Source organism: Pristiophorus japonicus, chromosome 9 (genome assembly GCF_044704955.1).
Source record: "Pristiophorus japonicus isolate sPriJap1 chromosome 9, sPriJap1.hap1, whole genome shotgun sequence".
Classification (NCBI taxonomy): Eukaryota; Metazoa; Chordata; class Chondrichthyes; family Pristiophoridae; genus Pristiophorus; species Pristiophorus japonicus.
This window is the reverse complement of record NC_091985.1, coordinates 211904716-211965663: the sequence shown is the minus strand read 5'-3', so window position 1 is coordinate 211965663 and position 60948 is coordinate 211904716. Positions and strand designations below refer to the sequence as shown.

At 47.4% G+C, this 60948-nt stretch overlaps 2 protein-coding genes across 7 annotated transcripts; both read left to right on the top strand.

Moving 5' to 3' along the window:
* Positions 1 to 4889: 4889 nt before the first annotated feature.
* Positions 4890 to 37241, top strand: LOC139273587 (oocyte zinc finger protein XlCOF19-like). 6 transcript variants are annotated; one of them, XM_070890536.1, is made up of 6 exons: positions 4890 to 5580; positions 13111 to 13175; positions 15342 to 16086; positions 20506 to 20671; positions 33870 to 34040; positions 35644 to 37241. In XM_070890536.1, exon 6 carries the CDS (start codon positions 36001 to 36003, stop codon positions 36586 to 36588), a length of 588 nt encoding a protein of 195 aa, XP_070746637.1. In that variant the 5' UTR covers positions 4890 to 5580; positions 13111 to 13175; positions 15342 to 16086; positions 20506 to 20671; positions 33870 to 34040; positions 35644 to 36000; the 3' UTR covers positions 36589 to 37241. The 6 variants fall into 6 exon arrangements, with proteins under 6 accessions (XP_070746637.1, XP_070746638.1, XP_070746642.1 ...); XM_070890537.1 differs by lacking the exons at positions 4890 to 5580; positions 13111 to 13175 and adding an exon at positions 6822 to 7056; XM_070890538.1 differs by lacking the exons at positions 4890 to 5580; positions 13111 to 13175; positions 15342 to 16086 and adding an exon at positions 19015 to 19105.
* Positions 37242 to 45091: 7850 nt separating this feature from the next.
* On the top strand, positions 45092 to 45403 carry LOC139273598 (histone H4-like). The gene has a single exon (XM_070890557.1). The coding sequence runs from the start codon at positions 45092 to 45094 to the stop codon at positions 45401 to 45403; it is 312 nt and encodes a 103-aa protein (XP_070746658.1).
* Positions 45404 to 60948: the final 15545 nt, after the last annotated feature.

The window sequence follows — 60948 nt, the reverse complement described above, 5'->3', positions numbered from 1 at the left end:
AATGAATGTCTTATTTACAACGTACACTTCCTATAAACTTTACAGGGTCCAACTCGTGTCCAGTCGCATTCACTTCCTGTTACACATCAGACATCACAACTCCAGTATGACCTTCCACTCATTCGTCATGGCAGAGGATCTGATTGTTCGATTTAAATGAGGCACCTTTTTAATCTTACAACTGTTTGTAGAGAGCTTTTATATAAGTTTATCACAGATATATCCTGACTGCTTTCCTCTCTCAGCCGATGCACCAAGCGACTTCTCATCCTCGGTGATGTCAACCTCCATCTCAGTTCACTACACTCCTGTCCTCCCTTTATAAATGTAGATTCTTTTCTCTCAATCTGGTTCAGTGAAATCACTGAGTCGAATACCGATTGTGCTTTAAACAAAGCAAGCTTTTATTTAAAAAGCAAATCCCGATCGGGAACCTTATCAGACAGAAGGAATGCAACTCTGATAGAACGCACTCACTTCCTACGGACAAAGTGACGTTACATTGTAAAGGGACGACGGTTATACATTTTTGGCAAAAGATAACAAGATAGGGCTAGAGTGACATCCTAGTTCAGCCTATCCCTTTTGATCCCTCTTTCCCTTTGTCCACTCATAAGCCGACCTAAGTATGGTCTGATTTTAAACAAAGACCTTCTGTTAATGTTTCAGGTTAATAACATGATTTAATAAGACCTTGAGGTTTTTCTGCAAGCTGTGGGTTTTGTTTCAATATGTGTTAGTGTTGTAACATTTCGCAGTCTCGAGTCTGAGATGTCATGGCTATTCCACCATGAATTCTTTGTTAGCTTATACTGTCCATATATAATTCCCACGTTCTCAACTTCTCGACTTTATACATTTTTAAACATTCACATTCCCCCCTTTTATCATTCCATGATAACACTTAGGATCATTCTAGGAGTATCGCATTCATCCGTTCACACTCTATTTCCTGAATCATATTGTTGTTAGTGTCGAGTAGTTCTTTAGTTCGTTGGATCATAACTTGGGAGCCCTTGACCACAAGAGGGTTTGCTAACCTTGCCATCATTACTTTACAACAAAGGTTAAGGCAACCAACAATCAAACAACAGGTAATTATTACTACGATGAGAATAATTGCCCCATGCATTAGATAGGATCTCCAAGATCCATCTGATAGCCAATCAAACCAGCTAGATCCTTCTGCTGGTGTGGATAATTTCTTCACCTCCCTTCTTATGTGATCAGCGAGATTGGTTATGTTTTCTGAACTATCAGGACTGTAAGTGCAACATTCAGATCCTATCAGGGCACACGTTCCCCCTTTCTCAGCTAACAGGTAATCGAAGGCCATTCGGTTTTGTAATGCTACGGTCCTTATTGCTACCATTTCAGCTGTGATGCGCTCCAGAGCTTCAGCAGTATTGTTAGCTATCTGTTCCAATATCGTCTCTAGGTTCTGTACTTCATCCATGTGACGTCCTATCCCGATTGGGAACATCATGACCCCAAAGAACTTGTCGGCGGGGGTGATGGCTCGCTTGTATCGGCTGGAGGCATGTGCTTCCGCCAGGGTACGTACTTGCCGCACAAATGGCACCACATATCCCAGATAACAGGACCCTGTCCATCTTCCGGGTCCCAGGACTGGGCCCACAAACCTCCATCTGTTTTATTCGGAAGGTGAGAGAGGATGGTGACTCGTGCACCTGTGGTGATGTTGAGACTGTTTGGGCATTTGCTGTACCCTATGATATGTCCCTTGTTACTGGTGTCATTTCGGGTTAGACATATGTCCCCGGTTGGCCTCCCAATCCCCGAGGTATTGGTCAGGGCTAAGAATGGGGGTTCCTTTCCACGGTCGTAGGTTGGTTGGTACCATCCCTGGAACGTCTGACTAATTGTATTGGCCTCCCTCCTCTTGTGATAGTTTGGCTCTGAATCCATCTGACAGTCTCAGTTAGAGTCAGTGGAACGGGGCGCAAAGGAATTCCCCCTTTGGAATGTATAGGGATATGTGAACACACCCAACATCTAGAAAAGTTCCCATTTTGCGCATAAACATAAGACATGTACAAAAAGGTGTTTACATGGAGCTCTCGTCTGTCTCCCCTCCCATGCGCCGAAACTGTCATATATCAACACTATTGTACAGACTGTGGCATACAGACACAGTTTCATCTTATGGCTCAGGATTCAGATAAATAGTCCAATTATTTTGCTGATTAAAAGAGTTCAGTTTTCCCGTCTCTCTTCTCAGGTCACCGTTGGTGTAGCTGGCTGTCTATCACTACGGGTAAAAGTTCAAACTGGTCCACGTTCCAATTAGGATGCCAACGGCCTTGTTCAGCTATGGAGAAGAGGAAGCCTGGAACAGAAACAGGAGTTCGAATAACCAGTAAAATAGGTTCGTTAGAGGGTGGTGAGCTTGCAGTGGTGCAGGTGAACCCAGGCACTTTCCCCCTCAACCTTGGCTGCAGTGGGGGTAGTGAATAACACCTGAAAAGGCCCCTCCCATTGTGGCTCTAATATCTTCCGAATCCATACTTCCCTGGTGCCACGAGGGACAATTCGGGTAAAACTGGGAGGTCGAGGTGAGCATCTTGAACCTGGTTGTGAGCTAGTCGCAGAGCCTGAGTCAGAGAAAGAACATAGGTGGTCATCAGTCGAGCTGAGATACCATATCTAGGAACAATTTCCCTCATTAACACCTTAACAACAGTTTGAGCCTTATTGTCCAGGGTAGGGTAGGCTTCAATCCATCTGCTAAACACATCTACTATTACTAACACATATTTGTAACACTGAACTTTTTGCAACTCAATGTAGTCCAACTGAAATGTCTCAAAGGGACCTTCGGGTAGGGACGTTTTACCCCAATCACAGGGGACTCCCTTCCCTGGATTATGTTGCTGGAAAACCAGGCAACGACTACTGATGTTCTGGGCGAGCGCCTGGAGTCTAGGGTGCCACCAAGTAGCCAAAAGTGTGTCACTCGTGGTCCTTGCTCCACAATGAGTAGCAAAATGCATACATTCAATAACCCATAGAGCCAACTCGTCAGACATGCAAGTCTGTTCCGCGGGAGTGGTCCAGAGTTTAGAAACATTGTCATAAGTACATCCATAATATTTCCATAACAGTTTATCTTTTTCAGGAGCGTCCTCCTGTGCTTTTATAACATCTTGGATGGTTGGCATTGGTTTTTCCGAGGCTAACTTATCCTTCGCAGGATTTTTAGTCTGACTCATCATTTTGGGCATTATCATCTGTTGGTCACGAGAGGCCTGTTTAGCCTCTTTGTCAGCACAGTGGTTCCCTATATCAACCAGGGATTTTCCGGTGGTGTGGGCGGTACATTTAACAACGGCAATGTGCTTGGGGAGCATGAGGGCTTGCAACAAATCAGATACTAGTTGCTTATGGGATATCTCATTCCCCTGTGAGGTTAGGAATCCCCTATTTTTCCATAATTGTCCGAAATCATGGGTCACCCCAAAGGCATACCTAGAGTCGGTATAGATATTGACTTTGAGGTCTTTGGCCAAGATACAGGCTCGGGTGAGGGCGAATAATTCAGCTTGTTGGGCAGAATAGGCGGTTTCAAAAGCGGCAGATTCCAAGACCTGATTCTCCTGGTTTACTATGGCGTATCCTGAGATTCGTGTACCTTCTGGATTGATAGAAGAACTTCCGTCAACATACATAATACAGTCTGGATCTTCAATTGGTACATCAACTAAATCTTCCCTGACTGATGTGGCCTCTTGAATTAAAGATAAACAATCATGACTGGGTTCTTCCTCATCTTGGGGTGGCTCAGTAAGAAAACAGGCCGGATTAATTGCAGTACAGTGCCGAAAGGTCAGTTTAGGATTGCCTGTGATTTCAGTGGGTACTGTCGGATAGAGGGCCAGTCCACATTGCCCTGCACTGGGATCTCAATCGGATCAATGGGAGTATAACCCACTTGGGAGGGGTCCTCTGCCGACACATGAGGATCCACATAGTCAGGTATGCCAGAGCCAGTATGATGCTGCAGAGTCGTTAAGATCTTCTCGGGGTCCCCGTGGAATTGGACTGTTCGGCCATGTTTTACAATTTGCACATCCCGGCTAGTAGGGTCAGCCTCGTCTATAGCCTGGCACACCATAACTCCCAAATCTTTAGCGTGGTGGGGAGGTAATACTTCGAGTAATATGTGGTGCCACCGTTGGGGGCTGTCCATTTCCACAAAATCCGCCTTCCCTTCCGGTCCAGTCACTCTAGCCCTTAATAGAATTTCCTTCACTTCCCCTTCGTGATCCTGATAAAAGTTCTGCAGGTCCTGATCCTTTCCACTGGGATCGTATGCTAGGGTCACGTGATAGGGTGCCTGTGGCAGGTCCAGAGACCACCACTGAGGGGTTCTAGTGGTATACTGCCGTTTAAGGGTTCCCTGTTTTACAATAATCCCATCATCTCCACACTCCAAATTCAACTGGAATTTGCAGAGGAGGTCTCTAGCCATCAAGTTACAGTCCAGATTGGTTGTGATAACAAATCGATGTTCCACCGATTCTTCCTGGTAACCCATTTTAACCGGTTCTGACACCGGGAATGTAGAGACTTGTCCCAGGAATCCTGACAGTCCCTGTGTTTCAGTGAAGGTGGGGAGTTTAAGCTTTGATTGTACAGAAGACATGAAGGCTCCCGTATCTATCAAGAAGGGTTGCCACTCATTCCGAATATTTTAACAATATCATCGGTTCGTCATCCGGGGAGGGTCCCTGCACAATCAAGCTGCGTAGTCAATACGAATCTGGGGACGGTTGGCCAAAGGGGTTGTTCTGGGAGAAGTTAGTGTAAGATCCCCATCCTCTTTCCCCCCCACCCCCTTGCCCCCTTCCTCTTCCTCCTCTTCCTTTTTCGTGCTGACGGGAGGGACAATTTCTATTCCAATGTCCTTCTTGCCCACAAATAAAGCATCTATCTCGTCTTTCCCAGCCCCGACCTCTTCCCATACCAGGCCGGGGACAGTAGGGCGGTCCGTAATTAGCAGGGCCCGGGCCATTTGGGTGTTTAGTATAACTATCCCTGTTTATCCACCCAACCCTGCACGTAACACTGCGGTTCCATCTGGTATCCCCTTGGGTCGGGTTTTGGTCCTTCCACCCGAGGCGGCTCTTCCTTTCTAGTCATTTATTCAGTCTTGACCCGGGTTGGGGGCGCACCTCCCCCCTCTCCTTTCTTTTCCTGCCAATAATATTTAACCGCCCTTTCCATCTGGGCTTTACTGTTATCTGCCCAATTCATATTATTTGTCCGGATAGCGTGAGCAATCGAATAGGGCAGGCACTGAAGTAGGATGGCGCAGAATTGAGGAGAATCCTCTCCCGCCCTGAAGGCATTATCTCCTGATTGACTTCCGTATATTTCAATAAATCTTTCCATGAATTCATCGGCAGTTTCTTCTCGTTTGGGTTTAGTTTCTAATACTGCGGCCATACTGATGGGCTTCTGAAGGGTCGTGGTGAGAGCATTAAAGATAGCATTTAGGCGATCCTGGACATCGTTAGGGTGAGCAACCACCAATGCATCATGAGTAGCACGTCCTAGGTGAGTTAGAAATCGGGCATGCTCAGTTGGGCTCAGGGTTTGCTTTACCAGGGCCCACAGGTCCCTTGATTCTGCATTATATCCATGTATGTCGAGGTCACCCTGTGAAATCGGAGGTCAGGGTTAAGTTGGGTTTGTGGATCCCTTTCAGCTTATTTATCTTAGCCTTTTAACTCTTCAATTTGTTTTGTTTGAGTATCTATTTCTTTATTGTATCAGGCAAGTATTATTACATAAGCTAGTTCTGTTTTTATTTTTATTCTGACTCGCACCATTCCTCTGTTAGGTGAGTCTTTTTTCTATTAAGAAATCCAAATTGATAATGTTCAGTATGAAACGGCTGTCAATAGAAAGGGTTAACTCCTTTACAGGTTTGTAAGAAGACCTGATGTCATTACGTGACTTCACGTAACCATCTGAAAAAAAAATCTTTTCATCAGGAAAGGCAGCATTTGATTAAACTCCAATATTTTTTAACTTCTTATTCAAGTATTTGCCAAAGATATTTTTTTAATTGATTTAAAACAAGACCACAAATTTTTAATAGCTATTTGTTTATTGAAATTAAATTTTGTCAGTGGAACTCTGAATACATTTCTCGTGCGTGCACTCTTTCTTTAAGACGTCTACAGTTTTTAATATGTCTTCCTTCTGTCAATGAAAGCCCTAATTTAATGGAGTTTTTCTGCCAACTCGACAGGAGTGATTTTTTAGACTGCAGTGGAATTTTTCTCATAATTTAAAATCTCAGAACACTTTTTTTTTTTAGCACCTATTTAGTACGTTACATCTTTTTTTTTTCGTCTTTTCCATAACTAGAGGGAAGTCTGGCACGTAGGCTGTGGACTGCTTTTCGTTATCTCAATTGTTCCAGCCTCAAGGTCGTGTTATTTAATATAATATTTGTTTTTGAATCCTTTTGAATCCATCTCGGTTGTTTTGCTGTGCCTTCTCTGAATGTTTTCTTTCGACGAGTAAGTGAGCATGTCAAATCCTCTTTTAACCACCGGGACTATGTATTTTTTTCTTTTTTTTTACTCAACAAACCTATCCTTTGTGCATTTCCTGGCTCCGTAACTTATCATCCGAATATACGTAATTCAATAAGGTTCACACTCTTAAACTTCCCACATACAGGACAACACTACGAAGGGTTAAAAAAACTTTCATTCTGTTTGAAAAAGTGGGTGGAGCTAAAACAAACTTTTTTTTTCACAGTAAAAATCACACAAGCATTTCTCATTTAAAACAGACGTTCACAAGAGTCTCTCTTCTTTCCTATTAATTTTTGGATCCATGACCTTTCAGGGAATTCGTAGTTTTATCTAAATTACCCATCCTGTGTCGCCGCACGTTGGATCAAGGTCCTAATTAGCCAGGTCCTGATTGTCTCCACGTCGCCCCGTGGTGGTTTCAGTTATCTTACCCAGAGCCTAGGTGGACCAAGTGATATACAAGATCGACGCTGTACCTGGCGTAAGTACAATTTAAAATTTACACAGTCCCGCAGCTTAATTTTACGTAATTCCCTAACCTCCGCGTTTCCCTACGCGGTTCGCGCGATTCTCTCTCTCCGCGTTGCCGCACGGTTTTACTTGGGCCTCGAACCCACACAGACACTGGGCCTCGAACCCAGGCAGGCTCTGGGCCTCGAACCCAGGCAGACTTACCGATTCTAACCTATCTTTCCAAGTCGCCGCTTGGTTTGCGTCACTGCGCAATTTCCCTATCTCTATCCCTATTCTAAGTTTGAAAGGTATTCACCAGATTGTCCTGGATCTCGTTCAGACACTACCTGAGAACCAGCGAGTGGCTAAACTTTCCTCAGACTTTTGAAACCGGGGGAAACTGGAGCAGTGTTGAAAGTATACTTACTCCAGTGGCCACTTTCCCCTCGTTTCGTCCAAGGCTAGTGCTCTTAATTCGCAAGTTTTCGGCAGTCGTCTGTTGAGATCCCACTTCTGACACCAAATGTAAATGTAGATTCTTTTCTCTCAATCTGGTTCAGTGAAATCACTGAGTCGAATACCAATTGTGCTTTAAACAAAGCAAGCTTTTATTTAAAAAGCAAATCCCGATCGGGAACCTTATCAGACAGAAGGAATGAAACTCTGATAGATCGCACCCACTTCTTACGGACAAAGTGATGTTACATTGTAAAGGGACGACGGTTATACATTTTTGGCAAAAGATAACAAGATAGGGCTAGAGTGACATCCTAGTTCAGCCTATCCCTTTTGATCCCTCTTTCCCTTTGTCCACTCATAAGCCGATCGAAGTATGGTCTGATTTTAAACAAAGACCTTCTGTTAATGTTTCAGGTTAATAACATGATTTAATAAGACCTTGAGGTTTTTCTGCAAGCTGTGGGTTTTGTTTCAATATGTGTTAGTGTTGTAACATTTCGCAGTCTCGAGTCTGAGATGTCATGGCTATTCCACCATGAATTCTTTGTTAGCTTATACTGTCCATATATAATTCCCACGTTCTCAACTTCTCGACTTTATACATTTTTAAACATTCACATTTTAATCTCTCCCTCCATGTAAATTCCTCAGACAGTGTGTAACCCGGGGGCCCAGTGAGATCAGACAGTGTGTAACCTGGGGGCCCAGTGAGATCAGACAGTGTGTAACCCAGGGGCCCAGTGAGATCAGCCAGTGTGTAACCCGGGGGCCCAGTGAGATCAGCCAGTGTGTAACCCGGGGGCCCAGTGAGATCAGACAGTGTGTAACCCGGGGGCCCAGTGAGATCAGCCAGTGTGCAACCCGGGGGCCCAGTGAGCTCAGACAGTGTGTAACCCGGGGGCCCGGTGAGATCAGACAGTGTGTAACCCGGGGAGGATGTGCCCAGTGAGATCAGACAATGTGTAACCCGGGGGCACGGTGAGATCAGACAGTGTGTAACCCGGGGGCCCAGTGAGATCAGACAGTGTGTAACCCGGGGGCCCAGTGAGATTAGACAGTGTGCATCCCGGGGGCCCAGTGAGATCAGACAGTGTGTAATCCGGGGACCCAGTGAGATCAGACAGTGTGTAACCCGGGGGCCCAGTGAGATCAGACAGTGTGTAACCCGGGGGCCCAGTGAGATCAGACAGTGTGTAACCCGGGGGTGGGTCCAGTGAGATCAGACAGTGTGTAACGCGGGGAGGATGGGCCCAGTGAGATCAGACAGTGTTTAACCCGGGGGCCCAGTGAGATCAGACACTGTGTAACCCAGGGTCCCAGTGAGATCAGACAGTGTGTAACCCAGGGGCCCAGTGAGATCAGACAGTGTGTAACCCGGGGGCCCAGTGAGATCAGACATTGTGTAACCCGGGGGCCCAGTGAGATCAGACAGTGTGTAACCCAGGGGCCCAGTGAGATCAGACAGTGTGTAACCCGGGGGCCCAGTAAGATCAGACAGTGTGTAACCCGGGGAGGATGGTCACTGTGTGATCAGACCGTGTGTAATCTGGGAAGGTGGGCACTGTATGGTCAGATATTGTGCTTGTGCATAAAAAGTGAGTATGTCGGTACAGCAAGTAATCTGCAATAAAATGGGATGCATGCGTTTATTGCAAGGGATAGAATATAAAAGCAGTTTAGTCCTGCTCCAACTGTACAGGGTAATGGTGAAGCCACATCTGGAGTACTGCGTACAGTTTTGGTCTCCGTATTTAGGGAAGGATATACTTGCGTTGGAAGCAGTTCAGAGAAGATTCACGAGGTTGATTCCGGAGATGAGCAGGTTGACTTTTGAAGAAAGGTTGAGCAGGTTGTGCCTATGATTCATTGAAGTTTAGATGAATGAGAGGTGTTATTGAAACGCATTAGATAATATAAGATACAGCTCGACAGGGTAAATGCAGAAAGGATGTTTCCACTCGTGGGGAATCCAGAACTTAGGGGGCATAGTTTCAGAATAAGTGGTCGCCCATTTAGAACTGAGATGAGGAGAAATTTCTTCTGAGGGTTGTAAATCTGAGGAATTCTCTCCCAGACCTGTGGAGGCTGGGTCATTGAATATATTTTTGAGCGATAAGGGAGTAAAGGGTTATGGAGAGCAAACAGGGAAGTGGAGCTGAGCCAAAGATCAGATTAGCCATGATCTTATTGAATGGGGAGCAGGCTCGAGTGGTCAAATGGCTTACACCTGTTCCAAATTCTTATGTTCTTATGTTGACGTTACTCACACACCAGCCTGTGTGGTCCGGCAGAAGAAGAAAACCCCTCCCACTAGGAATCCCCGGATTAACAGCAGGAAAGGCACCGTGCCTGCTCGGGAAAGAGCAAAGGAGCAACACTGCCCCTGCGCAAGAAAGCAAGGTAGCAATCCTGCACCTGCACTGAGACAAGAATTTTATCAGCACTGCTACAGTGCGGTAGTCACAGATTCTCCTACCTTCAAAACAATTCGACGTTGCTTCTGTTTCTAAATCAGTCAAACCCTGGATTGACAAGTGTTTTATTTCTGAAGAGCTCTTGACACTCGGTTATACAGGTTTATCTCTTATCTATTTATCTGTTACCAAATCTTTCTCCATTTGTTCATAAAACATTGAATGATACAGCACAGAAGGAGGCCTATTGGTCATCATGATGGTACCAGCTTTTTGAAATGGGATACGGTAGCCTAGTGGTTATATTACAGGTGAGTATTCCAGAGACCTTGACTAATAATCTGGAAACATGAGTTCAAATCCCACCACGGCAACTGGGTTATTTAAATTCAGTCAATTAAATAAATCTTGCATTTTATAAAAAATAGCACCAGTACTGATGACCATAAAACCATCGGATTTTCGTAAAAAGCCAACTGATTCACTTATGTCCTTCAGGGAAGGAAAGCTGCCATCCTTGCCCAGAGATGTGTTGTAACTCCAGACCCACAGCAATGTGGTTGACTCTTAACCGTCCTCTGAAATGGTCATTCAGTTGTACCAACCTGATATGACACTGTGGGTGTACCTTCACCACACGGACTGCAGCGATTCCAGAAGACAGCTCACCATTACCTGCTCAAGGGTAATTAGGGATGGACAATAAATGTCAGCCGTTCCAGCAACGCCACATCCCATGAACAAATAAATAACATTTAAAAACAATTAATCCCACTCCCTTTCCCATGTTCCTCCTTGCAATTTTTCCCTTTCAAATATTTAGGGACATCTTATGTGACTGACAGAGGTAAACTATTTCTTCTCGTCCTTTTTAACCTGTCGGCAGCTCTTCACACAGATGTTGTCATCCTCCCAACACACCTCTCCATCGTTGGTCAGATGGGTGTGACTGCACTTGCCTGGTTTGATTCTTATCTATCTAAGCGTAGCCAGAGAATCATCTGCAATGGCTTCTCTTCCCTCTGGTGTTCCCCAATTATCTATCCTTGTCTCCCATCTAAGTTCTCATCTGCATGTTGGCCCTCAACGACATCATCCAAAACACAGTGTCAGTTTCCACATGTACGCTGACGGCACAAAGCTCCAACTCACCACCTCTTCACTTTACCCATCCACTGTCTCTAAATTGTCAGACTGCTTTTCCGACATCTGCTCCAATTAAATATTGGGAAGATCGAAGTCATTGTCTTCTCTCCCCGCCACTAACTCATAGCCACCAACTCCATCCATCTCCCTGGCAACTGTCTGAGGTTGAACCACACTGTTCATCACCTTGCTGTCATATCTGACCCTGAAATGAGGTTCAGAGCACAGATACGTGCCATCACTAAGACCGCCTATTTCCACCTCCTTCGCCCTTGCAGCAGCTAATCAGCTACTGAAACCCTCATCCATGCTATTGTTACCTCTAGACTTGACTATGCTAAAGTACTCCAGGATGGCCTCCCATGTTCTACCCTACGTAAACTTCAGGTCCTCCAAAATTCTGCTGCCCGTGTCCTAACTCGTAGCAACTCCCGTTCATCCATCACCCTTGTGTTCGCAGGCCTACATTGGTTCTCGTTTGATCAACGCCTCGATTTTAAAATTCTGATCCTTGTTTTCAAATCCCTCCATGGACTCGACCCTTCCTTTGTCTATGATCTCCTCGGCCTGACAACTCTCCGAGATTTCTGTGCTACTCTAATTCTGGCCTCTTACTCATCCCTGATTTTAATTGGTCAACTATTGGTGGCCGTGCCTTCAGCCGCCAAGGGCCTAAACTCTGGAATTCCCTGCCTAAAGCTCTCTGTCTCTCTACTGTTATTACCTCCTTTAAGTTGCTTCTTAAAATCTACCTTTTTTTCGCCAAGCCTTTGATCATTGGCCCTAATGTTGCCTTCGATGGCTTTGTCAAATTTTATTTTAAAACACTCCTATTAAGCTCCTTGGGACGTTATATTACGTCAAGGGTGCTATATAAATGCAAGCTGTTGATTTTTTGGACCAAAACAAAGATTGATCAAAGTCGTTTATAAATGGTCAAAAGCTAGAAACAGTGGGGGTCCCAAGAGAGGTGATGCAATTTGCAAAATGTAACATTGTTAAGGGTCCTGACAGGTTTAATGTTGAGAAAATGTTTCCCCTGGCTGGAGAATCTAGAACATGGGGTCTCAGTCTCACAATAAGGGTTCGGCCACCAAGGATTGAGATGAGGAAAGTTTTCTTCACTCAGAAGGTTGTGAATCTTTGAAATTCTCTAACCCAGAGAAGTGTGGATACTCAGCCTTCGAGGATATTCAAGAGAGAGGTCGATGAAGATTTGGGAAAAAAGGGAACTAGGGGATGTGGGTATTGTGCGGGAAGGTGGCGTTGGGATAGAAGAGTAGCCATAATCTTATTGAATGGCGGGGCAGGCTCATGATGCCAAATGGCCGACTGCACTTCCTATTTCTTATATTCTTATATTCTTATGATATGTCTGTACAAAGCTCTGTTCAGTTCTGCGAACCACACGTTAGGAACAATATATTGGCCTTGCAGGGAGTGCAGTGTAGACTAACTAGATTTATACCTGGACTCCAACGGTACTGGGAGAGGTTACACCGACTAGGATAGTGTTCTCTGGAATTTAGAAAATCAATGGGTGATTTGATTGGATTTTTCAAGATATTAAGGTGAATTGATAGGTTACATAGAGAGAAACGTTATCTCCTGCTTGGAGAGTTTAGGACCAGGTGACATAGCCTAAAAGTTAGAGCCAGGACTTTAAGGAGTGAAGTTAAGAAACACTTATACACGCAAAGTGTGGTAGAAGTTTGAAACTCTCTTCTGCAAATGACAGTTAGTGATGTGTCAGTTGTTAATATTAAATCTGCGTTTGATAGATTTTTGTTAACCAAATGTATTAAGGGATACAGGGCAAAGGCAGGTATATGGAGTTTGGTCACAGATCAGCCATGATCTCATTGAATGGTGGAACAGGTTCGAGGGGTTAGTCTTGTTCCTGTGTTCCTATGCATTGCAGGGCAGGTGCTAGAATGGGACTGGTTAGTTAAATTGATAACTTCCGTTAATGCTGCAACATTACAGGAGTCTTTCAGTCGTGGTAATGTGTCACTGTTCTGGAAGTTCGGTAAGAATGTTTCTGATTCCGGTCTCCCCAACAGATCCTATTGTCTCCTGTACCAATTGAGGGGGCTCCTCTCTTCGAAGTGCTCTAGTGATGGAGACGGTAGGGACATAACATGTCAATGTGATGTTACGCATCTATGTTTACAGATAATTACTTAAATTAAATGTATCATTGGAAAATGAAGGCTGAACTTGATTGGCACTGTCGCTTGTGGCAAAGGAATCAGGAGCAATAATATAGATATTCTGTTGTCAATCAGTCTTCCAAATAAATGCGTTAACGAATGTAAAACAAGAATTATTTAGAACAAAATTATTAATGATGACATTTGAGGCAACAGATTTACAAAATAAATTACTGTCAGAAGTTGAAACATCAGATTTAGGCTAAGCAGTCTATTTTTTCTAAACCTTTGTTGTTCCTTAGAAAGAATGTTTGTTGAGTAGCATCTTATTACCTGGTGAAATATTGTTCCATATCATTGAGAAATGGCATCATTTTGAATCAGTTACTAAGCCACAGTATTGATGTGGCTGGTTTAGTTAAGTTTCTGGTCAATGGTGACCCCTAGGTTGTTGGTGTGTATCCTGCGATGGTAATGCCGCTGACTGTCGAGGATAGTGGTTAGACTCTTTCTTGTTGGAGGGAGTCCTTGCCTGGCATTTGTGTGACACGAATGTTACTTGCCACTTATCAGCCCAAGCCTGAATGTCGGCCGAGGATTGTTTTTTTCCAGAAGACATTCTAAATTAATTTCCGTGCTGGCTCAACATAATCACCTCACCTGTTTTTTTTTAAAAAGACTTTCATTTATGTAGCGGCTTCCAGGACCACTGGATGATTCATAGTGCGCTGTGCAGCTAAGGAAGTAACTGGAAATGTAGGCACTGTTGTAATGTAGGAAATAACAGGAAATAAATACACAATATTTCGGTTCTTTAAAGACTAACTGGAGTTTTATGAAATGTCGTGTTTATTCAAATTGTGTAACATTTGTGATGTTTAAAGAAGGTGACTGTCAGATGTTTTGCCATTGAACGCAATATTTTAGCCACATTTTAACTGGTCACTGTTAACAGTTGTAGGTTTAGGTGGTTCAAGGCAATTAGATTTTCAGGGGCCACGGGGTCCATAACCAAAAATATGACTTTTTTCGATGTACTTCTGCAGATGCATCGCTGCTTAATGTTCTGTACAGCTGGAACTGACGGTGGATGCAGTAAATCCACAGTGTCAGGTCTGGTGGTGTAAAATATCCACGAGTTGAATCGCAGCTTCATGGTTCGAAAAGCTGGCTGAATTTTAAAGGTTCATGTTCTTAACTAAACTCAGAACATGTGATCTTGGTTTTGTTGCTTCCTTTTCAGTTATTCTCGGTGAGCAATTTCCTCTATTGCCATGGCAACAATCTGTCCGATCTCCGCACAACCAGCGCTGGCCCCAATTTATATCTGAAAGACAGTGAAACATTTAGTGTAAGCTCCTGTCTCTGTATTCGGCAACTCAGTAGTAGGAAATTGGTAGGAAAAATAGAAAAGCAGAGTATTTTTTAAATGGTGAGAGATTGGGAAATGTTGGTGTTCAGAGGGAACTGGGTGTCCTTGTACAAGAATCACAAAGTTAAAATGCAGGTACAGCAAGCAATTAAGAAAGCAAATGGTATGTTGGCCTTTATTACAAGACGATTTGAGTTCAAGGGTAAAGACGTCTTACTATATTTATATAGGGCCTTGTGAGACCACATCTGGAGTATTGTGTACAGTTTTGGTTTCCTTATCTAAGGAGGATATACTCTCCATAGAGGGAGTGCAACACAGGTTCACCAGACTGATTCCTGGGATGGGGGTATTGTCCTATGAGGAGAGATTGAACAGAATAGGCCGATATCCTCTATTCAGAATACTGAGATGATCATTCTTCTGAACAAGAAATGTAATCAGCTTATATACGAACAAAACAGGGAAAGCGAACATAAGGAAAGAATAAAGTAATGGAGGACATTGATGGCAGGGAATAAATAGAGTTATAGAAGGGCGAGGTTTATCCAGTCAGTTGGATGTGAGCTGAAACATGTGTATTTGGAGCGGAGAACCAGAGACACGCTGTGTAACCGGACACAGACACTGCACAGCCCAGACATCACTTGTTTCCCACTTGGCACAAAAGGAATATATTAATTGTACCAATTGATTTGATTTGACTTGACTTTAAATAGTTAAGTTTATAAATTTAATCATGCTTCTTAAATTTTATTTCTTAACTCAGATTCACGGCCTCATTTTACTTCTTCCTCTGAGCCCCTCAACTTCATCTGGCAGCGTAATGTTGGCGAGTGGTGATTGATTGCCCTGGGAACCAACAGGAAGACAGCTTAGAGGCCGGAGGGCCCAGGGAGCAGCGTGTTCTGCAACCAATCGCAGTGCTTGAGGGGTGGATCCTGAGTCAGCCTGTTTTATTAAGGACACTGTGTGCATTGCTGTACAGAGAATTTAACTCATTTTTAATAGGGTCATCTCATTTGATGTTTAACCATCTTACATAGAAAATAATTGCAAGAGTAGGCCATTCGGCCCTTCGAGCCTGCACCGCCATTCAATAAGATCATGGCTGATCATTCACCTCAGTACCCCTTTCCTGCTTTCTCTCCACACCCCTGATCCCTTTAGCCGTAAGAGCCATATCTAACTCCCTCTTGAATATATCCAATGAACTGGCATCAACAACTCTCTGCGGTAGGGAATTCCACAGGTTAACAACTCTTGAGTGAAGAAGTTTCTCCTCATCTCAGTCATGCTTCTTGACATCACCCTTGAATGGCCTAGCCCTAATTTTATGGTTCTGTCCCCTTCACCAGAGGAAATCGTGTGAACTGTTAAATAATTTATCTTTTAACAGTTAAATTGAGATTTATTTTGTCAACAAAACTGTTTAACATTTGTCAGTATTTTGTTTCCCTAGAGTTCTTATGAGTTTCAGACACTTCAGTGCCAAGTGGACCAGGTGTTTAAAGGTCATTTATTTCCTTCTTAGTTCAGTTGATAGGGTAGATAGAGAGAAACGATTTTAGAATAAGGATTTGGCCATTTAGGACTGAGATGAGGAGAACTTTCTTCACTCAGAGTATGGTGAATCTTTGTAATTCTCTGCCCTACAGGACCGTGAAGGCTCAATTGTTAACATAGTCAAGGCAGAGATTGATCAATTGTGGCTATTAAGGGAATCGAGCGATATGGCGACAGTGCAGGAAAGTGGAGTTGAGGTAGATCAGCCATGACCGTATTGAATGGCGGAGCAGGTTCGAGGAGCCGAATGGCCTACTCTTGCTTATATTTCTTATGTTTCAAAATAAGATTATAAAGCTGTTTTTTCTGAGCAGTAACTTATATAAGATACATGTAATTCCTAAGACTTTGTCTTTCCGTGGGTAATAATACTTTTGTTATACTGATACGGTCTGTTTCAATATAATTTTAATAGCGAATATTATAAGAACATAAGACATAGGAGCAGGAGTAGGCCATTTGGTCCCTTGAGCCTGTTCCGCCATTCAATAAGATCATGGCTGATCTGATCATAGACTCAGCTCCACTTCCCTGCCCACTCCCCATAACCCTTTACTCCCTTGTCGCTCACAAATCTCTCTATCTCCGCCATAAATATATTTAATGACCCAGCCTCCACAGCTCCCTGGGGCAGATAATTTCATAGATTTATAACCCTCAGAGAATAAATTTCTCCTCATCTCAGTTTTAAATCGGTGGTCCCTTATTCTAAGACTATGCCCCTAGTTTTAGTTTCCTCTATGAGTGGAAATATCCTCTCTGCATCCACCTTGTCGAGCCCCCTCATAATCTTATGTTTCAATAAGATCACCTCTCATTCTTCTGAACTCCAATGTGTATAGGCCCAACCTACTCAACCTGTCCTCATGTCAACCCCCTCATCTCTGGAATCAACCTAGTGAACCTTCTCTGAACAGCCACATATGCAAGTATATCCTTACTTAAATACGGAGATCAAAACCGTACGCTGTACTCCAGGTGTGGCCTCAACAATACCATGTACAGTTGTAGCAGGTCTTATCTGCTTTTATACTGTATCCCCCTTGCAATAAAGGCCAACATTCCAAATTGCCTTCCTCATTACTTGCTGTACATGCATACTAACTTTTTGTGTTTCGTGCACAAGGACCCCCAGGTCTTTCTGTACTGCAGTACTTCGCAATTTTTCTCCATTTAAATTATAATTTGCTTTTCCATTATTTCTACCAAAGTGGATAACCTCATACTTGTCCACATTATGCACAAGCTGCCAAATTTTTGCCCACTCACTTAGCCTGTCTATATCTCTTTGCAGATTTTTTGTGTTCTCCTCACAATTTGCTTTCCCACCCATCTTTGTAACATCAGCAAACTTGGTTACATTACACTCGGTCCCTTCATCCAAGTAATTAATAGATTGTAAATAGTTGAGGACCCAGCACCAATCCCTGTGGCACACCACTTGTCGCTGTTTGCCAACTGGAAAATGACCCATTGATCCCGACTCTCTGTTTTCTGTTAGTTAGCCAATCCTCCATCCATGCTAATATATTACCCCCAATCCCGTGAGCTTTTATCTTGTGCAGTAATCTCTTATGTGGCACCTTATCTTCTGGAAATCTAAATACACCACATCCACTGGTTCCCCCTTATCCACCCTGCTCATTACATCCTCAAAGAACTGCAGCAAATTTGTCAAATATGATTTCCCTTTCATAAAACCATGCTGACTCTGCTTGATGGAATTTTGCTTTTCTAAATGTTCCGCTACTGCTTCCTTAGTAATGGACTCCAGCATTTTCTCAATGACAGATGTTAGGCTAATTGGTCTGTAGTTTCCTGCTTTTTGTCTGCCTCCTTTTTAAAATAGGGGTATTATATTTGCAGTTTTTCAATCTGCTGGGACCGCCCCAGAATCCAGGGAATTTTGGTAGATTACAACCAATGCATCCACTATCTCTGCAGCCACTTCTCTTAAGACTCTAGGATGTAAGCCATCAGGTCCAGGGGATTATTCCACATGTTATTCAGCCCTCCCATCACTGGGGCGCTTCAGTGAATGTTCGCATGACTAAGGCTGTCATTTTGGCCTCTTCCTGCTTATGCAGTGAAAAGATCTTCCAGACCATCTGTGAATGAGCAAGGCTATCATAATTCACTGGTATTGAATTAAATGTCTCATTTATAATGCACATAACAGTAAGCTTCACACTTACTGTTGGTCCAACATCTCTCCTGTCACATTCAGTTCCTGTTACACCTCAGACATCAAGGTTCGAGTGTAAGCTCGCACTCGCCTTTACTAAAGGCAGATTATCTACGCGTGCTTTTTAAATAAGACCCGTTCTACAGTTTAACACTGTTTAGAGAAGGCCTTTATGTAAATGATTGCTAATGTTGGTTCTAGATAATTAGCCCATGGTAGAAATATCAGGCAGTACAAGACCACAACAGATAGGAACAAGAGGAGCCCCATCCTCCGGTTAAGCGAATCGATTGTATGACAGCTGGCAGAGCGAACTTGCTCTTTCACGCAGGCGCACTCCTGCTCCCTTACTCCATCCCGGAAGGGCAGTGTTGATTCTTGCTCTCGCGCGCAGGCGCAGTGCCGCCCCAGCGGTTGATCGGGGGAACTCCCCTCGGGGCCGCTGTGTGAGTGACGGGCAGACACAGGACGGTTGCCCGGATTACAGGGGCAGGGCCGGTGTGTGAGTGACGGGCAGACACAGGAGGGTTGCCCGGGTTACAGGGGCGGGGTCTATGTGTGAGTGACGGGCAGACAGAATGGTTGCCCGGGTTACAGGGGCGGGGCCGATGTGTGAGTGATGGGTAGGCACAGGACAGTTGCCCGGGTTACAGGGCCCACGCTCTGTCACTGAGGGAAGTCTGCACGTGGCCTGACACCGGGAGGGACTGTAAAGTGGGACAGTGACGGGTTGTAACTCAGCAGAGAAAATGGCGCATTTCTGTCTACAGGATTGAAAATGCGTAAGTCTCAGTTCTAATGTTTTACGTCACATAGAGACTTTAAAATGAAACGGGGGAAGGGCCGGGTTATAACCCGAGGATATGCACTGAACCTTGTCATAATAAAGGGCATGATCCGGGATATAAACCCCGGGGAATGGACTGAACCGGGTCACAAAACAGGGGCTGGTCCGGGATATAAACCCCGGGGAATGGACTGAACCGGGTCACAATACAGGGGCTGGTCTGGGATATAAACCCCGGGGAATGGACTGAACCGGGTCACAATACAGGGGCTGGTCCGGGATATAAACCCCAGGGAATGGACTGAACCGGGTCACATTATAGAGGCTGGTCCGAAGATGGAGGGTTCCGTGGGTTGGTCTGCAATTTTTAATAGAAAATGATGCATTTCCGCCCACAAGACCGAAAATGGTGCCGACTCTGGCGGCTGGAAATGTAATGTGAAGCTAAACACTAAACTAACACGCAGCCCCGAAGCTGAGTGTCCGTGGAGATGCGGGAGTTAAAATGAATCAGCCAGTGAGATCAGACGGTGTGTGGAGGGTGTGTACTGAGTTAGCGGCACTCAGTGCGGGGGTCGCTACAATTCCCCTTGGTTTCTCCAGGCTGGTGAGTGCGGAGGTCAGCCGGTGTCCCCACTCTTGGTCGGGATCCAGTGTCACCTGTTGGAGGCTGTGAGTGTGGCTAGGGACATGAGAAAGGCACAGATTATTTCATTCTGCACAAACCTCATTGGTACATGTGTTTGACCTGTGAAATCAGATAATCCGGAGTTCATCATGAAGAAAAATGTACCTGCACATTATAAGGGAGTTTTGCTATTAAATGCAAGATCAAGGAGCTCACAGGGCGGGCGATAACTATAATATTTAACGGCCGGTTCTCAAAGTGGTGGATAATCAGACAGGAATTGTGAGCGAATTGCATCTTAATTGTTAGCTCTTCAGACATAGCAGAGAGCTCTAGACAGTTGGAGGTAGAAACCAGTTGTTAATAAGTGTCATTCAAACAGGGCAATGCTCCAGGAAAGTTACTGAGTTCTCTGAGCTGAATATATTGCCTGTCAGCAAACCCCCGCCCCCGAGATATCACTGAGCAAAAGCAAAACACGAGAGAAAGAAAGACAGGTGGAGACTGGGCGGGTGTGCCGTGGATGGGCTTCAGCCAAGAATATAAAGGAATGGGCAGTGATTACAGATAACGAAGGAAGTCCCCAAAACCTGAGCAACTCCTGGAAAATCCGTGGCCGGTATCTGCGGAGTCTCTAACCGCGGACTGGGGAATTATTTTTTATTTCAATTATTTTTTTATTTTATGAATAATGACAGGATAAGTTTATATCACATTCCACTTCACACCGTCTATATTGTTCTCAAGTTCTGCCCTGCCATAATTAGATCTCCTGCTAATGGAGGAATGATTGAGGAAGGTCCACAGCTGGAAGGAAACAGGGATTGTGGACTGAGGAACAACAGCAGGTGAACCAGCACCGGATTGTGAGAGCACCAATCAGTGAGCCCCTTTCGATTTGAAACAGCTTCCATAAATTGACTAGGGAGAAAGGTAAGAGAGAGTCCCATTTACTCAGATAAGCACTCATCCTCTAGACAGTATACAAAGGTTACAAGGTGAGACAGGAAATGGTGAGAATGAGACTGGGAGAGTCTGACCACCAAGCACAATTATCCAGCATGAAGCTGTGTAATGGGATGTGAAGTGAAACCAGTTTCTGTCTCTAATACACAGTTACAGTGAATCTTGTGTGCTTTAGAGTATAGGGCTTTGATCGAAGAGGTGACTCCGGTCTGAGGCAGAGCCCAGCAGATTGACACATGCCTGTTTATTAGGTGAGGGTGAACTCACACCAACACATTCGGATCTTAATGTAACAATGTCTCAGACTGAACAGAGAAACTACTTATTGTCAATTCATTGAACAGGATGCAGAGACAAACCTCACAGATCAGCACGGCCTGTGACCAGCAGGTATGGTGTATTGTCAGATGGTGAATGCTGAGCACAGCTTCATTACCTTCCAACATCCCTAATTTATAATACCGGGGATGGTGAAAGATATTAAATGCTGGGTGAGTGTTTACCTCCTGTTTCATTGGTCACAGAAAGTCATAACACAGAAGTAGAACAACACCGGTCAAAGCAAGCCGGGAATGTGCTTCCAAAATCACCGTTAAATGTAAAGATAATATCAGCTTCGCAGTGTATTCCGAAATGCTAAGAACCCAAACCAAGTAAAGCACAGAATATAGTCTGAAATGGGGATGGGTAATAATATTAGAAATAAAAGCACACAAAGCTAGAAACCTTCAGCGGGTCAGGCACCTTCTGCGAAGTGTGGTACACTGCCATCCTATTCATTCACAGATAATTAAAATTATAAGAAAATATGTTGATAACTACAGTCACTGAGAATTTACAATTTATTGCTTATTAAAGGTATGTAGTATAATATAACTATAAATCCAGGCTTGGATAATTGCAGTTTATTGATAACTAAACATATGTAGAATTGTAATATAACGTGAATTACAGACATGGACAATTACAATTTGTTGATGGGCACTCTCTTTAACCCTGAGCTGTGCTTCCGAACCATATCCACTCCATCATCAAGACCTCGTACATCCACCTCTGTCACATCACAGGTCTCCGCCTCATCTGCTGCTAAAAACCCCATTAATTGCCTTTGCTTCCTCTAAACTCGACTATTCCAATGCTCTTCTAACCTCCCTCTCACTTTGCATCCTCCGTAAGCTTGAACTCACCCAAAACTCTACTGATCATATCCTAGTTTGCACCAAGTCCTGTTCACCCATCATCCCTGTGTTTACTTACCTACATTAGCTCCCGGTCGGGTAGCACCTCGATTTAACATTGTAATCCTTGTTTTCAAGTCCCTCTATGGCCTCGCCACTGCCTCCCACTCCAATGTCCTGCAACCCGACAATCCCCAGATCTCTGCACTCCTCCAACTCAGGCCTCTTGCACATCCCCAATTTTTATCGATGCACCATTAGCGGCAGCACCTTTTGGTGCCAAGGCCCTAAGCTCTTGAATTCACTCCCTAGACATCTCCGCCTCTCTACCTTTCTCTCATCCTTTAAGACGCTCCTTTATCTTTGATCACACTGTTGGTCATATCTCCATTCTGGGTGTCAAACATTATTGATGATGCAACTATGAAAGGCCCTGGGTTATTTTAATACATTAAAGGCAATATATAAATATTGGCAAGTTGCTGTTGTTGATATTTCACAATTCTACATTTGTTTAGTTAACGATACATACAGAAGAGAATGTTGAAAGGAGATTTGATGGTTGTGTTCAAAGTCATGAATGGTTTTGCTAGAGTAAATAAGGAGAAACTGTTTCCAATGGCAGAAGAGCCGGTAACCAGAGGACACAGGTTTAAGGTGACTGGCAAAAGGACCAGAAGTGACACGATGAAACATGTTTGCACACAGTGAATTCTGATCATCTGGAATGTATTGCCTGACAGGGCAACATAAGCAGGTTCAATAGTGACATCAAAAAGAGAATTGGGTAAATGCTTGAAGGTAAAATGTTTACAGGCCTATGAGGAAAGAGCCGAGTAGTTAGACTAATTGGATAGCTCTACCAGTACGGGCACGGTGGGGCGAATGGCCTCCTTCTGTGCTGTATCTTTCTATGATTCTTTGACTTTGCATTAGTCCTGGCAACTCTGGTCTACTGGTGACACACATCAGTATATTGCTGGTGTGCTGCCCATGGTTAATGGACAGAAAACTCTGGGCAGATAATCCACCAGTCCCTGGTGTGCTGTGTCCATGGGCGAGGCTCCCTGCCAGCAGCACCAACTTAGAAACAAACTAGCTTTATCGTCCCATAACATCGACATTATACTGCTTTTAATGTAGTGCCAAGTATTTTGTCCAATGTTTTGGTGCTTATTGCAAATTAGTTTGTAAAAATACGTACAACAGACTAAAAATTAAATATAAATAATCTAGAATAAGATATGGCAGAGCAGGTTGTGTGTATGGACTGCAGTATGAGAGAGTTTGTGGGCAGGGGTCTGTTCCAAAGGAATATGTTTACAGTAGATGTCTCCGTCTCGAATCTCTCTGGCTCAGAGTCATTGAGCTGGAGTGTGAGTTGGTGACATTCCCACACATAATGGAGGATGAAGAGTACCTGGACAGTTTGCTCCAGACTTCAGTCACACCACGTAGAGAGGTGCAGGTTCAGAACGGGGTTGGTGTCACTGAAAGTGTGCAGAGTAAGGGAAAACCAGGTAAGACAGAAAGTGAGGATCTGCAGAAACTAGTACTGTACAACAGATAAAATGCACTCACTAACTTTAATAAGGATAAAGACTGTCGGAAGGAAAGCCAGAATGTTGACCATAGCACCTTGGAACAGGATGCTGTCGGAAGGAGGGAGGAGGAGAGGAAGCGTAACATGGCAGTGGTAGGGGTTTCAATAATCAGGGGGACAGATAGCATCAGTGTCATAATTGCATTAAATTAAATGTTTTTGAGAAAAAAATATGTTTTTGAATTAAAAAAAAATGTTTTAACACTTAAAATAAACTTGCCTTCATAGACCGGGTATTTAATATAAAATTAAGTATTACAACTCTTACACTGGTAAAAGCAGGCCTTTTGTCGCCTTTTACCAGGCATAAGAGTTTGAAGAACATTTTCTGGGCAAGAGTTGGGTAATTAAATGTTTTAGAGAAGACATTTTTTTTTGGAAGTGCTGTAGTACAGAGGGACCTGGGAGTCCTTGTGCATGAAACACAAAGTTAGTATGCAGGTACAGCAAGTGATCAGGAAGGCCAATGGAATGTTGGTGTTTATTGCAAGGGGGGTAGAGTATAAAGGCAGGGAAGTCCTGCTACAACTATCCAGGGTATTGGTGAGGCCACACCTGGAGTATTGCATACAGTTTTGGTCTCCGTAATTAAGGAAGGATATAATTGCATTGGAGGCTGTTCAGCGAAAATTCATGAGGTTGATTCCGGAGATGAGGGGGTTGACTTATGAAGATAGGTTGGCCCTATACTCATTGGAGTTCAGAAGAATGAGAGGTGATCTTATCGAAACATATAAGATAATGAGGAGGCTCGATAAGGTGGATGCAGAGAGGATATTTCCACTCGTAGGGCAAACTAAAACTAGGGGACATAGTCTCAGACTAAGGGGCCACCCATTTAAAACTGAGATGAAGAGAAGTTTCTTCTGAGGGTTGTAAATCTGTGGAATTCTCTGCCCCAGAGAGCTGTGGAGGCTGGGTCATTGAATATATTTAAGGCAGAGATGGACAGATTTTTGAGCGATAAGGAGTAAAAGGTTATGGGGAGCGGGCAGGGAAGTGGAGTTGAGTCCATGATCAGATCAGCCATGATCTTATTAAATGGTGGAGCAGGCTCGAGGGGCCGGGTGGCCTACTCCTGCTCCTATTTCTTACGTTATGTAATTAGCCCAGGTATCAGCCCGTGAAAGCCCCTCTCCCTGGGGATGCAGGCGATCTGTCAAAAGACACTTTGACAGATTTCAAGTGCTGGGTTCATGCACATCGCGCGCCTAAACGTGGGACTTGTGGGGACTGTTTGGACACATGCGCACATCGTACGCATAACATGGAGGCCGCAATTTCAGGGCCAATAACGCAATGCCTCAAAAAAAATCTCATCTCGTCTCTGGCTCTTTTGCCAATTTCATCAAATCTGTATCCTCTTTATACCAACCCTTCTGCCAGTAGATACAGTTTCTCCTCATTTATTCTATCAAAATAGCAAAATGCCTCATGATTTTGAATGTCTCTATTAAATCTCGTGTTAACATTCTCTGATTTAAGGAGAACAATTCCATCTTTTCTAGTCTCTTCATGTAACTCAAGTCCCTTGTCTTGGTACCATTCTAATAAATCTGCTCTGTACCCGCTCCAAGGCCCTGAGAGCATTCCTAAAGTTTGCTGGCAAGATTTGGCCACACTGCTCCAGGTGAGGACTAACCAAGGTTTAGCATCACCTACTTGCTTTCACTCTGGGGGGGAAAACTGTAGCAGATGGAGATCAACATGGGAAAGTGTGAGGTATTCATGTTGGACCTAAAATGGATGGATGACTATTTTCTAAATGGTTCGAAGTTAGGGACTGTGGATGAGCAGTGAGAATTACAGGAGCAAGTATAGAAATCACTAGAAGCTGGTTAAAATAAGTAAAATGCTTATGGAATGTTGGGCTTTATTTCAAGGGCCGCAATATAAAGGGGTAGCAGCTGTGTTCCAGCTGTACAGAGCTTGGGTTAGATCCATTTAGAGCACTGTGTCAAGTTCTGGGCACCTCACCTCAGGAAGGATTTCTTGGCTGCGGAGATGGTGCAGCTCAGATGTACCAGAATGATAGCGGGGCTAAAAGCTTTAAATTATGAGGATTGATTGCACAGATAAAGCTTTCATTCCCTAGATTCTCCAAGATTAAGGGGTTATCTAATTGAGGTATTTAAGATGATCAAAAGAATTGATAGGATAGAAAGATTTAAGATATTTCTTTGGTGGAGTAGTCCAGAAAAAGGGGGCATAACCATAAACGCAGAGCTCGGCCGTTCAGGGATGATGTCAGAAAGCACTGCTTTACACACTAGTGGAAATCTGGAACACTCGCTCTCAAAAAACTGTGAGGCTCGGTCAATTGAAAATTACAAAACTCTGATTGATCAATTTTCTTGGGCAATGGTATTTAGGGTTACGGAACCAAGGCGTGTAGATGGAGTTAAGATACAGCTCAACCATGATAGAATTAAATGGAGGAACAAGCTCAAGGGGATGAGTGGTCTCATGGTCCTATATTCAATATTCCGATGTCTCTATTTATAATGCCAATGGTCCTGCATACTTTACTAAAAGCCTTATGGTCCTGTCCTGTCACCTTCGAAGATTTCTGCATGTATACCCCAAGATTTTTCTGTTCCTGCAACCCCTTTAAAATTGAACCACTTAGTTAATATTGCATCGCCTCATTCTTCCTTCCAAATTGCATCACTTCACCTTCTCTGCATTAAATTTCCCCTGCCATGTGCCTGCCCATTTTACCAGTGTATCGATGTTCTCCTGAAGTCTTCTGCTATCCTGTTTACAACTTTTCTGAATTTCATATCATCTACAAACTTTGAAATGATACCCTGTATATCCGAGTCCTGGTTATTAATATATATCTAACAGAGCAGTGGTTCAAATAATAACCCTGGGGACCCTGGGTATTCTTCCCTCCAGTGTGAAAAATATCGGTTCACGGCTACTTTCTGCTTTCTGTCCCTTCGTCAATTTATTATCCACGCTGCTGCTACTCTTGTAATATCATTGGCTTCAATTTTGTTGACCAGTCTATTATGTGGCACTTTATCAAACGCCTTCTGATAGTCCATACACGCAACATCAACTACCTTTATCAACCCTCTCCTATTTCATAGATTAACTCAATCAAGTTGGTCAGACCTGATTTGCCATTCGAGAAATCCATTTGGCTGTTGCTAATTAACCCAAGTTATTCCAAGTGAGAATTAATTTTAGTTTGGATTTTTGGCCCTAGAAGTTTCCTCAACACCGCTTTTAGGCTGAGTCGCCTGCAGTTATTTGGTTCACCAATTTCCCCCTTTTTGAACAGGGACGTAACATTTGCAACCTTCCAGTCCTCTGGCACCTCTCCCATATCCAAGGATTGGAAGATTGTGGCAGAGCGGGTGACTTTTTTACTTTGAGCTCTCAGCAGTTTTAGTACCTCCTCTTAACCTAGTTATATCCAGTCTAATTTCTCTACCACCTCCTCCTTTACTGTCACATTGGCAGCATCCTCTTCTTTAGTGAATACAGATGCAAAGTATTAATTTAGTACCCCAGCCTGTTCTCTGCTTCCACAAGATGATTGCCTTAATTGTCCTTACTCGGCCCCAACCTTTCCTTTACCAAATCCGTGCCCATCTTTCCTGGAATTCAATGTTTGAATCCCTTCGATCCAGTTTCCACCCCTGCCACAGTACTGAATCAGCTCTTATCAAAGTCACAAATGACATCCTTTGTGACTGTGACAAAGGCTAACTATCCCTCCTCATCCTTCTAGGCCTGTCTACAGCCTTTGACACGGTTGATCATTCCATCCTCCTCCAACACCTCTCCACCGTCGTCCAGTTAGGTAGGAATGCACTCGCCTGGTTCTATTCTTAGCTGTATAACCATAGGCATTAAATCACCTGCAATGGCTTCTCTTCCCACTCACGCATCGTTACCTCTGGTGTCCCCCATGGATCTATCCTTCGCTCCCACCTTTTCTCATCTATATGCTGTCTCTTGGTGACATCATACAAAAACGTGGCATCAGTTTCCATGCTGACGACATCCAGCTGTATCTCACCATCACTTCTCTCGACCCCTCCACGGTCCCTAAATTGACAGACTGCATGTCCTACTGGATGAGCAGAAGTTTTCTCCAATTACATATCCTTTGGACGCCATTTCCTTTGGTCCCTGCCTTGAACTGAGTTCCCTAGCCACTGACTCCATCCCTCTCCCTGGTATCTGTATGAGTGATCCAGACCTTTCACAAACTTGGTGTCACATTTGTCCATGAAGTGAGCTTCTGACCACATAGGTGGGGTAGCGTTGCTGATTAAACAGGAGATTAACGCAATAGTAAGGAAGGACATTAGCGTGGAATCTGTATGGGTAGAGCTACGGAACACCAAAGGGCAGAAAACGCTAGTGGGAGTTGTGAACAAACCACCAAACAGTAGTAGTGAGGTTGGGGACAGCATCAAACAGGAAATTAGAGATGCGTGCAATAAAGGTACAGTAGTCATCAGGTGTGACTTTAATCTACATATTGATTGGGCTAACCAAACTGGTAGCAATGCATTGGCGGAGGATTTCCTGGAGTGTATTAGGGATAGTTTTCTAGACTAATATGTCAAGGAGCCAACTAGAGGGCTGGCCATCCTAGACTGGGTGTTGTGTAATGAGAGAGGATTAATTAGCAATCTTGTTGTGTGAGGCCCCTTGGGAAAGAGTGACCATAATATGGTAGAATTCTTCATTAAGATGGGGGGTGACACAGTTAATTCAGAGATGAGGGTCCTGAACTTAAAGAAAGGTAACTTCGACAGTATGAGACGTGATTTGGCTAGGATAGACTGGCGAATGATACTTAAAGGGTTGACGGTGGATGGGCAATGGCAGACGTTTAAAGATCACATGGATGAACTTCAATAATTGTACATCCCTGTCTGATGTAAAAATAAAACGGGGAAGGTGGCTCACCCGTGGCTTACAAGGGAAATTAGGGATAGTGTTAAATCCAAGGAAGAGGCATATAAATTGGCCAAAAAAAAGCAGCAAACCTGAGGACTGGGAGAAATTTAGAATGCAGCAGAGGAGGACAAAGGGTTTAATGAGGAGGGGGAAAATAGAATATGAGAATAAGCTTCCAGGAAAGATAAAAACTGACTGCAAAAGTTTCTACAGATACGTGAAGAGAAAAAGATTAGTGAAGACAAATGTAGGTCCCTTACAGTCAGAATCAGGTGAATTTATAATGGGGAACAAAGAAATGGCAGACCAATTGAACAAATACTTTGGTTCCGTCTTCACTAAGGAAGACACAAATAACCACCTGGAAATACTAGGGGACCGAGGGTCTAGCGAGAAGGAGGAACTGAAGGAAATCCTTTAGTCAGCAAATTGTGTTAGGAAAATTGATGGGATTGAAGGCCGATAAATTCCCAGGACCTGATAGTCTGCATCCCAGAGTACTTAAGGAAGTGGCCCTAGAAATAGTGGATGCATTTGTGGTCATTTTGCATCATATGGACTGGAGGGTAGCTAATGTAACCCCACTTTTTAAAAAAAAAAAAGGAGGGAGCAAGAAAACGGAATTATAGACTGGTTAACCTGACATCAATGATGGGGAAAATGTTGGAATCAATTATTAAAGATGCATTAATAAATTATTATGAGCAGCGCATTTGGAAAGCAGTGACAGGATTGGTCCAAGTCGGCATGGATTTATGAATGGGAAATCCTGCTTGACAAAACTTCTAGAATTTTTTTGAGGATGTAACTAGTAGAGTGAACAAAGGGGAGCCAGTGGATGTGGTGTATTTAGACTTTCAAAAGGCTTTTGAGAAGGTCCTACACAAGAGATTAGTGTGCAAAATTAAAGCACACAGTATTGGGGATAATGTATTGACATGGATAGAGAACTGGTTGGTAGACAGGAAGCAAAGGGTAGGAATAAACAGGTTCTTTTCAGAATGGCAGGCAGTGATTGTGGGGTACCACAAGGTTCAGTGCTGGGACCCCAGCTATTTACAATATACATTAATGATTTAGATGAAGGAATTGAGTGTAATATATCCAAGTTTGCAGATGACACTAAGCTGGGTGGCAGTGTGAGCTGTGAGGAGAATGCTAAGAGGCTGCATGATGACTTGGACAAGTTAGGTGCATGGGCAAATACATGGCAGATGCGGTATAATGTAGATAAATGTGAGTTTATTCACTTTGGTGGTAAAAACAGGAAGGCAGATTATAAGAACATAAGAACATAAGAATTAGGAACAGGAGTAGGCCATCTAGCCCCTCGAGCCTGCTGCGCCATTCAATAAGATCATGGCTGATCTGGCCGTGGACTCAGCTCCACTTACCCGCCCTCTCCCCGTAACCCTTAATTCCCTTATTGATAATTATCTGAATGGTGACAGATTAGTAAAAGGGAGGTGCAACGAGACCTGGGTGTCATAGTACATCAGTCATTGAAAGTTAGCATATAGGTACAGCAGGCGGTAAAGAAGGTAAATGGCATGTTGGCCTTCATAGCGAGAGAATTTGCGTATAGGAGCAGGGAGGTCTTATTACAGTTGTACAGGGCCTTGGCGAGGCCATACCTTGAATATTGTGTACAGTTTTGGTCTCCTAGTCTGAGGAAGGACATTCTTGCTATTCAGGGAGTGCAGCGAAGGTTTACCAGACTGAACCTGGGATGACAGGACTGACATATGAAGAAAGACTGGATCGACTAGGCTTATGTTCAATGGAATTTAGAAGAGTGAGAGGGGATCTCATAGAAACATATAAAATTCTGACGGGATTGGACAGGTTAGATTCAGGAAGAATGTTCCCGATGTTGGGGAAGTCCAGAACCAGGGGCCACAGTCTAAGGATAAGGGGTAAGCCATTTAGGACCGAGATGAGGAGAAACTTCTTCACTCAGAGAATTGTGAACCTGTGGAATTCTCTACCACAGAAAGTTGTTGAGGCCAGTTTGTTAGGAAGTTAGATGTAGCCCTTGCGGCTAAAGGATCAAGGGGTTTGGAGAGAAAGCAGGAATGTGGTACTGAAGTGCATGATCAGCCATGATATTGAATGGTGGTGCACACTCGAAGGGCCAAATGGCCTACTCCTGCACCTATTTTCTATGTTTCCATATCTGCAGTATATGTAAAACCGCCTATTTCCATCCCTGTAACATCGCACGTCTCTGCCCCTGCCTTAGCTCATCTGCTGCTGAAACCCTCATCCATGCCTTTGTTACCTCTAGACTTGATTACTCCCACATTATATCCAACATAAACTTGTGATCATCCAAAATTCGACTGCCCCATGTCCTAACTTGCACCAAGTCCTGCTCACCTATTACCCCTGTGCTTGCTGACCTATATTGACTTCCCGTTAAATAATGCCTCAATTTCAAAATTCTCATCCATTTTTACAAATTTCTCTCCATGGCCTCGACCCTCCCTATCTCTATGATCTCCATCAGCCCCACAACTTCCAGAGATGTCTGCGCCCCTCTAATTCTGTCCTCTTGAGCATCCCTGATTATAATCGCTCAACCATCGGTGGCCAAGCCTTCTGTTGCCTAGGCTCCAAGCTCTCAAACTCCGTCCCTAAACCTCTCTGCCTCTCTATCCTCCTTCAAGATGCTCCTTAAAGCCTACCCCATTAACCAAGCTTTTGGTCATCTCCATAATTTCTTGTATGGCTTGGTGTCAAGTTTTTTTTCTTGTAACATCCTGTGAAGACCTTGGGATGTTTTACTATGTTAAAGGCACTGTCAATACAAGTGGTTGTTATATGTTTATAAAAGACCTTAGTGTTCCCTATTATGTTACCACTAATTATTTGATATATTCTCCTTGTCCCTCTGTTGTCACTGTTGTGGGTTTATTTTACTAGTGGCAGCGTTAGTGAAACAACAAAGTACTGCATTTTAAAAAGTCTCAAATTGGTTTTAAATTAATTCAATCGCTCTTACATTTCCACTAAGGATGCTGAAGGATAGTTTGATTGGACGCATATGCGAGGGCACACACACAGCGAGATGCGTGCTCAAATGGAGAATTATGATTGTAAAACAGCAATCAAATCTACCGCTTACATATTGATGGTGTTTTCTGAGATCCCTGAGCTTACAGCTGTTGTACTGATGGCATTGGAGGGACTTGATATCAACTATCTTGCAACTGCACTCATGAAATCCAAACTGTCCAGCCTTTAGCCCTCCATTCACCACGACATATCTGCAGCTACCGATCTGCTCAACCACGACCTTTGAGGCCCTGGTCCATATTAAAACAATTACTGTCTCTCACCCTGGTCATTCCCCATACGGCCCTCATCTTCGCTCCCTTAATTCCAAAGGACGCAGATTTGAACGGACATGGTGGATAACTGGTTTAACCATTCACCGTCAGATCTGGCTGGACAACATAAAGCATTATCGGGTCCTGCTCTCGTCTGCCAAAATGTGGAATCTGGAATGCAACGATAAACCTCGGCTTCTATTCTCTGCTAACCATCCTCTTAAACCTCTGTCTCATACACCTTCACCTCCAACAACAAGTGCGAGGAACTCATGGACTCCATTGTCCCTAAGATTGAGACCATTTGTTTAGCTGCCTCTACCACTTCCCTTCCTTCCCCTAGCCCACCGGGCCAAACTTCCTTTAAGGATGCTGCCTGCACTATCCTTGAACTCACATTTTTCTCCAGTTTCTCTCTGATCTCCCCTCATGACCTTTCTGAGCTCATCTTGTCCAAGAGACCCACTTCCTGCCCCCTTGACCCTATTCCCACTAAACTGCTGACCATCCAACTTTCTTTTCTGGATCACATGTTAGCTCACATTTCTAATGGTTCTCTCTCCTCAGCAACTGTCCCCATCGCCCTCAAATTTTTCATCATTTCCCCCTCTCAAAAAAAGCAATCCTTTTCTCCTCTGTCCTTGCAAACTACCGCCCTATCTCCTGCCTCCCTTTCCTCTCAAGCCTTGAATGTGTTGTCGTCTCCCAAATCCGTGGCCATCCTTCCCGGACCTCCATGTTTGAATCCCTTCAATCTGGTTTCCGCCCCTGCCACAGGGCTCCCAAAAGTCACAAATGACATCCCTTGTTACTGTGACAAAGATAAACTATCCCTCCTCGTCCTTCTTGACTTGACTACAGCCTTTGACACAGTTGACCACTCTATCCTTCTCCAATGCCTTTCCACTGTCGTCCAGTTGGGAGGGACTGTACTCGCCTGGTTCCATTCTTATCTATCTAATCGTAGTCAGAAAATCACCTGCAATGGCTTCTCACTCCTGCATTCTTACCTCTGGGGTTTCCCAAGGATCTTTCCTTGGACCTCTCCTATTTCTCATCTACATGTTGCCCCTTGGCGTCATTTTCCAAAAATACAGCGTTGGTTTCCACATGTACGCTGTTGACACCCAGCTCTACCTCACCACCACTTCTCTCGACCCCTCCACGGTCTCTAAATTGTCAGACTGCTAGTCCGCAATCCTGTTCCACATGCGCAGATATTTTTCTCCAGTTGAATATTGGGAAGACCAAACCCATTTTTTGTTCCTCGCCACAAACTGCGTTCCCGAGGCACTGACTCTCTCCCTCGCCCTAACATCTATCTGAGGCTGAACCACACTGTTCGCAACCTTGGTTTCATACTTTACCCTGAAATGAGCTTCCAGCCACATATCTGCAGCATTTCTAAGACTGCCTAATTCCACCTCCATAACATCGCCGCCTCTGCCCTTGGCTCAACTCATCCGCTGCTGAAACCCTCATCCATGCCTTTGTTACCTCTAGACTTGACTATTCCAATGCACTCCTGGCTGGCCTCCCACATTCTATCCTTTGTAACCTTGTGGTAATCCAAAAGTCGGCAGCCCGTGTTCTAACTCACACCAAGTCCTGCTCACCAATCACCCCTGTGTTTGCTGACCTACATTGGCTTCCAGTTAAGCAACGCCTTGATTTCACAATTCTCATTACGGTTTTTAAATCCCTCCATGGCCTCGCCCCTCCCTATCTTTTGTAATCTACTCCAGCCCCACAAGCCCCCTAGAGATCTGCACTCCACTAATTCTGCCCTCCTGAGCATTCCTGATTATAATCACTCAACCATCGGTGGCTGTGCGTTCTGTTACCTGGGCCCTAAGCGCTGGAACTCCCTCTCTAAACCTTTCCACCTCTCTTTCCTCCTTCAAGATGCTCCTGAAAACCTAGCTCTTTAACCAAGATTTTGGGCATCTGCCCTGATGTGGCTCGGGGTCAATATTCTTGTCTTCTAAACTCCTGTGAAGCACCTTGGGGCATTTTACTACTTTAAAGGCGCCATATCAATAAATGTTGTTGTTAACATGGCATCCTTCTCCTTCTCATTGTAATATTTCTGTATAATCCTTCTATTAATATATTTATTACAGAGCATCAGTATCTGGGAATGCCTGTAACCACCACAGCTGAAAGTCCAAACAGGGGAGAAGATCCAACATCTTCAAGAATGAGAATGGGCACAGCTAGGTTCTTGGGACACTGGAGGATGGGAAGGGACGGGTGATCTGAACTGTCGACCAACAATGGTTTTACAAAAAAAGGTAGATGAAACAGTGGAAAGGGGATCAGCTGGTGCGACTGGAGGGTTGGGGAATGTCTGCATCTGAGACGAGAGAGTTGAATTAATAAAACTGTTGGAGCTAAAAGAGAAGATTTATGAAATAGTGAAAGGTTATTTGCAAGAAAAGGGAAGGAGGATTTGTAGTAGTGAGGGATAAAGTCATTGTTTAAAAAAAAAGAAATGGGTTAGAGTCAGCATTCCAAACGTTGGAGCTGGAATTGATTTTTGTGCTGGTGAATATACAAAACATGCCAACATTCAGAAGCATTCGAGATGTGACCTGGTATCTATAAGGCAGGGCCTGGGTTTCACAGGGACTGTTTCTGGTGAAGGGAAGAGCACAATATTTGTGGATGCCAACAATAATAGAAAGTTCAGTGACAGCACAAGAACAGCATCAACAACATAATTATCTTCATCATTGGCAATCCCTCGGCATCGAGGAACACTTGCTTCCACTCTTAACATGAGTTAAGAGCTGGGTGATTCAATATGATCTTATTGAATGGCAGAGCAGGCTCGAGGGACCAAATGGCCTACTCCTGCTAATTCTTATGTGCTTATTCCCTAGCTCAGATCCTGTCTCTATATTAAATGCAATGGTCCCAACACTGACCCTGGGGGACACCACTGTTTACATCCCTCCAGTCTGAAGAACATCCATTAACCACTACTCTCTGTTTTCTGCCCTTTACCCAACTTCCTCTCCACGTGGTCCCACTCCCTTTAATACCACAAGCCTTAATTTGATCAACAAGCCTCCTGTCCGGCACCTTATCAAACACCTTTTGACAATCCATCTGCACAACATCCACGGCATTTCCTTTCTCACTGCACTGTGTTATTTCCTGCAATAATCCCTACTGTCTGTCCTGAATCAATCCATTTCACTACCAAATGTTGCGACATTTACTTCTGTAGTTAGAATCCCGCACGTAGGGGTAAAGTGCTCTATCAATGACACCAGGAGCCCAGACGTGGGACTGGGCTGTGCTCTGAGCAGGCGCAATACCAGTGGTGGAGGTGGTCTGACGCAGAAGAGACGTTCCGCGAGTCGGTAGGAGCTTATGGGCTCATCAGAGGAATTGGACCTCTGGGAGGGCTGGGCAGCTTCATAAACACCTGGTGTAGGCCTCCGACCCCGAATACGAGCCCGCAGAACCCATGTATGATCCGCGGTGATCGACCTGACCTCTCTGGGTAACTTGCCAAATTCTTGAACAGGATCAGGGTGTCTGCGCGGCCATCTTGGTACAGGAACAGAGGGTGGGCGGGGCTTTAGGGTCCCAGTGACCTCGAGAGAAAATCATTTCCTCATTTATTCTCAGTCTGCACACACGGGATGTAGAACTGAACCCAACCAGAGAAGAGGGAGTGAGAAAACTGCAGAGGGAAGAAAGAAATGATGGAGGTGGTGCGATGAGTTTGGATTTCAGCACAGGGTGGAGGGAGAGTGTGTGGGACAGGAATTTACAGCTTTGGGGGAACAAGAGAGGAAAGAATGTTCCATAGGAACTAGGATTGTCTGTCCTCAATTTCTATCCTGCACTTCCAGTGCTGACTTTTGTAAACTCCTTTTACAGGATATTAGAAAAGGAGGATTTACAGATGGGAAACTCGAACCAATCATATGAAGATCTGACAGAGTTACTCGATTCACCTGTATATCATCGGCCTTTGATTGTGGAAGGAAAAACGTTTGTCTGTTCTGTATATGGGAAAAGATTTTAAACATTCGTGTGAATGGAAAAGCACCGAGACACACAGACACCCGAGTGAGAGTGTTCCAGTGCACTGACTGTGGAAAGAGCTTTAACCAGTTACACAGCCTGAAAAAACATCGCACCATTCACGGCGGGGAGAAACTGTAAACGTGTTGTGTGTGTGGACGAGGCTTCAACTGATCATCCAACCTGGATAGACACAAGGACACCCGCACCATGGAGAAACCGTGGAAATGTGGAGACTGGGAAGGGATTCAATTGTCCCTCTGCGCTGGAAACTCATCGACGCCGTCACAACGGAGAGAGGCCATTCACCTGCCCCGTGTGTGGGAAGGGATTCACTCGTTCATCCAACCTGCTGGTACACGAGCGAATTCACACTGGGGAGAGGCCGTTTACCTCTCCCGTGTGTGGGAACGGCTTCACTCAGTCATCCAATCTGCGATACACCAATGCACTCACACTGGGGAGAGGCCATTCATCTGCTCCGAGTGTGGTAACGGCTTCACTTGTTTATCCAACCTGCTGACACACCAGCGAGTTCACACTGGGGAGAGGCCGTTCATCTGTTCTGAATGTGGGAAGGCCTTCATTCGATCATCCAACCTGCTGGAACACCAGCGAATTCACACTGGAGAGAAGCCATTCATCTGCTCTGAATGTGGGAAGGGATTCACTGATTCATCCACCCTGCTGAAACACCAACGCATTCACACTGGGGAGAGGCCATTCACCTGCTCTGAGTGTGGGAAGGGATTCACTCAGTCATCCAACCTGCTGAGACACCAGCGAGCTCACAAGTGACTGCAGGAGTTGGACTCTGCTGATATTGTTGTCGTTAATCACATCCAGGACTGAACCATGTTCACTCGGACCGTGGGGTTTGTTGCCGCTGGTGTAATTAATCCCTGTAATTGGGCTTGAGTTTAATTTTCTGGATATCATTGAATCATAGAATGGCTACAGCACAGAAGGAGGCCTTTCAGACTGTCGAGCCCGTGCCGGCTCTCTGCAAGTCCCACTCCCCGCCCTTTCCCCGTGGCCCTGCAAATATTTTATTTCAGGTACTTATCCAATTCCCTCTTTGAAAGCCACGATTGAATCTGCCTCCACCACCCTTTCAGGCCGTGCATTCCAGATCCTAACCACTCGCTGCTTAAAGAAAAGTTTTTTCTCATGTCGCCTTTGGTTCTTTTGCCAATCACCTTGAATCTGTGTCCTCTGGTTCTCGACCCTTCCGCCAATGGGAATATTTTCTCTCTACTCTGTCCAGACCCCTCATGATTTTAGAGCACCTCTATCAAATCTCCTCTCGACCTTCTCTGTTCTGTGAAGAACAACCCCAGCTTCACCAGTCTATCCATGTAACTGAAGTCCCACATCCCTGGAATCATTCTTGTAAATCTGTTCTGCACCCTCTGTCAAACAACTGTCAAATAAATCAGCTTTGTTTCCTACATACTGTGAGTCGATTCTTGATTTCTCCAAGAGGAGACTAATTGATGTCCTGTTACCCACTGTTCTGTTTTTGAACCTTTTCTCCTTTGTTAAAGGAAGACTTGTATTTATAAAATGCTTTTCACAGCCTCTGTTTTAGTGATGTTGGTTGAGGGATAAATGTTAGCCAGGACACCGGAGAGGTCTCTTCGAAATAACATCAAGGAATCTTTTACGTCGACTTGAGAGGTTAGATGGTTCTGTTTGTTTTTTTTAATTGGGCGTCGCTGGTAAGGCCAGCATTTATTGTCCATCCATAATTGCCCTTGAGAAGATGGTGGTGAGCCACCTTCTTGAACTGCTGCAGTCCGTCTGGTGATGGTACTCCCACAGTACTGTAGGGAGAGAGTTCCAGGATTTTGACCCAGCGATAATGAAGGAATGGCGATATGCTTCCAAATCAGGATGGTGTGTGACTTGGAGGGGAACGTGGAGGTGATGGTGTTCCCATGCGCCTGCTGCCTTTGTCCTTCTAGGTGGTAGAGGTTGTGGGTTTGGGAGGTGCTGCCGAAGAAGCCTTGGCGTGTTGCTGCAGTGCATCTTGTACGTGGTAAACACTGCAGCCACGGTACGTCGATAATGGAGGGAGTGAACGTTTAAGGTGGTGGATGGGGTGCCAATCAAGTGGGCTGCTTTGTCCTGAATGGTGTCGAGCTTCTTGAGTGTTGTTGGAGCTGCATTCATCCAGGCAAGTGCAGAATATTCCATCACACTCCTGACTTGTGCCTTGTAGATGGTGGAAAGGCTTTGGGGAGTCAGGAGGTGAGACACTTGCCACAAAATACCCAGCCTCTGACCTGCTTTTGTTACCACAGTATTTATGTGGCTGGTCCAGTTAAGTTTCTGGTCAATGGTAACCCCAAGGATGTTGATGGTAGGGGATTTGGCGAGGGTAATGCCAATGAATGTTATGGGGCGGTGGTTAGACTCTTGCTTGTTGGAGATAGTCATTGCCTGGCACTTTTGTGTTGTGAATGTTACTTGCCACTTATCAGCCCAAGCCTGAATGTTGTCCAGATCTTGCTGTATGCGGGCATGAACTGCTCCATTATCTGAGGAGTTGCGAATGGAACTGAACACTTTGCAGTCATCAGCGAACATCCCCATTTCTGACCTTATGAAGAAAGGAAGGTCATTGATGAAGCAACTGAAGATGGTTGGGCCTGGGACGCTGCCCTGAGGAACTCCTGCAGCGGTGTCCTGGGGCTGTGATAATTGACCTCCAACCACCACAACCATCTTCCTTTGTGCTAGGTATGATTCTAGCCAGTGTAGAGTTTTCCCCCAGATTCCCATTGACTTCAGTTTTACTAGGGCTCCTTGATGCCACACACGGTCAAATGCTGCCTTGATGTTGAGGGAGGTCACTCTCACCTCACCTCTGGAATTCAGCTCTTTTATCCATGTTTGGACCAAGGCTGTGATGAGGTCTGGAGCCGAGTGGTCCTGGCAGAACCCAAAGTGGGTATCGGTGAGCAGGTTATTGGTGAGTAAGTGCCGCTTGATAGCACTGTTGGCAACACCTTCCGTCACTTTACTGATGATTGAGAATAGACTGATGGGGTGGTAATTGACCGGATTGTATTTGTCCTGCTTTTTATGGACAGGACATACCTGGACAGTTTTCCACATCGTCTGATAGATGTCAGTGTTGTAGCTGTATTGGAACAGCTTGGCTAGATACGCGGCTAGTTCTGGAGCACAAGTCTTGAGCACAACAGCAGGTATGTTGTCGGAGCCCATAGCCTTTGCTGTATCCAATGCATTCAGCCATTTCTTGACATCACATGGAGTGAATCGAATTGGTTGAAGACTGGCTTCCTTAGGAGGAGGCCGAAATGGATCATCCTCTTGGCATTTTTAGCTAAAGATGGTTGTAAACACTTCAGCCTTTTCTTCTCAGAAGATCAAGATATAGAATCAGTTTGGGTGGAGATAAGAAATAATAAGGGAAATAAATCACTGGTGGGAGTAGTCTATAGGCCCCCTAACAGTGGCTACACTGCAGGGCAGCATATAAATCAATAAAAAATGGAGGCTTGTAAGAAATACTGCAATAATCATAGGTGAATTTTATCTTCATTTTGATTGAACAAATCAAATTGGCAACGGTAGCTTTGAGGAAAAGTTCAAAGAGTGTATTTGGGATGTTTTCTTAGAACAATACGATGTGGAACCAATGAGGGAGCAGACTATTTTAGATCTGGTAATGTGTACTGTGACTGGATTAATTAATGATCTCATAATAAAGGATCCTCTTGGGAAGAGTGATCATAACATGGTAGAATTTCAAATTCGGTTTGTGGCTGAGAAACTTGGGTCTCGTACTAGTGCCCTGAACTTAAAGGCAATTACAAAGGAAGGATAAGACGGTAGATAAGCAGTGGCAAACATTTAAGGAGATATTTTATAACTCTCAGCAAAGATGTATTCCAGTGAGAAAAAAAGACTCTTAAGAAGAAAGAACCAGCCATGGCTAACTAAGAAGTAAAGGATGGTATCAGATTGAAAACAAAGGCATACAATGTTGCAAAGATTATTGGAAGGCCAGAAGATTGGTAACTTTTTAGAAAAGAGCAAAGGACAACTAAAAAAAAAAGAAAGGAGATAGATTGAGTAAACTGGCAAGAAATATAAAAAGAGACAGTAAGAGATTCTACATGTATATAAAAAGGGAGAGTAGCTAAGTTAGTCCCTTAGAGGATGAGACTGGGGAATTAATGGGAAATGGAAATGGCAGAGAATTTCAACAAATATTTTGTATCAGTCTTCACTGTAGAAGACACTAAAAGCATCTCAATAATGGATAATCAAGGGGCTATGAGGAGGGGACAAGGTGGACAAGTCCCCTGGACCTAATGGCCTGCATCCTATGGTATTAAAAGAAGTGGCTACAGAGATGGTGGCTGCATTAGTTGCAATTACCAAAAATCCCTGGATCCTGGAGAGGTCCCAGAGGATTGGAAAACAGCAAATGTAATTACCCTATTTAAGAAATGAGGGAGACAGAAAGCAGGAAACTGTTATCCTAATATCAGTCATTGGGAAAATGCTGGTGTCCATTATTGAGGAAGTAGCAGCAGGACATTTAGAAAATCATGGTACAGGCAAGCAGAGTCAACATGGTTTTATGAAAGGGGAATTATGTTTGACAAATTTGTTGGTGTTCTTTGAAGATGTAACAAGTAAAGTGAATAAAGGGGAACCTGTAGATGTCGTGTATTTGGATTTCGAGTAGGCATTCGATAAGGTGCCACATAAAAGGTTACTGCGCAAGATAAAAGCTCACTGGGTTGGGGGTACTATATTAGCATGGATAGAGGATTGGCTAACTAACAGAAAACAGAGAGTTGGGATAGATGGGTAATTTTCAGGTTGGCAAACTGTAACTAGTGGGGTGCCACAGGGATCAGTGCTGGGAGCTCAACTATTTGCAATCTATATTAATGACTTGGATGAAGGGACCAAGTGTAATGTAGCTTAATTTTCTGATGATACAAAGATAGGTGGGAAAGCAAGTTGTGTGGAGGATGCAAAGAATCTACAAAGGGATATAGACAGGCTGAGGTGAGTGAGCAAAAATTTTGGAGATGGAGTATAATGTGGGAAAATGTGAGGTTATCCACTTTGGTGGGAAAAATATAAAAGCAAATTATTATTTAAATAGGGGAGAGATTAGAAACTGCTGCAATACAGAGGGATCTGTACATGAAACACAAAAAGTTAGCATGTAGGTACAGCAAATAATTAAGGCGGCAAATGTAATGTTGGCCTTTATTGCAAGGGGGATGGAGTATAAAAGTATGGAAGACCTGCTACAACTGTACCGGGTATTGGTAACACCACACCTGGAGTACTGCATGCAGTTTTAGTCTCTGCATTGGAGGCAGTTCAGAGAAGGTTCACTAGGTTGATTCGGGAGATGAGGAGGTTGTCTTAAGAAAGATTGAACAGGTTGGGCCTATATTCATTGGAGTTTAGAACAATGAGAGGTGATCTTATTGAAACGTATAAGATTCTGAGGGGGCTTAACAGGGTAGACGCAGAGAGGATGTTTCCCCTTAGGGAACCTAAAACTAGGGGGCATAGTTTCAGAATAAGGGGTCGCCTATTTAAAATGGAGATGAGGAATTTCTTCTCTCAGCGGATCTTGAATCTTTGGAATTCTCTACCCCGAGAGCTATGGATATTGTATCATCGTCATCGTCATCGTCATCGTCACCGTCATCGTCACCGTCACCGTCCACCGCCCACCGTCCACCGTCCACCGTCCACCGTCCACTACCAGAGCCACAGACTCTGTCACAGGTGGGACATATAGTAGTCGTTGAGGGAAGTGATGGATGGGACGGGTTCGCCGCATGCTCTTTCCGCTGTCTGCGCTTGATTTCTGTATGCTTTTGGCGTTGAGACTCGAGGTGCTCAGCGCTCTCTCGGATGCACTTCCTCCACTTGGGGCGGTCTTGGGCCAGGGACTCCCAGGTGTCAGTGGGGATATTGCACTTTATCAGGGAGGCTTTGAGGGTGTCCTTGTAGCGTTACCCCACACTGACATGCAGTACCTGAGAGTGACGGGTAGTGTCTATCCTATACTCCCCTGCCCATCCCACACTCAATGAATAACCCCACTGTTCAAACTACAATCGGCTGAGCGCCGCCACCTGCTTTTAATGGATGTTTAGAGTTTCAGCCGGACCAATAAAATACTTTGCAATGGTTTTAGTTGATCATAAACATGGTGCTGAGGTGTCACTGTCGAATTTAAAATAGTTTCCGCTGAATGATTGTCACTTGTTGCAGGACTCGCTTCCAGCCAGGAGATGGCAGAGACAGAAACCCTCACCACATTTTAAAAAGTACTTGGATGTGCAATTGAAGTGCTGTAACCTGCGGACCTAGAGCTGGGAAGTGGGATTAGGTCGGATAGCCTCCTGTTGGCTGGCAAGGACATGGCCTCCTTCCGTGCCGTAAATTTCCATGATTCTATGATTGTCAATCTGGTGAGAAAATGATCAGGAAAATAGTCAAACTGCCCCATTTTAATGTCTGTCGCTGTCGGATTTGTTGTGAAATAGAGTGAGCAAGGGCCTGTGACCCGCTCAATTCACTCTTACTCTGCTCTCGCACTCATTCAGAATTTCTCCGCCACCCGGTGTACCCTTACCCACCCCACTCAGGGCTAAGGATCACCCATTCTGTTTACCGGCTGCGCTTTTCCAACTGTACATTAACTGGTTTCAGAGCAGAACGCGCAGCCAGAAATCAGTCTGTTCCCAGGAGCGACAATGATTAACTGCAGATTCTGCTTTATACCTTTCATTCTAGTTTCATGTGTCCCATTAAAAGCGACTCCACGGGATGTGGGCAGTGGGTGGATTGCGCTATGGAGTTTTTAAAAAAACTTTATAAAAAGGAGTTTTATTACACACAGCTTGACATGATACCGTAAAAACAAAACCTGCTACATAAAACCCTTAAGTGAACAAGATTGGTTTTATTCCACTTTGGCCACTGTCCAGACTCCATCTGGTGAAACTGCTAAAGGAATCTTTCAATTCACCTTATGATACATTGAAAAGTCCAAAAATATATGTATATTTTTTTGTAGCCAGCACTATCGCCTCCCACATAAAACTACAAAAACAGCCGAAATGCACCCAACTCCTGTGGCTTGCTTTCAAGTGCTGCTTTTAAACTGAGCCCAGTTAGAAACAGAATTAACAGTCTCAGACATTTAATCCCACACACACACAAGACTCGTTTAAACTGATCTTCTGTATTGTAGAAGACAACAGAAAGCTTAAAAATGCAACAATCTGCAAACCAGCCTTGCAGGAGGAGAGGAGGGGAGGGGAGGGGAGGGGGGGCGGGGCGGGGCGGTGGAGACAGGAGTAAAAATAGTTGCATTTAAAGCATCTGGCAGCATCAGTCTGGTAGCAATTAGTGCATCAGAGGCAGCATTAAAGCAGGGCAGAGCTGGAAGTAAAACTGCTCCACTCTGCAACATAACCTTCCTGCAGAGTTCCACACCGAGACATGAACTCCACGCAACACACTTCGAGTTCTCCTCCGACCTTGCACACAAGTTATCCGATCCTGCCCAGCAATCGCCTTTAAAAAGATAAAAGTCTTGAAAGAGCGGTATTTTAGTCCTGTAATGATCAGCTGGAATCCTGTGTGGTTTGATACACGGTCGACCTTTGCTGCAGCCTTCCATGGTACAGAGAGTGTATGTGTTTGATCCGAAGTAGTTAGTACAACGCATCAGGTTCCCCTGGTCAAATGCTCATCTTTACTTAATCCTTATTTCAAACTGGGCTCAGGGGCTGTACAGGTACATATTAAAACCTAAACTCAAATTCCAGAAACTGACAGGTACAGGATAAAATTTACACTCACATACCAGAAACTGGCAGGTACAGATTAACCCCACAGTCATATAACAGAGATTGACAGGTACATAATAAAATACAGTCATATAACAAAAACTGACAGGTACAGAATAAAGCCCACAGTTATATACCAGAAATTGATCAGTACAGATTAAAGTCCACACTTACATACCAAAAACTGACAGGTAGATATTAAACCTACACTCATATACCAGAACCGAGAGGTACAGAATAAAATCCACACTCACATAGCAGCTGACAGGTGCAGATTAACCCCACACTCACATACCAGAGACTAAAGGGTACAGAATAAACACCACACTCATATACAAGAGATAGACAGGTACAGAATAAAATGCACACTCACATACCAGAATCTGACACCATCAGCTCCCGGGAGATCCAGACCGCCGTGCGCCTGCTGCTGCCCGGGGAGCTGGCCAAGCACGCCGTGTCGGAAGGGACAAAGGCGGTGACCAAGTTCACCAGCTCCAAATAAAACTCCACGCTGTCCTGAGAGAACACCCCAAACACAACGGCTTTTTCAAGAGCTGCCCACAACCTCCCTGAAAGAGCTGCACAAGCGCATCACCCTTTAGACTCAATTTACTGTAATTATTTCCTTAACATGTGTGTTTGAGAACCTTTGCAGATCCAGCTGTGGATTTAGTTTTGAATTCTCATAAGCAGCTTCACTGTCCGGTTCGACTTGAGGACCGCTGTTGAATATCCCGCCATTCAAGCTACAAACATGGTTCCTCGTCGCTGTTTTCCATTTACAGCGCCTGCCGAGGAATTAAGAGCTTGTTTAGGAGATGGGACTCTGATTTCAGTCACCTCATTCTCTCGCAAGCCCTTTTCAAGTTTATTTTTCAATTCCTGTTGCGGGTCAATCCGTTTATTAACCCGAGACTCCGTGCAGTGTAACAACCCAGAATGGGAGTTCTTACAGAGACCAGAACGGGGGCAGTGTGAACACTCTTCTCTTTTCACAGAAGGACTCCCAGTTCTGGTCTCACTCCCGCCTGTGCGGAGGATCGGTCCATGGTCTGTGATTCCCAACTTTTACACAGTTTGAGCTGGAATGTGACCCGTTACAGAGTCAGTGGGGATTGATTGCCGTCCGTTACAGACAGTTTGAAAGTGAACGCGAATTTAATCCTGATTGGAACAGCCTGGAATTTGTAAGGGATATATGGAATAAAATAAAAGGAAGTAAAACCTGTTTGTAAACCTTTGGCTAATGGTGCATTTATTAACATAATTCGCACTTGAAAACATTATTGGCAGGGTTTTTGAAATTAAAAATTGTTATGACTGTTGACAGGAATTTCTGTCCTCGTTTCATTGATGGGCTCAACAGACAATGGGTAAGGCGAGAGATTAACATTCAGCGGCGATTTGAGTAAAGAATCGTCATGACTGGAAGAGGTAAAGGAGGCAAAGGACTGGGTAAAGGCAGAGCCAAACGGCACCGTAAAGTGCTCCGTGATAACATCCAGGGCATCACCAAACCAGCCATCCGCCGCCTGACTCGTCGTGGCGGTGTCAAGCGGATCTCGGGCCTGATCGACGAGGAGACCCGCGGGCTGCTGAAGATTTTCCTGGAGAATGTGATCCGGGATGCGATCACCTACACTGAACACGCCAAGCGCAAGACGGTCACTGCCATGGATGTGGTGTATGCTCTGAAACGGCAGGACCGCACACTCTATGGATTCGGCGGCTGAATAACTCGACCCTTTCCCCCGAGCACAACACAAAGGCTCTTCTCAGAGCCACCCACCGCCTCACAGAGAGAGCAGTGACCTGGGGAACGGGGGCGAGATAGTTGATTGACATTTTGTTCTGTATAGATATGTTTTTTGCCAAGATCTATATTGTGGTGTTTGGTGTTTTACATCAGCATATACATGATAGACGGAATGTCCTTTTAGTCTTCGAATCATGGACATTTACGGCACATTCCAGGTGAGGGTAATACTGGAACAACTAATGTAGTTAGAACATAAAAACATAAAAACGTAAAAAATAGGAGCAAATGTAGGCAATACGGCCCCTCGAGCCTGCTCCGCCATTTAATACGATCATGGACTCAGGTCTACTTCCTTGTCCCAGTATCCCTTATTCCCTTATCGTTTAAGAAACTGTCTGTTTCTGTCTTAAATTTATTCAATGTCCCAGCTTCCACAGCTCTCTGAGGCAGCGAATTCCACAGATCCACAACCCTCAGAGAAGAAATTTCTCCTCATCTCAGTTTTAAATGGGTGGCCCTATATTCAAAGATTAAGCCCTCTAGTTCTAGTCTCTCCTAGCAGTGAAAACGTCCTCTCTGCATCCACCTTGTAAAGGCCCCTCATAATCTTATATGTTTCGATAACATCACCTCTCATTCTTCTGAATTCCAATGAGTAGAGGCCCAAACCTACTCAACCTTTCCTCATAAGTCAACCCCCTCAATAAGGAATCAACCTTGTGAACCTTCTCTGAACTGCCTCCAAAGCAAGTATATCCTTTTGTAAATATGGAAACCAAAACTGCACGCAGTATTCCAGGTGTGGCCTCACCAGTGCCCTGTACAACTGTAGCAAGACTTCCCTGCTTTTATACTCCATCCCCTTTGTAATAAAGGCCAGATTCCATTGGCCTTCCTGATCACTTGCTGTACCTGCATACTAACCTTTTGTGTTTCATGCACAAGTACCCCCAGTTCCGCTGTACTGCAGCACTTTGCAGTCTTTCACCATTGAAATAATAACTTGCTCTTTAATTTTTTCTGCCAAAGTGCATGATCTCACACTTTCCAATATTATGCTGCATCTGCCAAATTCTTGCTTACTCACTTAGCCTATCTATGTCCTTTTGCAGAATGTTTGTGTCCTCCTCACATATTGCTTTTCCTCCCATCTTTGTATCGTCAGCAAACTTGGCCTTGTTACACTCGGTCCCTTCTTCCAAGTCGTTAATATAGATCATAAATAGTTGGGGTCCCAGCACTGATCCCTGTGGCATCCCATTGGTTACTGATTGCCAAACCGAGAATGAATCATTTATCCCGACTCTCTGGTTTCTGTTTGTTAGCCAATCCTCTATCCATGCTAATATATTACTCCCAACCCCGTGAACTTTTATCTTGTGCAGTAAGTCACCTTTTATGTGGCACCTTGTCATATGCCTTCTGGAAGTCCAAATACACCACATCCACTGCTTTCCCTTTATCTAACCTGTTCGTTAACATCCTCAAATAATTCCAGCAAATTTGTCAAACATGACTCCCCTTCATAAATCCATGTTGTTATATCCATGTTACAGCAGTGACAGATAAGAAAGGTGTTGAATTAAACGATGGGAGGAAGGCAGCATCAGGGTAGAAGGACAGTGAGGGTCCCTTGCCCTCACAGAAGGACTCCCAAGTCCTGATCAGAAGTGACCCTCAGGCAATCTCGGTTACAAACCGGTCAATGTCTCGAACATGTAGAAATCTAGATCGACAAACACAGCTGTTCAGATTATTGAATGTATATATAGGAAAAAATGTGAATGAACCTTTCTCATAAGTCCGGACGTCATTAACCATTTTTGCCTGAGAGCAGAATAGAAACATAAAGAACGGAGTATAAATCGGGAGGGGATGTAATTGATCACCTAATTTAAGAATTTGAGATTGTGGCGAGCAATAAATCTGATTGGATGTTTAAAGAGACCAATCAGAGAGATACAGAACAATGGAAATTGACAACGCAGCCAATGAACCAATCACAGTCATTGCCTTCACCCATCCCTCATTTGCATAGGGTTGTGGGCGGAGTGTGGGGCTGCCTATAAAATGCGAGCCCGGAGCAAAATTTCCTTCATATCTGTACCTGACTGAACAAGACGATGCCTGAGGAAAAGAAACCAGCTTCGAAAAAGGGTGCAAAGAAAGTGATCAAGAAAACACCACCGAAGGGCGGCAAGAAGCGCCGAAAGTCGAGGAAGGAGAGTTATTCCATCTATATCTACAAAGTGATGAAGCAGGTTCACCCCGACACCGGCATCTCCTCCAAGGCCATGGGCATCATGAACTCGTTTGTGAACGATATTTTCGAGCGCATCGCGGGTGAGGCTTCCCGCCTGGCCCATTACAACAAGCGCCGCACCATCAGGTCCCGGGAGATCCAGACCGCCGTGCGCCTGCTGCTGCCCGGGGAGCTGGCCGTGTCGGAAGGTACAAAGGCGGTGACCAAATACACCAGCTCCAAGTAAAACTCCACGCTGTCCTGACAACAAACCCCAAATACAACGGCTCTTTTAAGAGCCACCCACAACATCATTGAAAGAGCTGCACAAACACATCACCCTTTAGACTGAATTTGCTGTAATTATTTCCCGAACAAGTGTGTGTGAGAACCTTTGTAGTTCCAGCTGTAGATTTAGTTTTGAATTCTCATAAGCAGCTTCACTGACCGGCTCGACCTTGGCGTCGCTGGAATTTCCTGCAGTGAGTAAACTACAAACACGGTCCCTGGTCTCTTTCCCTTTGTTCTCAGACTCGTTCATTCACAGCGCCTGCCGACGATTATTTTTTTGGGGGGCAGGGAAACTCCGATTTCAGTCACATTCTCACTCAAGCCCTTTTCACTTTTTGTTTTTATTCCGTTGCGGCTCAGTCCGTTTATTAACCCGAGACTCCCCGCAGTGAAACAACCCAGAACGGGAGTTCTTAGAGACTAGAACAGGAACAGTTTGAATACCCTGTCCCTCTTCTCTTTTTACAGAAGGACTCTCAGTTCTGGTCTCACTCGCACAGCAGCTCCTGTGCAAACAAGTTCACTTTTACAAAGATTGAGTTGGAATGTGTCCCGTTACAGAATCGGGCGGGACTCAGTCAGTTACAAACAGTTTGAAACTGAACCCGAATTTAATCCTAATTGTGACAGGCTAAAATTTGCAAGGGAAACATGGAATAAGACAAAAGGAAACTCAAAGTGTTTTGAAGTATTTGGCTAATGGTGAAGTTACGAACATAATCCTCAATTTTAACAATTATTGGCGGGATTTTTGAATTTAAAAAATCATTAGGTTCCGACTTTGAGAACCAGTAATTTCCACCCTACTTTCATGGTGGACTAAACAGGCTGTGATTGGTCATCGGAAACGACCAATGAAATTCACCACAGAGTCACCAATCACAAGTTCGCTCCCTGCATCCCTCCAGAATTTATAAGAAGGGCAGATGTGGGAGGAGTTTCTCATTCTTTCTCTGAACTTGTAGATTGTGGAAATGTCTGGAAGAGGAAAAACCGGCGGTAAAGCTCGCGCCAAGGCCAAATCTCGCTCCTCCCGGGCCGGACTGCAGTTTCCTGTGGGCCGTGTTCACAGGCTCCTGTGAAAGGGGAACTATGCTGAGCATGTGGGTGCCGGAGCCCCGGTCTACATGGCTGCTGTGCTCGAGTATCTGACCGCTGAAATCCTGGAGCTGGCCGGCAATGCGGCCCGCGACAACAAGAAGACCCGCATCATCCCCAGACACCTGCAGCTGGCCATCCGCAACGACGAGGAGCTCAACAAGCTGCTGGGAAAGGTGACCATCGCTCAGGGTGGGGTGCTGCCGAATATCCAGGCTGTGCTGCTGCCCAAGAAAACCACCACTTCGTCCAAGATCAAGTAAAGCGGACAAGAGTTAAACTAAGAACCCAAAGGCTCTTTTTAGAGCCACTAACAGTATCTGTGAAAGGGCTGCTTACTGTATTAATGGAGACCTTGAGTTCAGGTACCGATAAATTGGCCTATTTCAGACCTGTATGCGGGAGTTTTCAGTTCCTGGTATCTGCATTACGGTTTTCTGCTCACACAAACTGTTCTAGTTAGCAACTAATAATTAAACTACAGTTGTCAAGAGACTCAAAAATTGTATAAATACCGCAACCGGTACCCTAAATATTATTTAATCTATCAATGAAAGCTGTATGAAGAAAGTCGGCGGTTATTAAACGGGCCTAATTTAATTCTGGTCTGGTTTGAGACTTTGAAGACTGGTTCTGTTCCCGGGAGCTCCGGCCGTTCCCGGGCTGTGTATTTCTCTCCTAAGCCGGTCAGTTTAGACCTACACTGAGCAGCCAAGCGCAAGACGGTCACTGCCATGGATGTGGTGTACACTCTGAAACGGCAGGGCCGCACTTTCTATGGATTCAACGCGACCCTCTTCCCCCAAGCACAAAGCAAAGGCTCTTCTAAGTGCCACCCACCGCCTCACAGAGAGTGGGGATGGGGGGAGGAGGGAGGTATAGTTGATTTACATTTTGTTCTGTTTCGATAGATATTTTTCGCCAAGGTCTATATGTTTTAAATCACCATATGCACGATGGACGGAATATCCTTTGTTTCAGAATTATAGACATTTATCATCGAAGCTTACAGCACGGAAGGATGCCACTTCGGCCCATCGTGTCCATGCTGGTCAACAAAAGGCTTCCAGCCGAATCCCACTTTCCAGTTCGAGGACCGTAACCCTGCAGGTTATGGCACTTCAAGTGCACATCCAAGTAGTTGTAAATATGGTGAGGGTTTCTGCCTTTACCACCCTTTCAGGCAGTGAGTACCAGACCCCCACCACATAAGAACATAAAAACTAGGAACAGGAGTAGGCCATCGAGCCCCTCGAGCCTGCTCCACCATTCAACAAGATCATGGCTGATCTGGTCATGGACTCAGTTCCACTTATCCGCCCGCTCCCCGTAAGCCTTAATTCCCTTATTGGTTAAAATCTATCTATCTGTGATTTGAATACATTCAATGAGCTAGCCTCAACTACTTCCTTGGGCAGAGAATTCCACAGATTCACAACTCTCTGGGAGAAGAAATTCCTTCTCAACTCGGTTTTAAATTGGCTCCCCCGTATTTTGAGGCTGTGCGCCCTAGTTCTAGTCTCCCCGACCAGTGGAAACAACCTCTCTGCCTCTATCGTGTCTATCCCTTTCATTATTTTAAATGTTTCTATAAGATCACCCTCATCCTTCTGAACTCCAAAGAGTAAAGACCCAGTCTACTCAACCTATCATCATAAGGTAAACCCCTCATCTCCGGAATCAGCCTAGTGAATCGTCTCTGTACCCCCTCCAAAGCTAGTATATCTTTCCTTAAGAAAGATGACCAAAACTGCACGCAGTGCTCCAGGTGCGGCCTCACCAATACCCTGTACAGTTGCAGCAGGACCTCCCTGCTTTTGTATTCCATCCCTCTCGCAATGTAGGCCAACATTCCATTTACCTTCCTGATTACCTGCTGCACCTGCAAACTAACTTTTTGGGATTCATGCACAAGGACCAATCGTGCAGCAGTGGAGGCGTGTCCTGCTGAGTTGGAGCTGTGAGCAGTGAGGGAAGCAGCTATCAACTTGAGCTCCTGCCTGGAGAGCCCTGAGACCAGCCCAGGAACAGAAGGAAGGAAGGGGCTTCACTACAACTTTCATCCAGAGGGAGAGGTGGAAAAAGCAGAAAACTTTAAACATCTTTACCATTTCTGCAAGGAGTTGGAGAGAGGGGGAAAAACCACAACAACCATCCAGTGTGGAAGGAGGGAGACTCAACATTCTACAGGTGGGTGTGGGTGCATTTCCCCAAAAAGACTTTGTTGTTTCGGTGGGGGGAGGAAAGAAGACCACTGAGGGCCGGAACATCGCGGGGGGTGTGTGTGTGTGTGTGTGGTAGTGTGCGTGGGGGCCGTGCTTACAACTGGGCCCCCCCCACAATTGGAACCCCCCCCCACCCCCCACATTTGCCTAGCCTGGGATAGCTGGAGCTACCAGGCTGAAGATTGTCATCAATCACCCAATTAAAGATCGTTAGGAGTGCCTGGTGGCTCCAGCTACCCCAGGTGAAGACATCTTCTCCCCCCACCTGAAGACCACCCCAAAGACTTTTGTGTTTTGCCATCTGGGGAGTGCACCCACCCACAGCTACGAGGAGAGACCTGCCCTCGCAGCCCCCCCCCTTCCCACCCCCCTCTCTCTTTTCTCTGCTACTCTGTTTCTCCCCTCTCTCTCTGAGGCCTCTTCCTTCCAAATTTGCAAAAAAAAAAAAACCAATTAAGACAACTGAGCAGAGGGAGCAAGGCCTCTCCCCAATTGTCAACGAGGGGAGAGGTGCCTCGTTAAGGGCTCCTCTGCTCAGTTAATATACGAGGCCATTAAAAGACCATTAAGGCCTGTGACTTTGGGGTGGGTGTAGCCCTTAAAGGGACCCCGTGATGGCGACCCCATCCACGCCGGTGGCAGGGCCAGCAAGGTCGTATGCGCAGGCGGTGTCCATATCCACGGCACCTCCTGCGCCAGCCGCTGCCCTGCCACCTTTCAGACTAATAACAAAAAAACACGGGGTCAAGAGCTACACTCACCCCACAATGAGCATCGAGGAGTGCGTGCGGGCGATGGCTGGGGTAGTCGGCCCCTCGGCCATTGTCGCAGCCTCCAAGATGTCTGGGAAGGCCGTGTTCTTCCTGGGGTCAGAGCGGGCGGTGTCCCTGGCCCTTGAAAAGGGGCTCACGGTGGGCGGGACGTTCCTGCCGGTGGACCCTCTCGAGGCCACCGCGCAGAGGGTCATCATTTCAAACGTCCCGCCCTTTGTTCCCGCTGAGCTCCTCCTCCCTCACCTACACCAACTGGGGGAGGTAAGGTCGGGGATCAACCCCATACCGCTCGGCCTCAGGGAGAACAGCCTGCGCCACGTGTTCTCCTTCCGCCGCCAGCTCTTTGTCCGGCTGGCGCGGGAGGAGACGACGGAGGGGAGCTTTAATGTGGTGCACGAGGGGACTGCCTACCGCGTCTTCTGGACGTCGGACGGCGTGCGGTGCCATGCCTGTAGGGAGGTGGGGCATGTTCGTAAGAACTGCCCCGCCTCCAAGGCCGCCAAACCACCGAAGGCGGCCAAGGCTGGCACCGCCGCCACCCCTCCCCCTAGTTGCGTCCGCGTGCCGGGAGCCATGGGTGCGCGGGCATCGTCGGAGGCCTTTGTTTTCAGGGCCTCCGGCGGGGGGGAGGGAGAGCGTTCGACCGGAAAGAAGGCGCGGAAGAAGGCGAAACATCTCGAGGCGGGTCCCCTCGGTGCGCCGGAAAGTCTGACCACCGCGCTCAGCCCAACCCAGTCACCGGCGAGCGCGGGGTGCCCCGAGCCCGTGCCCGGGCCCTTGAATACCACCACAGAGGGGCCCAGGCGCGGGCAAGAAAAGGAAAAGGGGGGGGCGGAGCGGGAGGCCTCGGCAGACATGGAGGTCTCCCTGACTCCGCGCGCCCCCAGGAACAAAAAGAGGCACCGCCCCAATGAGGCGGAGGGGGAACAACATCCCTCCGCGGAGGAGGCGGTGCCCGCCGCGTGTCCCGCGTCCCCCACCAGCGCCCCCAAATTGCGCTGCAGGCGCGAGGAGTCTTTCCCCGGGGAGGGTGAGACAGTTGAGGCTGCCCAGCCTCTGCCTCCCGGGGATGGAGTGGAAGATCTGCCTGTCGTGGGGGGCGTGGGGACCGCGGAGGAATGCGTAGCCGCCGGGCCGGGCGTCCCGGGGACTGAGGCGGGCGAGGCCGAAAAGGCCGAACCTGAGCCCGCCCAGCTATTACCCAACTTCCCCCGGGATTTGCTCGACCCGGCAGAGAATGAAACAAATAATTATGACACTGTAGATGCTGGGCCGGGGGGTGGCAGCGGGGAGGGGGAGGAACACCCACCCTCGCCCCTTACTTTGGAGCTGGAGCACTTGGAGGGCCTGGGGATTTCCTATGGCCGGGTCTCTCCTTGTTCTCCGGTTCCTGGGGCGGAGGGGGAACCCCTTCCGCTGTCATTTCCCGACCCGGCACCATTTTTAAAAGAGCCCAGTGGGGACTCCTCTGCCGACGATCCTGGGGGTGGGATCGGGGCAGTGCCAGGGCCGGTTGGAGCGGCCGGTTCATTTGCCGTACCTTGTGCGGTCGATGGGCCGGCTGCTGGCGGCCACCTCCCGGAGGAGGACGGGGACTCGGTGGGGGACGCGGGTGAAGACCTAGAGACCACCGCCAGGGAGGCGGTGGATCTGCTCGCGGCCGCCGCTGAGGCCCTCCTCGTTCCTGCAAAGGAACTCCGGGACTTTTTGGCCCAGAGCCGGGGTCGCCGCGACCAAGCCCGACTGGCCCTGGAAAAATGGTCCGAGCCGGAGCTGATCAAGGGGTCCGTCCGCGCCGCCGTTAAAACCTTGGCCGCGGGCGGGCCCTTGACAAAGGAGCAGCACCTTGAGCTGCGCGAGCTCGAGGGACTCCTCGCTGGGCTGCGGAGGGAGCGGAGTTCAACAAAAGACTCCGCTCCCTCCCCCACAATAGGTTAAGGTAGAGGTTGCACTATGCTTTTGTCATGAAGATAACCATAGCCAGCCTCAACATCAACGGCGGCAGAGGGGCACGCCGTAGATTTGACAATTTTTCGCTCCTGCGGGAGGGGAAATATGCGGTGTGCTTCCTGCAAGAAACCCACACCGTTCCGGGAGACGAAGCCACGTGGCTCCTGGAATGGCAAGGAGAGGTCCGCATGAGCCACCTCACCGCCATTTCTAGTGGGGTGGCCATCTTGCTGGGCCCGCATTTTCAGCCGGAGATCTTGGGGGTCGAGGAGCCCGTGCCAGGCCGCTTGCTGCACGTAACGGTTCGCCTGGGGGACGTGCCGCTCCATCTCGTGAACGTGTACGCCCCTCATCCCGGCCCGCAGCAAACGTGCTTCTTTGAAGAGGTGTCCGCTCTTCTTGGCTCCGTCGACGTCGGCGACTGCATTGTCCTCGGGGGGGATTTTAACTGCACCCTCGAGGCGAGGGACCGCTCCGGTGCCCCGCAGTGCATGACGGCGATGGAGAAGTTGAGGGACCTGGTCGGGTCCTTCGACTTGGTGGACGTCTGGCTAAATCTCCACCCCGACTCCAGCGCCTTTACTTGGGTGAGGCCTGGAGTTGGATGGTCTAGAGTCGACCGCCTTTACGTGTCTCGGGCGTACGTTTCCTGCGTCCCGGCGGCCTCCATGCGGCCGGTGCCGTGTTCGGACCACCACCTGGTGTGGGCGGAGCTCGCTTCGCTCCGCGCGAGGACGGGGTCCGCGTACTGGCACTTTAACAACCGGCTGCTGGAGGACGTGCGGTTCCAGGACTCGTTCCGTCGATTCTGGTCCGACTGGAGAAGGAAGCAGGGGGGCTTCCCCTCCTTGAGGCTATGGTGGGACGTGGGCAAGGCTCACGTCCGCGTCTTCTGTCAAGAGTACGCGAGGGGGTCGACCAAGAGGCGGGCGGCCAGAGTCGGGCGCCTAGAAAAAGAGGTGCTCGACCTGGAAGCCCGTCTCGGTCAAGTCGTCCAGGACCCGGCCCTGCGGACGGTGTACGAAGCGAAGAAGGCCGCGCTGAAGGACCTGCAGCTCGTCGGGTCCCGAGGCGCGTTCGTGAGGTCGCGGATCCGGTTCCTGCGGGATCTGGACCGCGGCTCCCCCTTCTTCTACTCGCTGGAAAAAAGGCAGAGTGTCCGTAAGCAGCTCTTGACGCTGCTGGCCGACGACGGCTCTCTCGTCTCGGATCCGGAGGGCGTCAACAACAGGGTCCGTGAATATTACGGGGCTCTGTTCTCTCCGGATCCGTCCAGCGAGGAAGCGCGTAGAGCTTTGTGGGAGGACCTGCCGAAGGTCGGCCCGGAGGGCGCCGAAAATCTGGAAGCTCCGCTAAGCCTGGCGGAGCTGACCGGTGCCCTCGCCCGGCTCTCGAGGGGAAAATCCCCGGGGCTGGACGGGCTGACCGTGGAGTTCCACAGGGCGTTCTGGGACGTCCTGGGGAGCGACTACGCGCGGGTCCTGGGGGAAAGTCTGGCGACCGGGGAGATGCCCCTCTCTTGGCGCAGGGCAGTCATCGTCCTGCTGCCTAAGAAGGGCGATCTCCGCCTCCTTAAGAACTGGCGCCCGGTCTCCCTCCTCAGCACGGACTACAAAATCTTCGCCAGGGCGATGTCTGCTCGCCTTGGTGCCGTGCTGGACCACATGATCCACCCCGACCAGTCATACACGGTCCCGGGCCGGACAATCCACGATAACATCCATCTGGTCCGGGACCTCATCCACTGTTCCCAGGAGGCTGGTCTGTCGGTCGCCTTCCTATCCCTCGACCAAGAGAAGGCGTTCGACAGGGTGGATCACGACTATCTGCTCGGAACTCTGCGCGCTTTCGGGTTCGGGACGCATTTCGTCGCCCGGATCCGACTTTTGTACGCCGCCGCGGAGTGTCTGATTAAGGTTAACGGGTCCTTGACGGCGCCCCTTCGCTTTAGGAGAGGGGTGCGCCAGGGATGCCCCATGTCCGGCCAGTTATACGCCGTTTGCGTGGAGCCTTTCCTGCGCCTCTTGCGGACGAGGTTGACGGGACTGGCTCTGCAAGGGCCGGGCGTGGAGGTCGTCCTCTCGGCTTACGCCGATGACGTGCTCCTCGCGGTAGAGGATCCCGCTGACCTGCGGAGGATGCGTGAGTGCCAGGAGATTTACTCGGCCGCGTCCTCCGCCAGGATCAACTGGGAGAAATGTTCCGGACTCCTGGTGGGTCAGTGGCGGGTGGACTCCCTGCCGGAGGAGCTCAGGCCTTTTGCCTGGAGCACGACCCATCTCCTCTATCTGGGAGTCTACCTTAGCCCCGACGAGGAAGCCTGGCCGGCGAACTGGCAGGAGCTGGAGGCCAAGGTCGCCGCTCGCCTAGGGCGCTGGACAGGACTGCTCCGAGTGCTGTCCTACAGGGGTCGAGCGCTAGTCATAAACCAGCTGGTGGCCGCAATGCTGTGGTACCGGCTGGTCACTTTGACCCCTCCCCCTGCGTTTGTCGCCAAGATACAGAAGAAGCTGGTGGACTTCTTCTGGAACAACAGGAAGCACTGGGTCTCTGTCGCGGTCTTGAGTCTCCCGCTTGAGGAGGGCGGTCAGTCGTTGGTGTGCGTCAGCGCCCAGCTCGCGACTTTCCGTCTTCAGACCCTGCAGAGATACCTTTACGTCGAGCCCCCTCCTAGGTGGTGCGCTCTGGCGAGGTATTTCTTCCGCCAGCAGCTCGACCTCAATTATGACACGCAGCTCCTGTTTGTGAACTTGGGGGGTGCCAGGACCGCCCTCCGGGAGCTGCCTGTCTTTTACAGGGAACTCATCAGGGTCTGGAACAAAGTCTCCACCAAGCGCAGCTCTCCACCGGCTGGAGTGGCGGCCGTCCTGCAGGAGCCGCTGCTCGGGAATCCGTACCTCCACGGCCGAGGTTTTATGTGGCGGTCGGAAGAGAGGGCTGTGGCTGGTGAGGTGACCAGGGTCAGGGACCTGCTCGATGGCGGAGGAGCGGGCTGGATGGCGCCAGTCACGCTGGCGCGGCGCCTAAATTCTGCCAACGTCCGCCGCGCGGCCGATGCCATCGAGTCGCTAAAAACAGCTCTGGGCCCTGACTCCGTTAGGTGTATCGAGGAGGCTCAAGCACGTGGGGAGATCCCGTCCGAACTGACCCCCGTCCGGACGGAATTCCTCATCGGCGCCAAACCCCGGAACCTCCCTCGGGGGCCGGCGCCTCACAACTTGAGCCGCCTCGGGGAAATCCCCTCCGTGCCTTTCAGTTCCGCGCGGAGGGGTTTCCTGTACGGGCTGCTCCTGCACACCCTCAACTTTGCCATCCTCGCCGGCCGTCCGGACACGCCATGGCGTACCATCTTGCCGTCCGGAGGAGGCGGAGGTCCCCGATGGAGGGCACTCTACGCAGGGGTCCTCCCACTATTCATCGGGGACTTGGCCTGGAGGGTGGTGCACGGAGCAGTGCCGTGCAATAAATTTTTAAGCCGGTTCACGGACTCCCAGGCCGCCTGCAATTTCTGCGGTCTGGAGGAGTCCGTGTTCCATGTTTTTATTGAATGCACGAGGTTGCAGCCCCTGTTCCACTATTTGAAGGGGCTGCTCCTGAAATTCTGGCTGCACTTCAGTCCCACTCTCCTGATCTTTGGGCACCCTGTGCGGAGGGGAGCGGGTAGGTCCGAAGGCCTCCTCGTAGGACTGCTCCTGGGCACGGCCAAGGGTGCCATCAGCCGGTCCAGGCAGCGGGCGGTCGAGGGGGTCGTTCAACCTGACTGCCTGCCTCTCTTCCGCTCTTACATCCGGTCCAGGGTGTCCTTGGAGATGGAGCACGCGGTGTCCACCGGTACGCTCGCGGCCTTCCGCGAGAGGTGGGCACCGGAGGGACTGGAGTGCATCATCACGCCCGGCAACCAAATTTTAATTTGATTTTACGTTTTAAAGTTAATTTGTTTTAATTGCCGGTGCTTTTAGTGTCCCCTTCCCTTTTATAGGGGGCACTGGGGAAAAATTGTGATTTTAGTGCCCAAAAAAAAAAACCAAAAAAAGAAAAACACAAAAAAAAACAAAAAAAGGGGGGGAAAAAAAGGGCCTTGTAAATGTCTGGAGTGTCACCCAGGTTGGGTGGCACCGTTATTGTTTTATGTTTTCACAGGTAGACTCTAAAAGAGTTTCATGCACAAGGACCAATCGTGCAGCAGTGGAGGCGTGTCCTGCTGAGTTGGAGCTGTGAGCAGTGAGGGAAGCAGCTATCAACTTGAGCTCCTGCCTGGAGAGCCCTGAGACCAGCCCAGGAACAGAAGGAAGGAAGGGGCTTCACTACAACTTTCATCCAGAGGGAGAGGTGGAAAAAGCAGAAAACTTTAAACATCTTTACCATTTCTGCAAGGAGTTGGAGAGAGGGGGAAAAACCACAACAACCATCCAGTGTGGAAGGAGGGAGACTCAACATTCTACAGGTGGGTGTGGGTGCATTTCCCCAAAAAGACTTTGTTGTTTCGGTGGGGGGAGGAAAGAAGACCACTGAGGGCCGGAACATCGCGGGGGGTGTGTGTGTGTGTGTGTGGTAGTGTGCGTGGGGGCCGTGCTTACAACTGGGCCCCCCCCACAATTGGAACCCCCCCCCACCCCCCACATTTGCCTAGCCTGGGATAGCTGGAGCTACCAGGCTGAAGATTGTCATCAATCACCCAATTAAAGATCGTTAGGAGTGCCTGGTGGCTCCAGCTACCCCAGGTGAAGACATCTTCTCCCCCCACCTGAAGACCACCCCAAAGACTTTTGTGTTTTGCCATCTGGGGAGTGCACCCACCCACAGCTGCGAGGAGAGACCTGCCCTCGCAGCCCCCCCCCCTTCCCACCCCCCTCTCTCTTTTCTCTGCTACTCTGTTTCTCCCCTCTCTCTCTGAGGCCTCTTCCTTCCAAATTTGCAAAAAAAAAAAAACCAATTAAGACAACTGAGCAGAGGGAGCAAGGCCTCTCCCCAATTGTCAACGAGGGGAGAGGTGCCTCGTTAAGGGCTCCTCTGCTCAGTTAATATACGAGGCCATTAAAAGACCATTAAGGCCTGTGACTTTGGGGTGGGTGTAGCCCTTAAAGGGACCCCGTGATGGCGACCCCATCCACGCCGGTGGCAGGGCCAGCAAGGACGTATGCGCAGGCGGTGTCCACATCCACGGCACCTCCTGCGCCACCCGCTGCCCTGCCACCGTTCAGATTTATAACCAGGAAACACGGGGTCAAGAGCTACACTCACCCCACAATGAGCATTGAGGAGTGCGTGCGGGCGATGGCTGGGGTAGTCGGCCCCTCGGCCATTGTCGCAGCCTCCAAGATGTCTGGGAAGGCCGTGTTCTTCCTGGGGTCGGAGCGGGCGGTGTCCCTGGCCCTTGAAAAGGGGCTCACGGTGGGCGGGACGTTCCTGCCGGTGGACCCTCTCGAGGCCACCGCGCAGAGGGTCATCATTTCAAACGTCCCGCCCTTTGTTCCCGCTGAGCTCCTCCTCCCTCACCTACACCAACTGGGGGAGGTAAGGTCAGGGATCAACCCCATACCGCTCGGCCTCAGGGAGAACAGCCTGCGCCACGTGTTCTCCTTCCGCCGCCAGCTCTTTGTCCGGCTGGCGCGGGAGGACACGACGGAGGGTAATTTTAATGTGGTGCACGAGGGGACTGCCTACCGCGTCTTCTGGACGTCGGACGGCGTGCGGTGCCATGCCTGCAGGGAGGTGGGGCACGTTCGCAAGAACTGCCCCGCCTCCAAGGCCACCAAACCACCGAAGGCGGCCAAGGCTGGCGCCGCCGCCACCCCTCCCCCTAGTTGCGTCCGCGTGCCAGGAGCCATGGGTGCGCGGGCATCGTCGGAGGCCTTTGTTTTCAGGGCCTCCGGCGGGGGGGAGGGAGAGCGTCCGACCGGAAAGAAGGCGCGGAAGAAGACAAAACATCAAGAGGCGGGTCCCCTCAGTGCGCCGGATAATTTGACCACCGCGCTCAGCCCAACCCCGTCACCGGCGAGCGCGGGGTGCCCCGAGCCCGTGCCCGAGCCCTTGAACAACACCACAGAGGGGCCCGGGCGCGGGCAAGAAAAGGAAAAGGGGGGGGCGGAGCGGGAGGCCTCGGCAGACATGGAGGTCTCCCTGACTCCGCGCGCCCCCAGGAACAAAAAGAGGCACCGTCCCAATGACGCGGAGGGGGAACAACATCCCTCCGCGGAGGAGTCGGTGCCCGCCGCGTGTCCCGCGTCCCCCACCAGCGCTCCCAAATTGCGCTGCAGGCGCGAAGAGTCTGTCCCCGGGGAGGGTGAGGTAGTCGAGGCTGCCCAGCCGCTGCCTCCTGGGGATGGAGTGGAAGATCTGCCTGTCGTGGGGGGCGTGGGGACCGCGGAGGAATGCGTAGCCGCCGGGCCGGGCGTCCCGGGGACTGAGGCGGGCGAGGCCGAAAAGGCCGAACCTGAGCCCGCCCAGCCAATACCCAACTTCCCCCGGGAGACGCTCGACCCGGCAGAAACACAATTTACTGTTTTTAATGAAACTGTAGATGCTGGGCCGGGGGGTGGCAGCGGGGAGGGGGAGGAACACCCACCCTCGCCCCTTACTTTGGAGCTGGAGCACTTGGGGGGCCTGGGGATTTCCTATGGCCGGGTCTCTCCTTGTTCTCCGGTTCCTGGGGCGGAGGGGGAACCCCTTCCGCTGTCATTTCCCGACCCAGCACCATTTTTAAAAGAGCCCAGTGGGGACTCCTCTGCCGACGATCCTGGGGGTGGGATCGGGGCAGTGCCAGGGCCGGTTGGAGCGGCCGGTTCATTTGCCGTACCTTGTGCGGTCGATGGGCCGGCTGCTGGCGGCCACCTCCCGGAGGAGGACGGGGACTCGGTGGGGGACGCGGGTGAAGACCTAGAGACCACCGCCAGTGAGGCGGTGGATCTGCTCGCGGCCGCCGCTGAGGCCCTCCTCATTC

What these genes read in the sequence shown, in the direction of transcription:
- LOC139273587 (XM_070890536.1), top strand. Translation starts at nt 36,001, where the DNA reads ATGGAGAAACCGTGGAAATGTGGAGACTGGGAAGGGATTCAATTGTCC.
- LOC139273598 (XM_070890557.1), top strand. Translation starts at nt 45,092, where the DNA reads ATGACTGGAAGAGGTAAAGGAGGCAAAGGACTGGGTAAAGGCAGAGCC.